Below are 71,613 nucleotides of genomic sequence, written 5' to 3' on the forward strand. Positions count from 1 at the left end.
AACGACGTAGATGCAATCCCTAAGCCGGTGGAGAACTGACGTAGGAAGGTGGGGTGACAGGTGGGCCCCCTAGACCATCCCTACCTGGCATCCTCTCGCGGTCTTCTTTGGTGGAGTGCCCTCTGGTGTCCTCGGAAACCTTTTGGAGCTATTTTCGTCGTGAATAATTACGATTTAATTTGACAATTTGATCCACCTTGACGGATTTCTGAATAAACCCTGCTGAAAACATAGATTCACCAAAACTCATAGAAATTATCAGTAAAAACCCCTAAACCTATGTTGGTGATCATTTTTGTGTATTTATACAAGTTATGTTGACAGTTTGTGATGGATGATAACTACCGTCAATAAACTCTCGCAAGCTTAACCTTTGCTCATCCCTGAGCAATGCCAAACTTAGCAATAGATCAGAAGTTGCATCAATGTTTCACTCCTCAAAAGTACATATACGTTCAATCAAAAATTCTCCCCCTATGTAGAACAAACTGATCCGACTTTCAATTGTATGACACTCTCAAGTCTCCCAAAATATATGGTATTTGTGGATCCTCACCAAGGCAACAATGATATTATGCCTCTCTTCCTATCACTAAAGCTTATGTGCAGCTCATAGGAGTGGAAATAGCATGAAAGAGCATACTTAAAATGCATATATTGTAAAGTCAAACCTCGGATCCAAAGAGAGTTGAGTCATACAATCAAATTGAGATGTGCATGTGTTGGAACATGGTGGATATATATGGTGGCTAATCTAATTCTTCTACGCTCCTTGAAAACATATCTCTCTTTTGAAACTTGGAAATAACCTTGCAAGAAAACATGGGCTATCATATTTATCTCTTTTTTTCAGGCGGGCATCTGAGTACCTATTGTTTTAAATATCTCGGATGCTTGTCCATTTTTTCAATACTTTTCCTTTCTCTTATTTTTTATGAATAACTTTTGCATAGCCGATGCCTCTTCTCTATAACAAAACTTTTGAGAGATAGTAACAAGAACTTGGAGTATTTATTTGGTGGATGAAAAACCTATCAAATATTTTTTTGTGTTCACCCCAGTGTAGAAGTAAAACATTTTTGGGTGGATCTAAATGGAAAGCATGTTTTTGCGCCTACTTCCAGTGTAGGTGTAGTGCATATGTGGGTGTACGTGATCTTGATTTTAAGAGCATGACAAATCTCTCATAAGGGTCAACAAAGCTTGACTAAACTCAATGCAACACAAGCAGCATATATGAGTGGAGGTTTTCCTAGCCTAAATAACATGTTTGGCTCTGGTAGGAATTCAAGCTTTTTCATATAGGAACTCATCATGTGACATTTTTATGTGTTTCTCAAAAGAAATCTCCAGAACTTTAGTATCACTTGGAACAACATAAATAGCAGCTAAGACCTTCTCATATCATATGCATCAATTACCTAGACTTAGATCAAGCATATGCTACCCACGAGTTTCATGTTCTAAGCAAATTCTCATGTCAAATCAATCATATCCAAAACTTGGAAGAATTTATGGCTGAAAACTAGGTACTTGAAAGGAATTACTACAAAGTGACTATTCATCATTTCCATTATGAGATATCATCTTCAGGTTCTTTTTATTTATTCAGCTCTTAAAAACAAAAATTAAAGCAAACTTTATACACACTCTTTTTGTTTTGTTTTTATATTTTTTAGATCACACATTACTGATATATATAAAGGATAAAGACAAATTTTTATTTTGTTTTTAGTTATGCATCTTTTTTTAATAAACTCAAAAATAAATAAATAAAAGGAAAATAAATAAAGTACTAGAAAAGGAAAAACTTACCTTAGATAAATGGGGGATCCTCCTCCCCTAAGCTGGGTGTTGCTGCAGATGGTTAGTACGGCGGGTCGATGTTGAGATTCTAGAACAAGTAGTTCTAGTTCTCATTCTGTTGCTGCTGGTTTTGCTGGATGTTGGTAATGGCGCCTCCCATTTCTGCCTGCCATTGAGAATGCTGATTCAAGGTGTTGTGTATGCCTTGTTGCGTTTCTTCAATGGTGGTCAGCCTGGTGTCGAGGCGGGAATGATCCATCTACTGATCATTGTAGCCATGGGTAGAGAAATACATACGTCCTCCCTGGTGGCCACTTGAAACTTCTTCATAGTATTGTTGCTAGTAGTTGTCGAAGTTTTTGAGCTACCACTGCTCACTTGAACCTTGTTGCCAGGAGCTTTCAGGGTGATGTGGGGATGGTTGCTGCCAACTAGCTTGCTCAGTCTAGTACATGCGGGAAGATCCTGATTGATCCTAGCCTGCATAGCTAGTGTACGTCGGTCCTTCTGGAATAGGGTCATCGCCACGATATCAAGGCTACGGATTATGAGTCAACCTTATAGAAGCAGTTTTGTGAGGTGCTGCCTCCTTAACCTGCATGTCAAAAGTGAAAGAATTCATAGCATACAAACCGAGATCCTAGTTAGGTAACGGAATCTCATTTGTGTACCCAAGATACATCATTATGAGTTGTCCATTTTTTCTCTTTTTCAGCGTATGGGCATGACAAAAGTAATCATAATCAAGGTACCAGCGGTTCGTATCAATGTAAGAAATTGAAGCATTACTCAATAGTCCCAAATTTTGGACAATGCGAGTGACCAAAGAGGTACACTCAACATCACCCATGAGATCAAAAACGTCCTTCCATTGGTTCATCTTGAATTTAACGGGTGAGACTTTCCTTCTCTTCACTATAGCATAAAGTAACTTAAGATCATCAACCCACACGGTGCGAAAGTCAGGTCTAGGAAACAGAGAAAATCCTATCCACTTATGCATAAGCCATAGTGTAGGGTGATGGATATCACTAGTATGGGGATGGTACATCTGAGGTTTTTTGGAAATTTCTTTCTAGAATTTCATCTTATCAAAATCTTGCATAGCAGAGTCTACATCAACTACGCACTATGAATTAAATCCTAGAAGCAAACTAAACTCCTTCCAGGGGATAGAAAATTCCTTCCCAAAGAGTCTAAAATTAACTTCAATGTTAGTGAGTTGCATAGTGCATAGAAATTCCTGTGTTAAGAGTTTAGAACCTTGCTCATTAATATTCCAAACGCTTTTCTAACCAATAGTTCTAAAAATGAAAACAAATTCAACATCCATACCTGTTGCTTGGAGAAGGGTGGGATCATATGCAGATGTCTGCACGAACCTTGTGGTCTTTAACTCCTTGAAGGCATCTTTCTCTCGCTTGTTCTGTAACTTGAGGTGCTTCTCCTCCAACAAGATGTTCCTTTTAGCTGATGATGACTGGGGTGGCACTCCGACTGCAGGGGGTGGTACGTCGATTTGCATGTCGGCGCTCGCCCTGGAAGAAGAGCTTCTCGTAGAACAGGATGATCCCACATGGGTGAGCTTGCCTACTAGCTTGTTCATCGTTCTGTAAAAATCCAAAGACAACAAAACTTGTGGAACGGGTTAGAAATAAAAGTCAGCAGTTAGCCATCCAGAAGTCAGTCATCCAAGGGTTAGTCGTTCTGATTGCCTAATGAATTTTTCTAATCAAGATTTTGATAGAACTTCTACCCTCAATCTTTTTGGTTTTTTTCCTAGTTTTGGAAGCACTTCTATTCTTAATCTTACTCACTCTTCCTAGTTTCAACAACACTTCTACTAAATGGATTTTTATACTATGAACTTGGGAATTGAATTTTCAAACTCAGAGGCTTGTTTACAGTTGTGGTTGAGGCCGAGAGCAGCCAAGAAGGGTGGCCATTTATAGTGGTGGGGCCGACCAGCCCTACATGGGGCCCACTTGGCCTCATCCTCCACCAGATGATCCTTTGCTTCGTTCTTAAGCAAAATTCGATGGGCGTCGGTGCTCTTTCGATGGAGATACGACCTGAATGGTGCATGGTGCTTGGTGGTGGTTAAGTGGGTCCTAGGTGCCTCATGTGGGTCCTGGTTTCATATATTTCTACCGTATACACATGTATATATATGCAATGCAAAAATATTTTATGATAAGAAGATGAATGGATGGTATTTTTAAATTTTTACGCCTCCACGGTAAATATCCTTTTGGGTTTTTATGCTCCGTAAGAATTATTTACATGCGGCTTAACATTTTATGATGTAGTGAAAAGATTTTTTATTTTATTTTCCTCATGTAGTGCAAATGTAGAAAAATAAATATGCTGAGGTAAAAGTAAATTTATGCAAAGTAAAGGAAGATATAGATAACTATCGATTTTACATCCCGGAGAGGGTTCAGAATTTTAATTCCACCGAACCAGACTTCTCTAGTTTTATTCATCCCTCGGGTGCATCAATTAGTCCCTAAGATGGAGACCTTGACGGTTGCTCTTGCCTCTCGCGCCATTCCAAATTAGAGCATTGTTCCAGTCTTAGGCTTGAAGGTGAATCGCTCTTCCTTCCCATTGATATGGAATCGGATTTCTTCGCCTCCGACTTCAATGTGTGCATTTGTAGTGCTCAGGAAGGGTCTCCTAAGTATGAGGGGTGTCTTCATGTCTTCCTGCATATCAAGTACTACAAAATCCACTGGAACAAGGAAGTTTCTTATTTTTATCGAAATATTTTCAGAGATTCCTGTAGGGTAGCGGACCGATTGGTCGACTAGTTGCAGGCACATTGATGTTGGTGTGAGTGTTTAATAGTTGAGCTTGTCGAAAACCTTCTTGGACATGACACTGATGCTGGTGCCCAGGTTGCATAGCGCATGCTCAAAATTCTGGTTTCCGATCGAACAATCAATAGTGGGACATCCTGGATCCTTCTTTACCGGTGATGTGTTGAGGATAGCCGCACTTTACTCCTCCATTAGCTTGATTAATTCAGTGGTGGGCAGTGGTCTTTTGTTGTTCAGAATGTCTCTAAGGTACTTTGCATAGGTAGGTACCAGTATGGCATCTAGCAGGGGGATATTGATATATAACTTTTGATTTACCTCTATAAACTTACCAAACTGCTCATCCATTTTAGCCTTTCAATTTCTATGTGGAAATGGAAGGAGGGTGGTGTCATGGAAATCTTGCATCATCTCCTGTGCTTTAGGTCCAAATTCTTCTGCTTCCTCTTTTTCTTCCTCTCGTATTGCTGCTGGTGTCTTATCTGTCCTTGTCGGATATGGAGAATCACGAGTGGACATGCCACCCCTTGTGGTTATGGTGTTGACCTTTTCAAGGTTAGTGGCAAAAGGTAAAGCAGCGGCCAACTGGGCTAATTGCGATTCTATCTTTTTATTATAGCTAAGTTGATCTTTTATAGCAGAAGAAAAACTTTTCATTTTAGTGTTTATGTTTTCTATGACCTTATCATTAGAAACAAGCTTCTTAGAAATACTTTCATTAATCTTAGCTTGTTCTAAGATCAAATCTCTCAAGGATGTCTATTTAGGATTAGAAGAATTATAGTAATTACCTAGGTACTTACCTTGGTAATTCGACCTGTTGTTGTTGTTGTCCCCATCCTTGTCTTTGTTGTTGTGGACCGGGGTTGTTGATGACAATGTTTATATCCTCTTGATTTTCGGGGAAATCAACCCCCAAATATTCTCCACATATATTTTAGGCATTATAAGCATCTTGAATGGCCTGACTATCCTTCTTGTAATTGGCTCATTGTTCGAGCCAATTCAACATTACGTCCATCTTGATTGATAGTGCACACACCTCTTCTGGTGCTTCTTCGCTCTTATTGCAATGTTGAATATCTCCCTGAGACCAACCTTGATTAGAGGTTATCTTTTCCATAAGAGTTTCAGCTTTTCTAAGGGTGAGTGACATAAATGCTCCTCCAAAAGTAGCATCGAGTTGCTTCACGAGCTTTCTGAATTAATCCATGGTAGAAACCTTGCATGAGCAACCAATCTTCCATCCCATGACTGAGGACAATCTGAAATGTATTCTTGAAAATGTTTCCATACTTTTGGAATGGTTTCTCCTTTGTGTTGTTGGAAATTGGAGATTTTTTCCTCTTAAGGCATTTCATCTTGCCTATAAGGAAAAACTTTTCTAGTGTAATACCCCTGGTGTTAAACATCACTAAAACTTGGCCATGTCATCATCATGCATAGAAAGCATCCATGGTAGCTAACCATGCTTTGCATTTACTAAAATCAAGATGATTTTGTAGGTTATGCAATGCATTAGGTGTGATGTAATGAGCAAGAAGCAAAAATCATTTTGAGGTACTTTGTGACCTTCTATTTTTGAATTTCACTTAAAGACTTGAAATTATGCCCTAATAAACTTTGTAGCGTAAAGAGTGTACTTTACACTAGGATCAAGTGTGGGGTATGAAATCAAGTTCAAACTACTAAAATTTGCACCTCAAAATTGAAATCAGAATTGAAATTCATTATTTAGACATTTTTGCCTAAGTCATGGAATTCATTGTTTGAATTCATTTTTGGAGGATTTATTAAATTGGATTTTATAAATAACCTTGTTCAAACAATATCATCATTTATCGGTACAAAATTTGAGCTATGCAATGGTGTTGTTGCTTAAAATGTTTGATTGATAAATAATCACCAATTAATTACCAAAGTTGTTTAACCAAACTAATTTTGCAAACCCTAGACTGAAATTACCGTTTCAGTTTCAAAGTGCTCCTGTTTGGAAACCAGGATCTTGAAAACCAGTGAGTTTTTTATACCAGCTTCCTTAAGAAAAGTTGGAGCCTGCAATCCCTGCATGAAGATGAACTAGTCTTGTTCTTGGAGAATCTTGAGTTGATGTTTGGAATGAGGAGAAAAAGAGGAGAGAAGATCGGGTTCAGACGTATTGTTCATCGGCAGTACAAGCAAGCAGTCTGTCTGCTTGCCGGTGAGCCGCCGCCCTCCAGCGTCGCCTCTGCGTGCGTGGACACGCAGCTGTTGGCGTGTCCGAGCTCAAGCAGCTGCTGGCGCGTCTCATCGCTTCGTCCCTCGCCGTTATAGCCTGAGCTGCCAACCGCTCCTACTATTTCCCGTCTCTACCCTATCGTCGGTGACCTCGGCTCGCCATCAAAATTCATCACCACCGTCACGTTCCTATCCAAATTGCTTGCGCACCTGGTTTTGCTTCGCCTTTGCGCGTCGCCTGCACCCGCTCAAATCACATCTGCCCACCGAAATCAACCACGCGTCGATTTCTTCTTCCCCGCCGAGCAGAGCTCCGCAGTAACCACCCTTACCGTGGCCAGCCACCTCCGGCTGTCCTATCTTCCTTCTCTCTTATGTTCCTTACTCACCTTTGTACCGTGATGCTCGTGGACTTGATGGTTGATCATTTCTCCTTCAGGCTGCGCCAAAACGTGTGCTCACCGTCGGTTCACACCGCCGAAACCACCACCACCGCTGGTCATCTCTCTCCGCCGCGTCCCCGCTTCAATCATCAGGCCAAGCAAGCTCGTGGTGAGCTCCTAAAGCTAACCTTGCCCTCCAATTTACCTCTACCGAGTCCTAACGGCTGGAACATCGGCTTGCCGGCGTGATCCACCCCGCCGCCCGCCATGGCCGTGGGCAAGCTTGAGCGGAGCTCCATTTCGATCAATTGATTGCGTAGACGTGTCGTGAGCATGCGGTAACCTACCCGTGGCCGGAGACCTTGCCGATGGCACGTTCCGCGTGCCGCCATCCGCGATGGCCGTCACCGTTGTAGCTGTGGTGCGCCTGGGGATCAATGGGTACCACCGGAGGATGCGCGGGTAGGAGAGGAACACGTCGGAGTAGACCGCGCCGTAGGGGACCTCGCCGTCAGCGAGAAATCGCCGGTCAACCAGTCGGTCACCGCAGTCAGTTAGTGACACTGTTTGCTCAGGGGACCCGCCTGTCAGCCTCTGTGGCTGGCGGGTGTTGAGTGAAAAATGTTTTTCCTCATTTTTATCTTTTTTCAGAAAATGCTAAATTGTACAGTACTTGTTAAACTCATAGAAAAATATAGGGATGTGATAAAATTATGAAAATTTTTGGGTAAGCTTATACTTGTATGCTCTACCTAGGAAAAATAGAAAATGATGAAAATCAATAGTTTTTGCATGCTTAAAAAGTACCTCTTTTATTTAATAAATGGATCTTCCTTGATTTTTATAGGCTAAAATAAATTCTTTTAATCATGAAACTTTTTGTGTAAATGTTATGTGTAATAAACTAGATGCACAAAAAGTTTGGTGCTGTTTTGATAATTTTTAATTATCCACTTAATTACATGCCTTTACTTACTTAATTAATAAATGCTAAAATAATTAGGATAAATCATAAAATGAGTTGAGATTGATTTTGGATTGATTGTAGACCTTGGGACACAAGCACCTCTGATGTTCCTTGGCAAATTAATTACTTATTGGTTGTGTTCATAATCAACTTATTAATAATAATACTAATATTGCTTTGTGATTAATTAACTTAATTTTACCATGAAGGAAAGCTGTACTCAAGTTAATTAATTTTGTTTGATCATCATAAACCATGTTAAGTTCATCATCACTCTAAAGCATGCATTTTTACTTATGTTTAGTGATTGAGAGTGGGATCTCGTTGTTGAGCAAGTCCCTAGGAGTGGTTTTCTGTTCAGTGGAGTTGGTTGTCTTATCTGTGGGTTTTCTGAAGTGCTCGACAACCCCAACACCACAGGCAAGCCTCGGAGTATAAACCATTTCCTTGTGTTTTATAAATGTTATTCATTTAAGTCTTATGCTTTATGCATTTAAGTAAAATAGGAGTTGTTTGATTACCAACGGCTGCATTCCTACCTTGATATTTCAATATCCATCCTTATCACCCTGTTAGTAATAGTAGTTTATGATGCTTAGTCATGCTTAGTAGCTAAGAGTTGAGAAACAAGGTTTATTTCACATGTTCTTACTCGGGAATACCCTGTGATTTGATAATAATCATGAATTTAAAATGAGATCCGGGCGGACTCTTTGCTTGCGTCAAGTTTGAGTCTTGACATAGTGCTCTGCCTGTGTGGATTGAGGACCATTCGTTGTAGACCTATTATGAGTCAAGATTTTGTAGTACTGGCCACATATTCCGGTAAGCCTGATACCTTGGCTATTCCATTATGTGAAAACACAACTACGCACTAGGAGTGGGAGATGGTGAGAGTAGTGTGTACCCATCCTGTGAATTTGTCTGGGACGACGCAGGGAGGTGGAGTACTTGTATCCTCGGGTAGCGTAGACCAGTTCACGTTCTAGAAGATCCAAGTGAGGGTGGATATACATAGGTCCGGGACCTACATATGTCGTGTGGTAAGAAAACCCCAGCTAGGCCAAATCGATTCGAATCGCCGTTGCTTCTTGGAGAAGAAGACTCGATTCTTTGCTCTAAATCGTAGTTAACCAAATGAAACAATGATACTTATGATCATGACATGTGAAGATTAAAGAAGTGGTTGCTTTAGATCAGGTGCAAACTGGAGACTAATAATGACTTAACTTGAGCTAAAACATTGAAAGTAAGGATCAATCATTAGTAAGCTTTTCTGCAAAAGTTAATCTTGATTCTTGCTACAGACTTACCTTGATTCCCGTCAAGCCTACATATCCTTGGAGTCTTTCCTTTTCGTCGGTTAAGTCTTATTGAGTACCTTTCTACTCAGGGTTTGTTAACCCTTGTTGCAGGAGGAGAGCCAACAGTAGAAAAGTTTGTTGTGCACCCTTGGGCAGGGTGAATCTCTCTTATGTGTTGCTAGTGGTACCTGTCATGCTACCCTACTGCCTAGTTGGCTAAAACTTATGAATTGTAATAACTTAATGAATGATTTATAAACTTATGGTTAGTAAGACTTCCGTTGTTTATTCCAATGTAATATATTTGTATAAACTGTTGTAATACTACAATGTCTTCTGTGATGTATCCTCCTCGGAAAGAAAAAGTGGATGATTTGGGTTTACCGAGGCACCCGACAGACTACCGGGATTGTGTGTCTTATGTGTGCTACAGTTAGAAGTTTGGGAGACAATGACGGGCACATGTGGGCCATATAATTTGGGCAGTTCTGCCACAACTAGAAAGGTCGTCGAACATCTTGCCCATGTATTGATGTTATCTTTGCTGGTGTAGAACCACTGCTTCACTCTTCCTACTAATGAGAATGGAAATAAGCGGAGTAGTATGATATCTTGAGCGACGTCCTTGATGACGATTGTGCTACTAATCTCTAGGAAATTCTGAAGATGAGCGCTAGCATCTTCATGTGTCATTCCGCTAAATTGGGTAGCTTGCACCATGTTGATGAGGCTTGGCTTGAGCTCAAACTCAAGGTTATTGGTTTTGAGTGTTGGTCCAATGCGAAAGTTCTCAGTGCTTGGAGCCGAGAATTCACGCAGAGTCTTTTCATCCATAGCTTTAGAAAATGGTGTTGAGCTGCCTCTTGATTGGTTTGATTATGATTGATGAATTTTTTTGATGAATCATAACCAATCCTGCAATACCCTGTATAAGAGATAAACAAAGACAAACAAGCGTAAGCCTGCTAAAGCAGAGGTATATAGTTATGATTTCATCAATAAGTATTTATTTGATCAATTCTCTTTTAGCCTTGTGTCCCACTCCGGCAACGGCGTCAGAAATGCTTGTTGATATTTCTTAACATCACCTTTTACTAGGTTGTCATCCCTAGCAATGATGCTAGAAATATTTGTTGGTATTTATTGAGAACACTTGTAAATTTATATATTAAGTATCCGTAACCACACAGATAATATACCATTGTAGCATTTCACCCGAGAGTATACCATGTATCGTTATTTATATATTTTCACAGGGAGGAGGCAATGGGGTGGCTAGATGTACTTGACAAATATATATACTTATGATAAAATCATTAACTCAACTCTCATGCTATAATAGGGGTAAGCCAAATGATAAATAAATGATAAGTGTAAGGTAATGATCTCATCTTGACTAGATCTTGAAGAATTAGAGATCTATTCTATTCTCTCTGGAAACCCTAATTTCTGATATGATCTTGACTTATGATCAGGGTTATGCCTGAGGGGTGGCAGGGGCTGCTATATATAGGGAGGAGCTTCAATCCTAACCCATCAGGATCAAACCAACTTGAAAGAACGACGTAGATGCAATCCCTAAGCTGATGGAGAACCGACGTAGGAAGGAGGGGGTGACAGGTGGGCCCCCTAGACCGGCCCTACCTGGCATCCTCTTGCGGTCTTCTTCGGTGGAGTGCCCTCTGGTGTCCTCTAAAACCTTCTGGAGCAATTTTTGTCGTGGATAATTACGATTTCATTTGACGATTTGATCCACCTTGACGAATTTCTGAATAAACCCTTGCTGAAAACACAGATTCGCCAAACCTTGTGGAAATTGTCAGTAAAAACCCATAAACCTATGTTGGTGATCATTTTTGTGCATTTATACAAGTTATGTTGACGGTTTGTGATATGTTGGTGATCATTTTTGTGCATTTATACAAGTTATGTTGACGGTTTGTGATGGATGATAACTACCGTCAACAATACGCCATCCACCGGCCCCACTCTGTTGCGACCATCCTTGTCGCGCCCCACCCCACGCCGCACGCTGCCCCAATCTCGTGCCGCGGCACGGCTCCATCCCGTGTTGCTTGGGGCGTCCCCTATAGTGCCCCTGTCCCCCTCGGCTATCGCAGCTACAACGTGCGCCGCGTCACTAGGAGGAGGTCGCTAGTCGTTGCTCATGACGTACCCATTACCCAAACTTGCTGTCTACCGTAGTTCTACACAACGTAGGCCATGGCCGCCAGCGATGTTTTGTGTTTCAAGTGTTTCAGATTTTGTGTTCAAGTATTTTATTTGGATGTTGTAAAAGTAGATCTGCGATACTGCATATGTTGCAACGACAATATTTGTATGTTGCAAGCCTATGTTTCAAGTGTTTCAAATATATGTTTTCATTGTTTTAGCTAGATGTTGCATATGTTTGCTATGGCTCTATACGCATGTTTCAAGCGTGTTTCAAGTAGTTTAGAATGTTTCAAACTCATGTTGCAAGTGTTTTATCTGGATGTTGAAAAAGTAGGTTTTGATGTTGCATATGTTGCTATGGATATACACGCATGTTTTAAGCTTATATTTCAAATATTTCATCTATTTCAGACGTATATTGCAAGTATTTCATCTCTATGTTTCAAAAGTGGAACTAGGAGAGCACATGTTTCAATGACGGCGGTGGCTGATGGACAGCTGCCTGCTAGTGCTGGGGGCGTCGTCGTGAGTCACCGTGCGGGAACCTGTGGCCAGCAGATACCTCCACGGACACGCATCCACAGGCAGGACAGGTGACGGGACTCACGTGGGGCCTAGGAATGGGCGCGGGGGCGCGGTGCGACTTCTAGACACGAGGACGTGGGCGCTGGATGGGATGCGGACTCAGGTGGTGGGATGCGGTGCAAGATAACGCGCAGGAGCTACGTCCGGACGCTAGCCCTTCCGTAACTTATGTGTGTGATCTAAAGTTTTTATGAAGTTGGCTAAACTTTAGTTAACATTTTAGACCTCCTGTTTGAAACCTTTAAGACCTATAAAATGACCTAAAATTTAGATCATGGTACATAGGAACATGTGATGTAATGGTTGCAGTGAGTCTCTTCAATTTATCAGCTGTGGTTATTGAATTCTCAAGCCCCAGTATATATAATAACAATCAAACAAATCGGTCACAAGAATTGAAGAATAATTGTCTCTTCCCGAAACAGAACATCTGCTTTAGCAAAAATCGACGACCTTTAGTCGCACCATAACAGGACCCACTCCCGGCCGTGAGTATGATCTCAGCAGCTCACACCGGCGGCAGCGCACCATCCCGTGGATGTGCAGCTGCCGTCAGCTTCACAGCTACTGGCTGCGGCGAGACGTCGCACCGGCACAGAGGGCACGTCGCATGCGAGTGCAGCCACATGTCGATGCACCCCACATGGAACAGGTGGCCGCACGCCGGCAGCTGCCGGACCATCTCGCCGGCCTCGACGTCCTCCAGGCATACCGAGCAGAGTGCGCATCTTCCGGACTTGCTGCTGCTACCTTCGGCGCCACACGTGCCAGCATGGCGCGCGTACGCGAACGCCGGCAGCGCGTCGATCGCGGCGTCAACCAGGCCACACGCGGCGCGGGCGCGCGCGGCTGGCATCATCGCCACCGTCGTGGGCAGCGCAGGAGCGGCTCCGTCTGCCGCGCACCGCCGGGAGACGCAGCCGGCGGCGATGAACACCACCGCAACCGCGCCGGCCAGGGCGCAGGCCTTGACGATACTCACCGTGGCGGCGAGGATGGCGAGCAGGAGTAGCGACGCGGTGGCGACGACGATGCCATAGCAGACGAGGGAGCCGTCGTTGGGCCGGGCGCCGCTCGGCAGCGGGTTGGGCATTAGAAAAACAAATCTAAGATTGCGAAAAAGTGGTAAGCGTTGTGCGTTCGCGCCGGCGCGTGCGGTGTCGTCACGTCACGAGGTTGCCATGGCGCAGCGTCTCGGCCGCAAGAAATAGGTGGCTGGTGCTTGGACTCTGCGGCGTGCCGGCCGCGTTCGGCTTCCAATTCCAATCGCTCGTTGGCGACCGCGGCACCGCGGCGGGTTTGTTTGGCCCCAGGTATTGGCTTGGCCACTGGTGGCCGCAGTTTTGGTTGTTTGATTTGGTTCCAGTTTTGGTTTTGATACCGACCGCTTTTGGCGGATCGTAAACGCATTTTTTTGAGCGAAAGATCTTATCTCTTCACTTTGGTCAGGGCACGTTGATTAGACGTGAGAAATGTTCCTTTTCCCAGCCTGATCGAGACTTCAGATATCAAAATCGAAAACGACTGACAGACTGCCTTCAGTATTTCTTACACAGGAAAACTTTAGAGCTTGACATATACGTCAGCGGCTTCATTAGCTGCAACAAGTTTTTTTTTTATATTCAAATTTGCTAAATATTTACCAGTGTTCGCTCATTCACCACATAGGAATATCGATCATCGAATAGTTTGGTAGGCTTGATGATGAACCTGTCTATCCGAATATTCACCGTGGACCAAATTTACCCTACGAACAATGTGTGCAACCCACATAGGAATATACAGATCACAGAGAGACTATGGCCCGCTATAATGTTCCGGACAAGAAATGCTGCAAACAATCTGAAAACTAAACCGGCGGCAGCGCGTAAGCCGACGACTGCGCCGCCACCGTCGTCGCGATGGTTTTCGTGGTACGCCACCGCGGCGAGAGGTCACACCTGCACAGCGGGCACGTCGTGTGCGATTGCAGCCACATGTCGATGCAGTCCTTATGGAACAGGTGCCCACACGCGGGCATCCGCCGGACCGTCTCCCCGCGCTGCACGTCCTCCAAGCACACCGCGCACAGCGCGCTGCCCGCAGACTTGCCGCTGCCGTCGGCATCGGCGGGACACTCGTACGCAAAGGCTGGCGGGTCGTAGCTGGCCGCCGCGCCACCGAGCGGGCAGGAGTAGCTGACCCGCCGAAGCGCCATCATGACCCTGGCGCCTGTGTCGTTATGAGTAGCTCGCCGCGCGGCGCCCATGGCGTCTCCCCAGGTGGCCGTGGCGCCGCCGTAGGGTATCAACCAGCCGACTATGCCAAAGAGCACCACGGTGAAGCCGGTGACGGCGCAGGCCTTAACAACGCCGGTGGTGGCCGCGAGAACGCAGAACAGGAGCAGCGACACGCAGGCCACGACGACGCCGTAGCAGGCGCGGCACTCGACGTCGTCGTCATCGCTGCCGCCGGCCGAACTCGCGGCGGAGAGCATAATCGTGGCTGTACTGCTCATTATGAGTATTCCGTCGCTGTCTCTTCCTGCACCAGGATGACAGGCTTTGCCCTGCTACCATGGGTGCACGGTAGGTAGGCGCGGCAAGAAATAGACACAGAACGCCCGACACTGAGGTTACAATTGCTTTACAAACTGCCAATACGACTGGCATAGCGCGCGCAGTTTGGGCACGTGGTTTTCAGGATTTGCTCTTATCAACTGCCTATGGCCGCAGTTTTGGTCTCGTGGCTGTCAATCCTGTCATTCGAGGTCAAAGTATAAGGTCAGTGTCAGTGGTAGGTTTCATCTCACTATTTTCAAGACGTGACATTATTGGAAACTAAGTATGAAACAAGCTCTCTCAATGCACACTTTCATCTCACTGTTTCATAGGCTAGCTGCAGCATTTAATTCCTACAGTTCTATAGTTATCAAGTATGCCATGTTAACTATATAGCCATTTGATATTATTGTAGTATTATACTAGAACTGTCACATGGCAAATTAACGTTGTAAATGAAAATATTTTAATTATCTTGAATATTCATAGGATATGAAATGGAGTATATCAAACTAGAAGCTTTCACAAGTGAACACATTTCAGACCTACTTTCACCACTGCATTATTCACATTTCAGAGTGCTACTTTCACCACTGCATTATTCACATTTCATAGAGCTGTTTTCACAAAGCATCATTCACATTTAGAGAGCTATTTTCACACTGCATGATTCGCATTTAGATAGCTGTTATCCAATGGCAGCATTTACATTCAGTGAGGCAAACTCACGACATCCAGACAAATTTAGGACACAAGGAGAATAGCAAAAGACAAATGTACACCTAGTTAATAGTTTGTTCGGCTGTTGCTTCTACGAAGAAATTCCCAGCCGAGCAGCGCTCCCACCTCCCCTTCCGATGCAGTATGTGTGGACACAGTAAAGACTGGGCATTAAGAATTCTAAGATTCCAATCACTTACTCCCTCCGTTCCAAATTATAAGGGATTCCAACTTTCTTAGAGAGTCAAAGCATTTTAGGTTTGACTAAAATTATAGAAAAAATTACAAAGATTTATGACATCAAATAGATATACTATAAAAATATGATTAATGAAGAATCTAATGAGTACTTACTTAATATTATAAACATTATTGTTTTATTGTATAAATTTGGTTAAACTTGATATGTTTTGACTCTTACAAAAGTTAGACTGAATTATAATTTGGGGCAAAGGGAGTATTAGCTAGTGGATCCAAATAACCTAGGAGCTCCAGCCATTTGCCTCATCTGTTGTCCCCATCTGTGTATTTGCAAACAAATAGAGGGACAGTAAAATTATAGTACCCAATTGTTTGTGCCGTCTATGCATCCTTTTGTCTTTTCATTTCTCTTTCAGTCTACAACAACACTCTAGTTCATGTGAACATTGCCGGCCATCACAAATATTTCATCGTATAACATTAAACAACAATTCAAATTCAAATATTCAAATGTTATAATTTGAATTTGAATTCAAATTTACCACATGGCATCATTATTTGAACATTAATGTATAGTCGATGAGTCTTGAGTTTTTCTGTTAGTACACAAGAAATATGACCATTGACTTTATTTAAAGATTAGGTCCCAATTTTAAGAGTGAAAACCATTTGTTCTATCCAAAAGGGGAAACACAAATACGCGGCCGTCACACTGGAGCGCGACGGCGTGACCCGCTCTGTCGCAGAACCGACCAATTTATAAGAGCACAAGTACAATGGCAGCCCGCAAGCGGTCGCACTGTCGTACTTAAGCCGATATAAACCCGGTAGTCTGTCGAGTACTAATCCACATACAACCAAGATCCTATATGATTCAACATACATCGATAAATGATCCACATACAACCAAGATCCTATATGATTCAACATACATGTCACATATTACATAAAGTTCACAGACATTTCATCCATCAGAGTACGAAATAGAGTTATTACAAACCAAGTTTGATAGATAATAGCGGAAGCAAAATAAGTTCGAAAGTAGCATTTGCCAACATAGTTTAATACAGTGCCAACATACGATCACAGTTCACAACAGCATATAGAGGGATTAATAAAGATGCCCGCCCGAGGCTTACTCCTCATCCACAGCGGGATGGAAGCAACTCTTGCAATATCCAAGATATACTGTGCCATCTGCAACAATGGGAATAAAACCCTGAGTACGAGAAGGTACTCAGCTAGACTTACCCGTCATAAATCAGAAATAAATTGACTCCAAGGATTATGTAAGGCTATATAAGTGGAGGTAGCTTGACAATATTTTGCATAAAAAGCGATTAACTCAGTTATACAATTATAGTTTCGTCATCAAGTTAATTATAACTATCCATCTCTAGATTAGCAACTATCATGTGCCAAACATGTGGTATATCATTTTAAGAGCATACAATAGTAACCATAACATGTATACTAATTCCATCATTATCCGATCTATCATATTCCATAATACAATTACTACGATGTTGGAGCTAGCCAAGTTTCTCACTATCCGGGAGAGACGGCGATTCGAATAGATTTCAACCAGCTGGAAATTTATTCATAACACAAACCCAGGCAGACCAGATCATTAGTCGCCTTAGGTCATCTTTGGTACAACTCAAGTACAAATTTCGCTAGGTTCGCCTTAGGTCCTAACACAAGACTTTATTTACTAATTTCCAGTGTTCTATTCTAGGATTGCTCTGAAATCTGCCAAGTAACCCGGTAACAAATGCCAAGTCAGGGCGCGTACATACTTGAGCACATTGCAAGCTTCCGACAGCTGAAAGCATATAGAACCGCTTTCATTTGATCGATCTCATATTGGTTCCTAGGGGCATTAAAAATCCACATATCTGTCGCCCTTGACTATAGGAGCAGGTGAGGGACTACATTTGTGCATACTAAATTTCTTTAAGATTTTTCTATGTATGCCTTTTGTGACAGTCCTAATACCCCTTTACTTCTATCTCGGTGAATCTCGATCCCTAGAATGAACGAAAGCTTCACCAAGATCTTTCATATCAAATTTTGGAGGCCAAAAACTTCTTTGTCTCCAGTAGTAGACTGACATCACTACTCGAAATGTCAACAGGGAATTCCCCGTCGGGGGTTACTACCCCATCCCTGTCCCCGCGGGGGCAAATTTCCCCCGTCCCCGTCCCCATGAAGGCTCATAGGGAGCACTTCTTCCCCATCCCTGTCCCCGCTCGGGATTTAATCCCACGGGGATCCCCATCCCCTGCATCAACTGCACACCCACGCTGCTGCCATCCTAGATCCGCACCTGGACACGCCACCACCGACGAATCCGCACATGGAGGCACCATCGGTGGAGCCCATGTAGCCGGATCTGGTGGAGGCGGTGGAGGTAGAGCAACGCCGCCGCCGCTTGCTGTATCGGGTGCATGTGGCCCCCACTACTGGATCCGCTCCTCGCGCTGGATTTGCCTCCTCACCGCAGATCCGTCTGCCTCCATTGTCGGTGCTGCCCTCTGCACTAGGGTCTCCACCTCCAGGGACCTCTGCCGCACCGTCGACTAGGCTCGGGAGGGAGCTATGCCATAGGAGGGAGATCGAGGGGCGACGATGCCGCGCCATCGATGGGATCTGGAGGGAGCTGCGCCGCAGGAAGGAAAGGGGTGGCCTCAGGAGGGAGGAGGACACCACCCGCCAGATCCGGGAGGGAGGGAGAGCCTCCCTGCATCATTGTCGATGGGCTTGGGAGAGAGCTGTGCGCCAGTGCCGTCGAAGGGAGAGGGGCAACCTCGGGAGGGAGGGAATGAATGGAAACGATAAGGTTAGGGTTACAAATTGCCTTATATATGTACATAGGAATTGGGCCTTATCAGATGGGCCTTAAATATTTCGGGTCCCCGCGGGGAACGGGGATGGAGGCATGTATACCATCCGCGCCCCCGTCATACCCGATGGGGATGATTTTTTTCCCCCATTTAATTCCCCATGGGGAGAAGATTTGTACCATCCTCGTCCCCTAATGGGTGAATTCCCCGCGGGGAACCAGGGATCGGGGCCCCGATGACATCTTTAATTACTACTAGCAAGTAAGATATCGTCCACATACAGGACAAGGAAGATAAACTTCCCATTTTTAAACTTTGCATAAACACAATTATCCTCAACATTCTCTTTAAACCCAAAATTCCTTATTGTCTAATCAAACTTCAAGTACCACTGTCTTGAAGCTTGTTTTAATCCATAAATGGATTTCTTTAGGCGGCATCCCATTCGTTCTTTTCCTTCCATGACAAAACCTTTTGGTTGTGCCATGTAAACATTTTCCTCCAAGTCACCGTTGAGAAATGTCGTCTTTACATCCATCTGATGTAATTCTAAATCATAATGTGCCACTAATGCCATTATAATTCTGAAGGAATCCTTACATGAGACTGAGAAAAAGGTCTCATTGTAATCAATCCCTTCTCTTTTCATAAAGCCTTTTGCCACAAGTCGTGCTTTATATCTCTCTATATTCCCTTGAGAGTCAAGTTTTGTTTTATAGACCCATTTACAACCTACTGTTTTGACTTCTTTAGGAATTATTTCCATGTCCCAAACTTTATTGGTATTCATAGATTTCATTTCATCTTCCATGGCCTCAAGCCACTTTGATGAATGATCACTTCTCATGGCTTATTCAAATGAGGTGGGATCATCCTCCATTTGAAAATTTTTCAGTGTTGTACACTTCATAATCAGCAGGAATAGCTAATTTTCTAACTCTTTGAGACCTTCTAGGGGCCTCCACATTTGGCACATCTTCTGTTTGAGGCTATTTTTGCTCCCCCTCATTTGTGGCAATAGGTTCTACAGGATCCTGAAGAACAGGTTACTCATCATCATTCATTGTTGCCACATGCGGAATAACAACAGGTGCTGGCACCATAATATATTGCACTATCGGTGCAGCGACAACAGATAGTGAGAAAAATGGCTCATAAATCATCGGAGTGGGCGCATACACCCACTTCTCTTCAAGGTCAATTTCTCGAGCTACCATGCCCCCCCTTATCATTTCATCCTCTAGGAAGACAGCGTGTCTCGTTTCCACAAACTTTGTATAGTCTATCTGGATAGTAAAAACAAAAACCTTTTGACTTTTCTGGATAGCCAATAAAATGGCAACTTACTATTTTGGGATCTAGTTTCCCAATGTTTAGGGTTAAATACTTTAGCCTCAGCAGGACTCCCCCACACACGTAAGTGGTTTAGTGAGGGTATTCTTCCTGTCCACAACTCATACGGTATTTTGGGCACCGACTTACTTGGTACTCTATTGAGAATATGAATGGCGGTTTTTAACGCCTCCATCCACAGGCTCAACTGGTAAGGTGGAGTAACTTATCATACTGCTGCACCTTATCCATTAGGGTACGATTGCGCATTTCAGCTGCTCCATTCTGCTGAGGTTCGTCCGGTGTAGAATACTAGGCTACTATGCCATTCTCCTATAAGAACCTTACAAAAGTCCAAGAACTTGGCCATATGGGGTATGCCGAACCGTAGTACTCCTCCCCACGATCGGAACCTGACTATCTTAATATTTAAATTGTGTTGGTTTTCAACTTCTACCTTAAATATCTTAAATTTATCCAATGCTTCTATTCTTTCTTTGATTGGATAAATGTAGCCATAACGAGACTAATCATCTGTGAATGTTATAAATGAATCATAACCATCCACACTCTTTATAGGAAACGGACCACAGATATCTATATGAATAATCTAGTAAAATTCCTAGCACTTCATTTGGCATATTTCTTAATTTTCTTTACATACTTTCCTTTTATGCATTCTCTACATTGTTCTAAATCTGAGAGCTCTAATAGAGGAAGAATATCATTCTTAACTACTCTTTCTATTCTCCCCCTTGAAATATGGCCTAAACGATAGTGCCATAATTTCGACAATGCATCATGAGCTCTCTTTCGTTTTCTGTTTACATCCGCAGATGAGTATACATTCTCATTGTTGCACGCAACATTTCCATCATCACATAAAACATTTACATCATCGCATAGTGATAACAAATAAAGCTCATTTTGTAAGATAGCAAGACCAACACATGCATTATTAAATGTTATCCTTACATTTGCCATTTCCAAAATGACAATCGTATCCATCATTGTCCAAGCATGAAACACTAATGAAGTTTCTCTGTAACGAGGGAACATAAAGAACATCTCTAAGTATAAGTGTGAAGCCATCAGCAAGCTCTAAAGAAAGATCGCCAACGGCTTCAACATCTGCTCGGACTCCATTTGCAACTTTAACGTGTCTTTCACTTCTTTGCGTAGTCCTCATCGAATGGAATCCCTATAAAGAATTAGCAATATAAATAGTTGCACCTGAGTCAATCCACCAAGTAGATTTCGAATACTGTACATGCAGGGATTCATTTATGAATGTAATAATGTTCTCACCTTTCTTTGCCATGATCATCTTTAAGTAATCAGGACAATCTTTCTTATAATGTTCCATCTTCTTGCAATAGAGACATTGATCTTTCTCTATTGTGAACTAGTTTTGCTGAGGTTGATGCAGCATGGGACCCTTTCCCTTTGACTTTGAGGAGGAGTTAGTATTATTATTCTTTTTCTTATTGTCTTTTAGATAATTGATAGTGCCACTATTGGCAGCTTTCATTCTCTCCTCTTGCACACACATAGCCATGAGCCTCTCCATGTCCCATTTCTCGGGCTGTATGTTGTAGTTGACAACAAAAGTATCAAACTCTTTTGGCAAGGAAGCAAAAATCAGATGAATAAGAAACTCTTTCTTGAGAGCCAAATCCATTGGTTTTAGCTTGGATGCCAAATTGTTCATCCTTAGTATGTGCTCTCTTATGCCACCATTACATGAGTATCTCACTGTCACCAGCTGCTTTATCAGCTGGGTAGCATATGTCTTTGAAGAGCCAGTGAACTAACTCTTTATTCATTTGAGGTATTCGGTGACGGTGTCACACTCTAGGATTGAGCCCATAATTACAGGCTCAATCGTGTTCTTTATCATAGCCAAACATTTTTGGTTGGTAGTGACCCACTTCCTATGCTCAAGGTCATAGGACATTCTTTAGGATGCAAAATCCCTCTCTTTGGTTGCCCAAACGGCATCAGCCTCATTTGTCTCCCTCACTGGTGCCACAGGCTCAGTGGGATACGGTGAGGTGACTACCTAGTCCACCTGAGCCAAGATGAAGGCCAGGTCAATCTTTTTCTTCCACTCCGTGTAGTTATCACTTTTGAGAGTGGGGATCTCTTTGATACAACCCATCAAGTTGTATCCGCTTGAAAACACAATTCATATAGAGTGAGAACATAAATAATAATAATAACAATTGCATGCCTTAGTTCCAACGTTGGTCAAAATTAAAACATACAATTGTCATCTACACTAATTCTACATCACCGTTGGACAGAAATAAAATTAATGCATGACAAAACTTATCATAATTAACATTATAATATTGCCTATTAATCAACAGTTGGTCAGAATAATAACTAATGTTATAATCAATTAAAACATATCCATTTTTCAAAATTAAATTCTCCCGTTGGTTCAAATTTAATAATAAAAATAACATCTTTAAATACGCAGCGGAAAATAAATCTCAATTTAGTGAATTTTATCCACAGGAAAATTCTCTTTTCTATTTTCTTTAAGCCATTTATTCATCTTTCAGGAAATAAATATTTACTGGAAAAAGAAAAAACAAAAAACTGATTCATTTCAGCACTGTTCATTCGGCCCAGCCGACAAAACGGCCCGGGCCAACTCCCTTGACGCGCGCGCTGTGCCTCCTAGGCCGCAACCTAGGCCTGGGCCGGCAAAGCCGCGCGGCCGCGCGTGCCCTGCATGGGCCGATCGCTGGCCCGATCAATCTGCTCCGTCCACGCCGATCCGACGGCCGTCCGCGCGTGTCGCATGAACAAAACAGCGACCGCAGCGGCTCCCTTGAAACCCTAGCGTCCATTCTATTCTTTCCTCTCTCTCTCTCTCTTCGCCGTGCACTTGTCTCTCCTCAGCACAGCAGCACCGAGCAGCCGAGCGAAGAGCAAACAACGACAAGAGCGAGCAGAGAGCCCCGGCGCCGTCGTCGGCGTGCGCGCTCCCCAGCGGGTGAGCGCGCCGCCATCTAGCGGCCTGGCCGTGGCGCCTCTTAGGCCAGAGCCCGGCGAGCAGTGCCCCCGGCTCGACCTTCTTCTCCCCTGTGCGCCGGCGAGACAGCAGCGCTACGCAGCGGCGAGGTAGGCCTCCCCTTCCCCAACATCCCCCTCTGATTTGCTTCTTTCTTTTGTTCTTCTAGGGTTAGGGTTTCTTTTCTTGTTAGGGTTTTATTGTTTATCTTCCCCGTGAAGTCTTCACGGGTTTAGGGTTCGGCTCTTACATTCTTAAGGCTGAAACCCTCTTCTTCTTCTCCTTTCCTTAAACCAGTTAGGGTTAGGGTTCAACCGAACCCTTTGTCTTCTCAGATCCTGAACCGGATCTGACCTTTCTTTCTTTTCTCACACCTCTGCCGAGATCTACACCTAAGGGACCAGCTCTGATACCAATGTTATATCTATAGGATCATTAGGAGCATAGATCTAGCCAAGTACTCGCTATTGAATAGAATCATGAATCCTAGAACACATTCTAGACTGAGAGACAGAGACACAGAGAGGATAGATGAGGGCTGACGAACCTGACACCGTGGATGGGGATGATCTAGAGGCCGCCATCGGGTTCGTTGGTGAAGTCTGCGCTAGGGCAGCGACGGTCGGTGAAGACGACGTCGGTGATGTGTGGTGGCGACCGGCGGTGAAGGCAGTGGAGTCCTGGTGGCGGCGCGGCTGGTGGCTTCCCCTCACTGGCTGCGTGCCCTCTAGATTGGATTAGGGTTTGTCGGTGGGGAACTCGGCTCAGGTCAACCTCGTGATAAGAGCCGCCGGCCCCCACCTCTTTTTATAGCGCAGTGTGATAGGGGCCCTTCAGCCATGGTGAGCTGGGTGCCCCCGATCAGGGCGCGAATCAAAGGCCCAACTGGGCCGTTGGGTCCAGTTAGGATTAGAGATCAATCTATCACAAAAAACCCACAAAAGTTTAGGGGAGCCAAATCTGTAAACTAGCATATACTAATCTAGGGAAAGTAAAGAGCACACCATCAAGTACAATGAGAAAGTGTAAATCTGGTAAGTAAAGGACCAAACAAGAGTGTGAAACTCCCAATGACACGGTGATGTATCCCCCAATGTTGAATGCCAAAACACAACCTCTGGTCACGTTGGGACTCCATTGAGGTACGCTCCCAACCACCAAGCCTTCCCCATCAAGGTGTTATGTTCTCTTGCACCAGCCAAAAACAAGTTGGGGTTCAGGAGTGCATATAAGTCTGAATGCGATAGTCTAGGGGTGCTGGAGTGAGCTAGGCCAGCGATGCATATTATTAGGCCGTGGTGGGTTGCTAGACTAGGAGATTGGGGGAGGAGGCTGCCAGGCAGGGGGTGTGTTGGTGTTCATCGATTGTTGTCTTAATTAGTTTGTTTGATCGGTTCTTTAGTTCGGTTTGAGTAAAATCCCAAAGCTATAGCCGACAATCAAACTTCCGGGTTAAAATATTGAATCCGAAACCAAGAACCGAACAAACCGATTCATCCGTTTGGGTCTGCTCGGTTTGGTTTTCGGTTTTTGTTAGTTGAAAAATTGCACAGCCCTATAAACATGCCCTCAATTATCACAAGCCTATTGATTGCCACAGTGCTAGTAGTTGTTCTGGCTTCACATTTCCCACCTCGCACCGAAAAACATTGGGTGGGCGAGAGGTTCATCCCCGACGGTGCGCCCTACACTCGATGGTGGACGCACGGCGGAGAAACGAATCAAACGTTCACGGGAGCCTGGCTCCTCCCGACGCATCTCGAGTGCCTGGCCGTGGTCGATACCGGCGGCGGCGCAACAGATCGAGCTAAGGGCGCGTCCACGGTGAGAGAGCTTCCGCCACCAGTCCGGCACGCTCGTCCTGGGGCAGAACTTCACTGGCTCCTCGCCGCCGCTCGTCTCCGCGAACCGCTGGTTCGCGCTGCGGCTCGGGAAGACGTACATGGCGCTGCACATGGAGTTCTACGGCGGCCAGTCGACGCCGACGTACTGGCGGCACAGCAACGATGGCGCAGCCAGAGAACGCCACGGAGCCGCCGGTCTACGGCCGCCTCGATGCCCGCGGGCTCTTTGGCCTGACGATCTGTACCTCGAGGATGGCGGCAGCGGCCAAAGGATCGACGTGCTCTCGTTCGACATGTTCGTCCACAACCTCACCGGCGTGTTCCGGCGGATGACGCTGGACGACGACGGCAACCTCCTCACATACTACTGGGCCGGCGGCTCCAGGGCCTGGACGTCGGACTATAGGGCCATCGCGGAGCGGTGCGAGCTGCCGACGTCGTGCGGCGCATACGGCCTGTGCGTCCCTGAGATCCGAGAAGGCCGAGTGCCAGTGCCACGACAACAGCACGAGCGGCGCCGCACCGCCGTGCCACGCCGAGGAGACCGCCGATCTGTGCGATGGCAACGGGCAGCAGCAGCTGGGCGGCTTCGACGTGGTGCGGCGGAAGCGCGTGTCCGATTGTCCGTGGCGACGTGGTGCGGCCATGCACTCGGCGTGCGTTGTGGAATCAACGTGGAGCCGAGCCGAGCCGCTGTCCCGCTGAGCACTACACGAACGCGAAGGAGCCGAGAGATGCATCGGGAGGAGCCAGGCTCCTGTGAACGTTTGCTTCGTTTCTCCGCCACGCGTCCACCATCGAGTGTAGGGGTGCACCGTCGGTGGGATGACCCATTGCGCCCCCCCCCCCCCCCCCCCCCCCTTGCACAACTGATCAAAACGTACGCTACTATTCGAAAACATTTTGAACTCTTCATTACTGCGGAGATAAGGATTCAGCCTGCGATCCTACCGGCCCGGCCGTCGTAACCCGTCGCCGCGGCGAGAGATCAGACCTGCACAGCGGGCACGTCACGTGCATCTGCAGCCACGCGTCGATGCAGCCGACGTGGAACACGTGCCGGCACTCGGGCAGGCTCCGCACCATCTCGCCGCCGCGGAGGTCCTCCGGGCACACGGCGCGCGTCACTCCGTCTGGTACGAGGACTTGGATCGCGCGCTGATGTCTATTTCGGCAAGCCCGCACAGTCCGCTGGCTCTGCCTGCTGGAGCGGCGGTGGGACGAAACGCCGTGCCGGCAGCACGAGCCGCGGCAGTGACGCTCACGCACCAGGTGACGCCGGCGACGAGCACCGCGGCCAAGGCAGCGAAGGCGCACGCCTCCCAGATGATGACGGACGCGGCGAGCATGCAGGACGCGACGAGCAACGAGCAGGACTCGCCCGCCACGGTTGCCAAGACGCCGTAGCCGTCGCCGATGACATCGTCGACAGACTCGCCGGAGAGCACCGAGGGCCTCGTGTACAACCTTGGCATGATCGGTAGAACGACGTGTACTTTGTGCTATGCTACTTACTTGGCACTTAGCTTGCGGCCAAAGCTTTAGTGCGCGGCATTAAGTAGTCCGTCATCGCTTCATCAGGAGACAGCATCGAACCAACGCAGTTTAGTTACCAGAGTGTTTAATAAAAAAACTCAGGAGCGCATCAGGTTCAGATTACGGCGGAAACGGAAGTAACCATGTGCTCCTTGGCACGTTTATCACAGCGTACACTACTAGAGAACAGACTTTAGAACGATATCCCAATTTGGTATTAGCCTCGGCATTTTTTGCCCCTGGGATTAGAAGGCCTTTAGTCCCGGTTGATGTCTCCAACCGAGATTAAAGGTCCCTGCCCAACGGCTAAACCGGGACTAAAAGTCCTCCAACCTTTGGTCCCGGTTGTTAACACCAACCCAGACTAAAGGTAGACCCTTTAGTCCTGGTTGGTAATACCAAAGGTCCCTGGATGGGTTACTTCAAAAGGAAAGCATCACATCCATTGTTAGATGTCTTGTGTAGGTGGGGTGGTAAGCTACACGCGAGGCAGTGCATGAGGTCTTGGGTTCGAATCTCACAAGGCGCAGCGGTGGGAGGCATTATTTTTTTTAAAGCTGGGAGGATCTTTAGTCCCGGTTGTGGCAAACCTGGACTAAAGAACAACATCTTTAGCCCCGGATTGCTAGTCCCGATTGGGAAACCGGGAGTAAAGCTGGTGATGAGTACAGGCCCGATCTTCCGAGAGGTAACCGATAAGTTCGATTTGTGGAGATCTCGACGTTGGCGATCCGGCTTCAAATCAGACGTGATTCGAACCCTGCAACCGTTACACCACTGCTCCGTTGGTTATCAACCAAGCATAACTTGATTAACATCGCCAATAAGGCTTTTCCTACAAACGAATCGAAGAGCACAAGCAAGAAGGTAAAACACGCAATCTGAAATTGTAAATATGAATGACACGAATATCAATAGAGGATTCAAGAACTCGGTTCCAAAGGACTAATCGACACAGTGGAGGAGATCAAGAACGGGGGCCGGCCCTGGATCACTGTAAAAGGATTTGTCACCACAGTTACAATGAACGATTCAGTTTCTCAATGGAAAACTAAACTCTAAACAAAACCCAATTGTGTAGCAGCGGCGGCGGCTGTGTTTATAGTCTAAGACTCGACCTAGAGTTGGGGACGGCCAGGGGTTGGGCGCCCACAACTTGGGCTTAAGGCCCGACACGATACATGGCCAAGTTGGCCCAAATAGGTGACACAACACCTTGCCGTGGTCTCACCGAATGATCCACGGACCTTCTGGAGCTAGGACCAGATCCAAAACGATGGCGTCGTCGTCCCCTTTCCAATGCATCCAAGAACGGCCCGTTTCGATGTCGTATGAGAAAGTTATGACCGAAACAGTGACGACGTGTCTGCTGAATCCGAGGGTGACGTGGCAGCTGAGTTGGGAACGAATTGCAACTTGGGGAAGACCATGGCGTCGGTGTGTCCAGCGTGGCGATGTCTTCATCAGCTGGTTCCCAACCGGGACTAAATCTCATATCTATAGTAGCGGTAGTGTCCGAATCTGAAGTCTGAACGCCAGTTACAACATGTTCAAGTTCTTGTGTGCTTCTAGAACTTGTTGTGTTAATGGCATGGACAGCTAGGGCGGATACTGAAAGTTGTATATACGCAACAACGAATAAAAATCAGTTGTGTTAATTGGATCTCTCCGGGTTATTCTTTTGGTGATAGACATGGCCCAAGTGAACAATTTGCTTATCCACCAATGCGTAGTTGAAAAATTATAGATTTAAGAGTGTTTGATGGACAATGTACCAATTGACAGTGTGGTATCTATTATGAGTAGATCTAATCCTTTTTGTACATAGGCTGCACACTAATTAAATTTAGTGGAGTCCAACAGCAATGAGACCGGGCGGATCGGAGGTCCAGAGTCGCCGGGCCTTGGGTCTGCCAGTGGATGAACCTTGAGGCAAGCTAAGTAAACCGACACAACCTCTTCTATTATTTGTTACAATGAAGTGCTCTAACAGTTTCCAGGGGAGTCCAAACCTGAGTTACAATGAAGTGCGACCAACACTTTTGGGAGAGTGGGATCGATTAGGTGATTGAAAATTGAGGCTTTTACATGTATGTCATTAAAAAAGTTTATAATTACACATAAGCCATTAAAAAAATTGACCGCATACAGGTGCCACGGTTCTAAACTTCTTTGTCTTAGAAGCCATTCCCTTCGTGTTCCGTTTGTTTTTCGCCGTTTGGTGTGGGACCGGCCAGTGAAATTGTCCATATTAACCTCGGCTGTGGACGTGGGAGTGGGATTCATCGTAGCCCAGGCTCATGTGGCGCCGCAGCGGGTTGCTGCCTATGACTGTCAGCGTGTTCTCACGCTCGTAGTAGCTGTTGTCCCGCTGCTCGCCGCCGCCGGCGTCGCTGCAGCGGAACAGCGCGTCCAGCTTGATGAACGTGGCGAGGCTCTCGACGAGCTCCGTCTCGAAGGAGTCCACGTCCTGGTGCACGTCGCGGTAGCCGTAGCGCACGATGCAGCGGTAGGAGCGGTGGCCCGGCGGGCCGACGTGGCCGACGAGGTAGCGCTCGGCGGGGAGCACGTGTGGCACCGTCACGGACTTAACGCAGACGAAGACCAGCACCCGATGGAACGCCGGCAGGTTGGTCACGAAGCGGGAGAAGTTGGCTGGCACGCCGGAGGTGAGGTCGGTGTAGACGAGGCCGATGCCCGGGACGCGCACCATGCCCAGCTTGTCGCCCAGCGCCAGCAGCCCCTCCAGGGTCACCTTGTTGTGCATGTCGTACTCGTCCTTCTTGATCGTCGTGTGGTGCCACACGAACATGACGGCGAGCAGGATGAGCGCCAGGAGGATCGGCAGCCACGCGCCTTCCACGAACTTGATCAGCGACGACGAGAAGTAGAGCGCCTCGATGGAGCCGAAGAAGAGGAAGAAGGCGAGGGCCAGCCATGGAGACCGGTCCCAGCACAACATGATCACCAGGGACATGAGGCACGTCGTCACCAGCATCACCGTGATCACGGCCAAGCCTGCACAACAATTCAGAAGCAAAAGTTTAGGTATATGGTTGGATCAGTTTTCTACACATAATCATCAGTGCCAGGAAAGCAAGATACTCTACTCATCGGACGTGTTTCCCATGTGCTTGGTGTTACGGAAACCAACAGTGACAGCAATGCAGAGGACCATGAGGATCCAGTTGACCTCAGGGATGTATATCTGGCCATGAACTTTGTCAGACGTGTGCACGACTTTCACCCTGGGGAAGCAGCTGACACTACCGGAGACTGTGTAGTTACCGAGTGCCCAGACAATTACCGAGTGTCAAAAGTCGGGACACTCGGAAAACATTTATTACCGAGTGCCAACACTCGGAAAACATAAACACCCGGTAGAAGACCTCTTTACCGAGTCCGAACACTCGGTAACATCAAACACTCGGTAGAACTACAATTTTACCGAAGGGGCGCACTCGGTAAAAAGAGACACTCGGTATTGAGCTGCCACGTCTCCTAGTATACCAGCCGTGCGCCAAACGGCGTCACGGCATGACATGTTTGCCGAGTGTAGAAGTATTTGCACTCGGTAATAATAAAGTTTTACCGAGTGTAAGTTCACAACACTCGGTAAACATTATCTTTTACCGAGTGTCCTGGCGCAACACTCGGTAAAATTCAACCAAATTTCTTGTTTTTCCCTTCATTCTTTTTCCTCTATCCACATATGATATTTAGTACTCCATTCCAAAATATGGTGTTTATTTCGATTTATTTACTATATTTCACAAAATTTTCATTCTTTATGATAATTAGATACATATCGTGTAAATTTAATTGTAATAATTAAAATCGAACTCGATAAATCACGAGATTGGAAGAATTAACATTGAAGCATACATCTATATTATAGAAAAATTTTCATAACGTTTCGGAAGAATTTTTACATTCGTCGTTGCCGAACCGGTACATCTCCCAAAGAGACACTAAACATTCACAATGAAGAGTAGGATTTCTATTAAGAGTGAAATTCAACATTATGATTTGAACTTGGAATTTTTTAGATAGTAAATAGATGACATGAAATAGTTCATGTGAAAGTTTGGTGAATTTTAGGATTAAATTGGCATTTTTTCATTTTTGTTTTGCATGAAATAATGGAGACTTTTACCGAGTGTGACCTCAAACACTCGGTAAAGATTAGCCACGGCCCACCTGTCTCTTTACCGAGTGCCGTAGATCTAGGCACTCGGTAAACATGTACCAGGCCCACATGTTATTGGGCTGCGGTGCTTCTGTTTACCGAGTGCCGTAGATCTGGGCACTCGGTAAACATGTACCAGGCCCACATGTAATTGGGCTGCGGTGCTTGAGTTTACCGAGTGCCGTATATCTAGGCACTCGGTAAACAGAAGCACCGCAGCCCAATAACTTAGTCGTTTCTCCCTCAAATCGTGCAGACGACACACACCGCACGCCCGCGCATCCCCGCCGCACCGCCGCCGTCCCCCGCGCCGGCGCCTCCCCGCCGTCCCCCGCACTTGCGCCCGCGCCTCCCCGCGCCCGCGCGCTCCACGCCGACGCCGGCGCCTCCCCGCCGTCGCCGGCGCCTCCCCACCGCCGCGGCCGCCTCCTCCCCTCCACGCCGTCGCAGAACCGGCGCGCGCGGTGGAAGACGAAGCAGCTGGAGAAGGGGAAAGGAAGGGCTGAAGCTCCAGCTCGACGCTGGCCGTCCTGGACGCGAGCGCGCTGGACACCTGGGCGATCCACGGCGTCGTCTGACTCCGACGAGCTCCCGGCCTCCCGCTCGACACCGAGCACGCGGACGCGCAGCCCCCGGCTCCAACTCCATCCAATCGTCCACCCTTTTCTGAGGTATTCTGAGGCTCTTCATCTTCATCATCCTCGCTAGAACACTAGAACAGAGGCGCGGCAGACACGTGTGTTGTGCTTTGTGGTTTACTTGGGCAGTAGATGCAAAGTATCAATGTAAGAAAATAGTAATCTGAGATTTGTAGCTTTCGTAAGAGAAGTTTCTGTAGATTCTATCCAAAAAAAAATGCTACTGCAGTGCATAGCATTGTCCCCTCTATGTATGGAAGTGGGTAAGAGAGAATTGTTGTTGGAGATCACCTTTGGTTTTGGTATACATCTTGAGAATAGCATCCAGTGGTAGAGCACCTCCTGCCCGATTCGGTCCAGTCATAGAAACTAATAGTCATGAACCGACTAAACCGGCAAATTAAAGTCTAGGAAGTAGTTCATGGTACCAGAAATATATGTGCTCCAAAAGTGAGAATTAGTGGAAAGTATGATTCGGGTCTGGGGAAGTAAGCAAAGCACAAGGCATCATGTCATGCAGGTCAAGTCTAGGAAGTAGTTCAGGAGTAGTTAGTTGTTTGTCATCAGAATTCAGAACAATCTTAGGGTGCCATCATCACGGTGACAATTGCCGCAAGGTTATGGCTTATTGGCGGCCACGATCCGGAGAACTTTCAGCTCATGCCCAAGTTGACTTAGCTTGGAGATAGCAGCAGTCTTGCTTGGGAGTAAGCATATATATGGATGGCATTTTTTTTCCAGTAACCGGTAACAGAAAAATCACGCAGGAGCTAGAGAAAACATCCCAGTCCTTGACTGTGTCAACTCAGGCATGTATAAAAGGCATTTGGATTGCATTTCCAATCATCTGTAGCTACTTAGCTAGCTAGCTAGTAGTACCTGTTAGTTTTCCATGCTTGTCTTGCAGCTGAGTGAAGTCCAGACAACAGCAACTAATTACTGAGTACTTGCTGCGGCCTTGCAACAAAACTCCAATTCTCCAGCATGCCGTGCTCTCGGATGATCCTACTGTTAGCTGTGTGTTCTGCTGCAGCCCTTGCTCAAGCTGCTACTGTGGAGCATACCTTCAATGTACTCTTTTTTTTTTCTCAGCAATCACTCTTCCTCAGCAATCACTCTTTTTTTTTCTTCTCTCACGTTGAGAGCAACACATCCATTTACAGTTAGAGCATCTAACAGTTTGGTAAAGCCACTGTCAATTCTAAATTTTTTTATAGTCATCCCACCACCAACTGGTGACTGCGAGTTAGGGTGCTAGGAATGGTGACTGCAGTCATCCCACCACCAACTGGGAAATTCATCGGAATTAAATCTTTGGTCACTATTTTTAGATCTGAGAACACTAGAATACTATACAGGTAGGGTGCTAGGAATGGTGACTGCTTGTTTTATTTTCTAGGCATAAATTATGGAAAGTTATTGGTGATGGGATTGTTTCTTTTTCTAATATTTATCGGAAAGGTTGCAAATCAGTTTTTTTGCTTTTATTTCAGTATTGCTATCTATCAACCGGTTAATTTAGGAGCTTGTATCAATTAATTTGCCGGTTTAATTGGTCCCTTTAAGTCAACTAGGGACACCGAGGCGACTAGCTTGACTAGAAACTTGACTAGGTTTCCAGTCATCCGACTAGGAGGAGGATGGGGCTGGATGCTGTGACTGCCTGTCCTTTCACGGGCCTGCTCAACTGGGCTTAGAGGTGTGGGCTACGGGCTGCCAGTTTGGCCTCTTCAGGTTAGCATAAGTGTGCCCAGACTCCAGCAACCTTAGGTAAAATCTCATCATCCAATCTAGCAAACATCTTCTATGTGAATCGACCAAGAACATGAATGTCTCTTTATCATCTCATATGGTTTTTCTCTAGCACTACTACTCTATTGCTCTAAACTGCAATATCGTCTATATGTTAGGATGGATGACCGTCAGTGGATGTACACGGGCTATCAGAAGAGGGGTCAATACACAAATGAATGGATTGAGAAGGCCAATGATTTCATGACGAAGGCATTTGCAAACGGACGGCGACATGCCTGGTGTCCCTGTAGGAAGTGTAAGAACAAGGCAATGAAAACATATGAGGAGATGAGTAAAGATCTTGTCAACAATGGATTTGTAGAGAACTATACCCGGTGGACCATGCATGGTGAACGCCATCGTGCGAGAGAAGAGGTCGTGAGACAACGGATCGAGGAGTTTGATTCTGAAGCCGGGGTGGCAGAAATGTTAAATGACCATGACATGGCTTTCGATGAAGGAAGTGCAGAGCAGGAGCCAGAGCAAACTGCAAAGGCGTTTTACGCCATGTTGGATGCGGCACAACAACCCCTTCACGGGCGCACCAATGTTTCTAAACTGGATGCCATTGCACGTCTAATGGCTGTGAAGTCCCAGTTTAGCTGGAGTAGAGAATCCTTCGATCAACTGTTGACAGTAGTTGGCACCCTACTTCCGGATGATCACGTTCTGCCAAAGAACACATATGAGTCAAATAAAATCCTTCGTGCACTCAAGATGTCGTACGAGCAGATACATGCTTGTCCGAACGGATGCATCTTATTCAGGGGAGAACATGCTGACGATAAGTACTGTCCGAAGTGTAAGGCATCTAGGTACATTGAGTTAGAATCTGGTGATGGTCGGAAGACGCAAACAAAAGTCGGCGCAAAGATCCTGAGGTACCTTCCTTTCATACCGAGGATCCAACGGCTTTTCATGAGCGAGGAATCCGCAAAACAGATGACGTGGCACAAAACTGGACGCCGATACACTGACAAGATGATACATCCGTCCGATGGTGAATCATGGAAAAGCTTCGATCGGAAGCATACCGACAAAGCTGATGAGGCTCGTAATGTACGCATTGCACTGGCAACTGATGGGTTCAATCCTTATGGAATGGGTTCTTCACCATACACATGTTGGCCCGTATTCGTCATCCCTCTCAACCTCCCACCTGGCGTCGCCTTTCAACGGCAAAATATTTTCTTGTCACTTATAATTCCAGGACACCCGGGGGCTAATATGAGTGTGTACATGGAGCCTTTGATAGACGATTTGGTCCGTGCATGGGACGAAGGGGTAGTGACATACGACCGATTCACAAAGACAAACTTCAGAATGCATATTTGGTACCATTATTCCATGCATGACTTCCTGGCTTATGGGTTATTTTGTGGCTGGTGTGTTCACACGAAGATGCCATGCCCGATATGCAAGTCAGCTGTGGAGTTCTTTCGGTTGGAGAAGGGGGGCAAGTTTTCTTCGTTTGACAAACATCGACAATTCCTCCCTCTTGACCACCCATTCAGGAGAGACAAGAAGAACTTTCGAAAAGGTGTCACAGTGGAAGACTCTGCACCGGAAATGATGACAGGTGCCCAGGTTCTTGAGATGTTAGATGGTCTTGTGGTCGACAATGAAAAGGGGGGCTTCGTGGGATATGGAAAAGAGCATGCCTGGACACACAAGTCGTGCTTGTGGAAGCTTCCTTACTTTAAGGACCTCCTTCTTCCACATAACATTGATGTAATGCACACTGAAAAGAATTTCGCCGAGGCGGTCCTTCACACAATCATGGACTGGGAAAAGTCAAAGGACAATGTCAAGGCTAGATTGGATCAAGCAACGCTGTGCGATAGACCAAAGCTAAACATGTTGCCTCCCTTACGCGGGAAGTCATGGAAGAAGCCTAAGGCCGACTTCGTCCTAACGAGGGCCCAAAAGAAAGAAGTTCTTCAATGGTTCCAATCGTTGATGTTCCCTGACGGGTATGCAGCGAATTGGAGGAGGGGTGTGAACTTAAGTACCATGCGAATCACAGGGCTGAAGAGTCATGATTACCACATATGGATTGAGCGCCTTCTTCCGGTGATGGTTCGTGGCTATTTCCCTGATCACATCTGGCGAGTGATGGCAGAGTTGAGCATGTTCTTCCGCAAGCTATGTGCTAAGGAGATATCTCGGACCGAGATTGAAGAAATGGAAAGAATGGCCCCGGTGTTGCTCTGCAAGTTGGAGAAGATCTTTCCCCCCGGCTTCTTCAATCCGATGCAACATTTGCTCTTGCACCTACCATATGAGGCAAAAATGGGGGGCCCTGTGCATGCCCGTTGGTGCTATCCAATTGAGCGATGCCTAAAGGTTCTTAGAACAAAATGCAAAAATAAATGCAAAATTGAAGCTTCCTGTGCAGAGGCATCCATTGTGGAGGAGGTGTCATACTTCACAACAAGATACTATGCCGACAACCTTCCTAACGTGCATAATCCACCCCCTCGTTACAATGCTGCCGACAATCAGTCGACCCTCAGCCTTTTCCGAGGGCAACTCGGAAGTGCAAGTGAACCTACCTTGAAGATGTTGAGCCTAGAAGAGTGGCGTTCTATCCAGCTGTATGTGTTGCGGAACCTTGAAGAGGTTGGCCCGTACATTGCGTAAGTTTTACACAAACTTGTTTCTTTTCTTGTCAGTATTTCGCATGCACCCATCCAACCCTCTTGTTAACGGCCGTTACAGCAAATTTGTTCTCCTCTACCATCGTCCATCACGGAGGGAACCCACCGAAGCGGAAGTTGAAACCCTTCTAAGACATGGCGCGGGAGAACGAAATCCCACTTTTATTTGTTGGTTCAAGGAGGAGGTAGTGTTCAATTTCATTTGTTGTTTGTACTTAACTCTCAACTTGACAAATATATAACGAATCATCCTACTTGAACTAGCAGGCCAAAACTGACGTGTCTATGAGTGCCGAGTTGAGGCAAGTTGCCAATGGATTTGAATTTAGGGTCAAGTCATTCTCTGTGTACGATGTCAATGGATATCGCTTTCACACAACTCGGCATGAGCAGCGTCGGCCGAATCGAAGAACCACAAATACCGGTGTTTTCACGCCAGGCACAGATGGGTTGGACTACTATGGAATAATTGAAGAAATATACAAACTCAAGTTTCCTGGTTGTGTACCTCTTCATCCTGTCATATTCAAATGCCATTGGTTTGATCCCAAAGAAGTGATAAAGACCCCTGAGCTTGGGTTAGTCGAAGTTCTAAAGTCATCCGTCTTGTTAGGAGACGACGTGTACATTGTGGCCCAACAGGCCACGCAAGTTTATTATCTCTCATACCCGTGCCAAACCAAAGACCGTCTTAAGGCGTATGATGTTGTGTACAAGGTATCGCCGCATGGTAAAGTACCCGTCCCAAACGATGATGATTATAACATCGATGCAAACACATATGACGGAGAGTTCTTTCAAGAAGAAGGATTAGAAGGGAGTTTTGAGATTGTCTTAGATGTAGATCTCGCAATGGAAGTAGACAATGATACGATCATTGTTGACGGGGATGATGGAGAGGAGGTTCACAACGCGAAGGACTTGTTATTACTTGAGCAACACCATTCAGGCAGTGTCGCTAGTGATGAGACTTTGAGAGACGATCATAATTACGTCGACAATAGCGATGATGAGATTTTTGGCCCACCTATCGATGATCTTGATGATTATTTCTAGTACATGTAAGATCTGTAGTACTTATGGCAATTTTATACATGTATGATACATTTACTTATTTTGCATCTCTTTTATACATGTATGATATATTTACTTATTTTGCATCTCTTTTATACATGTATGATACATTTACTTATTTTGCATCTCTTTTATACAAGGTGATTGATGGTGGGCGGTGGAATCAGGAAGCTTAGGTCGGTTATGACCTTACTGGCTGGTGGCGAGGGGTCCAGCCAGGGTGGAGGAGGAGGGCGTGCACAGACTGAGGGTGGAGGGCGTGCCCAGGGAGGAGGAGGAGGACGACGACGAGGGCGTGCCCAGGGAGGTGGAGCCCAGGATGGAGGAGGAGCCCAGGGTGGAGGAGGAGGACGGCGACGACGAGGGCGTCGAGAGCCGACACCTCCTCCACAGGACGACGACCACGAGTTCGTAGCGGCCACGGAGGAGGATGAGGAGGAGGAGGAGACCAGGGAGGAGATAGCGGAGGCGGTGGAGGAGGCACGGAGGGAGGATGCTTCCGAGCGGGTTGAGCGCGAGGAGGATGCCGACTTGGTGGCAGAGGAAAATGGGGTGCCTACGGTTTGGATGCGAGGGTCGTCGCGCCTCCCAGACTTACCCATACAGAGACGGCCAGTGATTCGACCATCCGGAACTAAGTAAGTAATTTTTGCATGTTAACACTAATTCACAGGTTTTTAAGTTATAACAGAAACTAATATTCAATCTCAATAACTTTGTGCAGGGATTGGGAAATGGTGATCCCAGGGAGTCACTCTCGCCGAGTAAACGGGATCCTGGGTCTTCTGTGCAGGGCAAACTACCCCGGGATGGTGAGGATCGATGGTGTTGTGCAGCCCGCCATGAAGTGGTCCCACTGGCACGCCGCCAGCGATCAGACTGATCGAGCTGGTAGGTGTTATAACAGCAAGGCCGACCGGGTGATGAAAGAGCTGTGGGTACGTGTTCATCGCACTATGCTGATAATAACATCACATTAATTGTATATTACTGACTGTATTTGCTTGTAGGATTACTACACCTTGGCGGAGGGAGTACGTAGGGAGGACGCGGATGACGTGGTGAACAGAGTCTGTGTTCACCGAGTGCAGGACCTCTTCTACGAGACAAAGCTCCTGTGCAGAAGAATTTACCATGCCCGCAGAGGAAACAGAGTCACCAGAGCGCAGGCAGTGCACCTGCCCCTAACTAAGGAGCAATACTTGACGGTAAACATGAGATTACATCGTCTGTGATTAATTGCACTGAAATTGATTTATGATTTGTCATGTGCTCGTGTACGTGCAGGTGCCTCCTGCTTGGTGTGCGGGGATGGACAACTGCTGGGAGGCCATTGTGGACACGTGGTTGAGTGAGGAGTACGAGCAATATCACGCCGTACGCTCACGTTGCCGTGCGATGATGCAGGGTTCCTCGCACAAACAAGGGCCCACTACCCTCAAGGAATATGCAGCCAGATATGTACGCGGATTTCATTTCGTTGTTGCTACGCTAACTTCTGAATGCATAATATCTTATTGTTGTGCTTCCTGCAGACGCGGTTCCACCCCGGCCAGGAGTGCGCCTCGTTCAAGGCATATGCCTTGGCACACAAGGGCAAGGCAAAGGACCCCGACCTCGTCTACAACCCGGAGGACCCGCCCGAGGCATACAGTAACCTGAGCGTGCACAGTCGCCTCAGCGAGTACACGGCGATGGCGAGAGAGATCCATGGGCCAGAATTTGATCCGAGCACCGCTGACCTCGAGGGTGACATCGTCATGAGGTTGGGACCAGGTAAGCCACACGGGAGGTACTATATGGGCAACAGCACCATAGACACGGCCAACACTCAGACACTCGCCCAGATTAGAGCCCGGAGCACGAGTTCGAGCCCGGCCATACGACCACGCTCACAGCCCCAGGTGGTAGCACTCCAGGTTAGTTCTGTTGCATTCGTTGTCCATTCATTTTCTACCCGTTCTTTATTTGCATTCTAACTATGTGATAAATAATTGTAGGCCCAGATTGAAGCCCTGCAGGAGTCACAGCAGGCCTCACAGAGCCAGTTTCAGGCCCTCCAGCTATCGCACCAGGCCGAGTTGGCACAGGAGAGGGCGCGAGTGCAGGCCCAGCTTGAGGCCTTCCAGCAGTCGCAGAAGGCCTGGTACGAGTACATGGCCAGCTTTTCTCAGAGCATAGGCCAGCCTCCACCGCCTCCGCCGCCGCCGATGATACCGTTGGTGCCTCCACCTCCGCGCGACGGCACTCCTGTGAGTCACTCTTCATCTTGAAAGGCTTTTTCAGTTCAGATTGTGCTACAGTCAACACTATCATGTTAGAACCTAGAAGAGAGTAGGATACATACATGTATAAGTTAGATTATTAGTAATATTGTTCAGACCTTGAAAGGCATCATGTTAGGTTCTACATGAGTACATAGGTGTTTGCCCAATTCATGTTCAGTCTACTCGACCATGTGTGACGATATCTTGCACATAGAGGAGACCTAAACAGCAACTAACTTGATATGTGTTATCTATTATATGCCTATATATTGATGTCACTGTTAACTGGTCTTTCGAAGGAATATTTGAATTTGGCATACTACCTTATGATTAATTGACAAATATGTTTATTTTCTTTTGCTCCCTCATTCCAGGGACCTTCTACAGCTGGATCGAACAACGATCAAGACTTGGACTTGTCTCCGTTTCTCGGTAGGGCTCCGACCATGTGACAGGACCATGTTTCACTTGTTTGTATGTTGAACTTAGAAGTGGGTTGAACTTTGTGGACTTTGGACATGTTGATGGTGTTTGTGGACTTTGCATTGTGCTTGTGACATTTGTTGTAGCTATATGTTGGTTATAATGAGTGGATGTGACATTTGTGGACATATATGTGATATATATTGTCTATCTGTTGGTAACTGTGATATTCTGTTATAATTGTTGTTAATTGTGGCTGGATATGCACTTGAAACAAACAAAAAAAAATACTGTGGACAAGTTTTACCGAGTGTTACACTCGGTAATGGTCATGTTTACCGAGTGTGACACTCGGTAAAACAGAGAACAGAACCAAATTGGTTCTGATTCTGTTAATTTTGCCGAGTGGTGCCATTTTTTACCGAGTGCCACAACCCCACTCGGATATATGTGCCATTTTTTACCGAGTGGAACACTCGGTTAACGAGTTACACTTTTACCGAGTGTTACTGGTACACTCGGTAAACTATATTAGGGAAAAATATTTGCGGAATTGTTTTAATCATGAAAATGGTTATCTGTTTACCGAGTGCTATGTCTAACACTCGGTAAAGTACGCCGTTAACGGCAAGTTTGGGGACTGACGACCGTCACGTCGTAGTTGTTTACCGAGTGCCGGCGTAGCACTCGGTAAGATTTATTCTCCGAGTGCCCCGTTAGTTGACACTCGGTAAACTAACTTTACCGAGTCGTTGTTTACCGAGTCATGTTTACCGAGTGTGGCACTCGGTACACAATTTACCGAGTGTTTATCCATATTTGCCGAGTGTTTATCACACTCGGTAATTAATCAGTATCCCGTAGTGTGAGAGACTGGCTCTGGCTGATGATGGAGAACGTGCCGCTGATGATGGCCTGGCTACCGACCACCGACGCCAAGATCGCTAGCACTAGCACCGGCCATCTTACACTCTCTGCATTCATCATAGAGGCAAAAGCCTGTGAATGTCTGAAACTCTGAAAGCGTAGTGTGATGTGAGAATAAACCAACCATGTAGTAGTGTGGTGTACCAGGAACTGCAATGTAGAATCCAATTTGGTAGCTTGCATCAAGGTTATGGTGCTGGGACAAATAAGCAGCTTGGCCCATGTATCCCAGGATCAGTGAAGGGTACACCAAAGAAGTGAAAGCAAGCTGAAAAAAAGGACAGACTTCATCAGTTCAGAGTTCAGATTTACTTACACACTAAGGCTTTGTTTGGATGTACATGTATTCATCTCAATCCACATGTGTTGGAGTGGTTCATTCTAATCCACTCCAATACTAAAGAAGTAGGGAGAAGAAAAGGCAGAGAGGTCGGTCAGAAACTGAACTGAAGTGAACCATCGTCGGCATAATTCTGACGAAGCAGCAGGCAAGGCATGGGCGTGAGGACGCCGTCGCCGATGACCATGCAGGTGCCGATCATGACCATGACGAGCAGCGCGGTGCGCAGATTCTTGTGCTTCTCAAGCCAGGCCTTGATGCCGGACCTCCCGACGGCCTCGGGCGGGCGCTCCAGCCTGTAGGTGGAGAGCTCCTCGTCGGCGACCTGTCGGTTGGTGAGGAGGCTGACATTAGCATAGCGGCAGATGAGGGAGTAGAGCGCGAACGTGCCTCCTGTGGGCATGCCGGAGAGAGAAGAGATGATAAAATAGAGCTGGCTGGTGGTGCTACACTGCAGGGTCAGGGTGTAGGCTGTAGCTAGCGGTGGCTGACGCACGTACGTACCTTCGTCGTTGTCATCGGCGCGCAGGACGATGGTGACGTACTTGAGGAGCGGGATGAGGGTGAGCGTCCAGAAGACGAACGAGAGGGCGCCGTAGATCTCCTCGTTGCCCTCTGAGTGCGTGATGTCCTCGGTGAAGATGCTCTTGTACACGTACAACGGCGAGATGCTGAGGTCGCCGTACACCACGCCGAGGCTCTGCACTACCGGAAACAGAGACTTTGCCGAGTGCAAAATTCTTTGTCGAGTGTTAAAAATCGGGCACTCGACAAAAACCTTCTTTGTTGAGTGCTGCATTCGGCAAAGAATTGCACTCGGCAAAGATTTCTTTGCCGAGTGCCGGGCACTCGGCAAACAGTGCCAGACTCTCGGTAAAATCTCAACACTCGGCATAAGCTGCCCATGAAAACGGCGTCCGGTCACGACCTTCTTTGTCGAGCGCCTGCAGTTAGGCACTGGGCAAAGATTTGTTTTTTTTTAATTTCTTTGCCGAGTGCCCCAGATCTGACACTCGACAAAGATTTAAATTTTTTTTAAAAAAAATTCTTTGCCAAGTGTCTCAGATCTGGCGCTCGGCAAAGAAATTTAAAATACTTTGCCGAGTGTCCTTGGGACGGCACTCGACAAAGATTTAATTTTTTTTATTATTTCTTTGCCGAGTGCTCCTATGGATGCACTCGGTAAAGAGAAAATTTTAAAAAAAAATTTAAAACATTCTTTGCTGAGTGCCTGATGGCTGGCACTCGGCAAAGACACCCTTTGCCGAGTGCCATGCCCTGACACTTGGCAAAGTTTTTTTTGTTTTTTTGTTTTTGGCCTCCAATTTTTTTGTGCAGCCCTTTTAAAGCACCAGGAACTCCTAGTTACAATTTGGGGATTTTTTGTGGCTTTTTGTTATATTTAGTTACTTTATTTCGTTTACTTAAATTTTTTCGGAAATTAGAAATTTGAACTGCACGTGGTACGAATAATGGAGTTTAATGATTCGAAAATTGATAGTCATGTTAGTGAGTGTTGTGAGAGGCCGTATCCAGGAACGGACCTGAAATTTCGGACATCTTGTTCACGAAACATGTTCGTGAAATTATGTGTGAAGTATTTTTAAATTCTATAAAAAGCAAATGAAGTCCGAAAATCATGAAACTTGGTGAGATGTCGTGATATCATATGTGGAGGCTATTATAAAAATTTCAGAAGATTTCGTGCACGTTGTCACGTATGATGCTTACAAACCAGGACATCTCTACATGTTGGCAGAGGGATCGATAAAAGGAGGAGGACCGCTAGCCGCAGGAGGGGGCCGTCTCCTCCCACGCCACGTGAGGAGGACCGCCAGCCGCAGGAGGAGGTGGCGCCTGTGGACGAGTCAGACGAGAAGCTGGTTCAGCAGACGGAGGAGGAGAAGTAGGGGGAGAAGGCGGCAGGCACGGGTTCCGCTTCCTCCAACTCCTCTTCGAGTGTCTACTTGCGAGGTCCCGCGAGCCTCCCACAGGTTCCACTTCCTCACCAACGCCCAGTGATTCGCCCCGAAGGACAAAAGTAAGTAACTGTATATGTTATCACCACTACTTCATATGATATAATGAAAAAAACTAATAATTTTTCTTAATCACTTGTGCAGGAACTGGGTGGTTGTGTCGGGTGGTAGCGCACGGCTAGTCAACGGCATCCTGGGTCTTCTGTGCAGGCAGCACTTCCCCGGCATTGTCACATACGCATCGAAGACGGAGCCGGCCTACTCGTTTGACCACTACGTCGTCGCCTCCGATGCGGAGTACCCCAACAAGGCGGCGCGGGTGAAGGCAGAGTTTTGGGTAAGTCTCCCTTGCACAACATTGCTCAATACATCGTATTCATTGGATTTTTCTTAAAATAATGAATGGATACATCGCTTTTGTATGCAGACTTATTACAGATGCGAGGAGGGATTTGAGGCCAGGGCAGAGCAGGCGACTACCAAAGCCTGTAAAAAACTCGTCACCGACATGCATCACGAGGCGCGCATCCAGGCCATCATAACCTACTACGGGTCGAAGCTTGGAGAGAGGAAAACCAAAAAAGACGCAAGAGAGATGCAGCTGACCCGGGAGCAGTACCTTGAGGTAAATGAAGAATATCAATATTGATTCGTTTTGAGATTAAGTTGGTTTAACTTGATCTTCTTATATGTCCAATACTTGATGACGTGTAGGTGATTCCCTGGTGGTGCCAAGCGTATCCCGAGTGTTGGGCGATGATGGTGGACAGGTGGTTCACGGAGGAGTACCTCAAGATGCACAGGGATGCCCGGGACCGTCGTTTGCTGATGCAAGGTCCAGCACACCATCAAGGCAGCCGCAACCTCACCGGATACAAACAAGCATGGGTACGCGAATTGATTTATCTATTATCACGCTCAGTTCTATCTGATTTCTAATCATCGTGCTGTCTTTCTCGCAGTCGGCGTCACATAGTGGCCAGGCTTGCTCAGACTTCCAGGCATGGTGTATGGCCCACAAGGGCAAGGCAACGTCCGACGTCTCCTTCAACCTGGAGGACCCGTCCGAGGCATATACGAACCCGAGCGTCCACTCCCGCATCAGTGAGTACACTGAGGTGGCGAGGTTGCTCCATGGGGCAGACCACGATCCAAGCACCCAGGACTTCGATGGAGAGGCCGTCATGAGGGCGGGGCAAGGCAAGAAGCATGGGCGGTTCTGTCTTGGCGACGGCGTCATCGACACGGCCTCTACTCCCTCTCTCTCCCAGATCTGAGCACGGAGCATGAGCGAGAGCCTAGCCATTCGCACACGGCCGACCGCTGCACAGCACCGAGTCGACGCACTCGAGGTTATTCCTGTTTTACTCGTCACACATTGATCTTTACACACCTTAATTAGCTTTGCATTACTGAAACATTGGAGTGAAATATTGCAGACCTGGCTGGAACAAGAAATGAAGGAACGTCAGGAGCTGGGGGCCCAGCTGGAGGCCGAGCGGGCCGAGCGGCAGGCCCAGGTGCAGAGGCTGATGGACATTATGGATTTCCTACAAGGGCTTGGGAAACGTATGGGCTTGTCTTTGCCACCTGGGCTGTTGGTTCCACCTCCGCCTCCGCGTCCTGCAGCTACAGCTACTCCTGTGAGTATCAAAGTTTTTTACTTTCACTTGTGCTTTGCTTATATGGCCTCTATCATCCTAGATTAGCTATCAAAATAATCTTGTCTCACATGCAATCTTTTCTCCTTTGTGCAGTCTCTATCTGATGGTGGTTCGAATAATCCACCTCATGCACCTACGAATGATGCATCTGGGCCTTCACCACAGTCGCAGTGGCCGAGATGAGTGCATATTGTATTTTTTACATTTATTGTTCACTTGGTGATGGACTTGTGATATACTTGTGATGTACTTGTGGACTTTGATGGACTTGTGGCCTTATTTGGATGGACTTGAGCACTTATTATTATATATTGTGATGGATGTGATATGGACGGATGGATGTGTGGATGGATGAGATATATATGTGATGGATGAGATATATATGCAATAGATGAGATATATATGTGATGGATGAGATATATATGTGATATATGTATGTATGAATGTATTTGTCATGATGGAATGCAAAAATAAAATAAAATTTGCCGTTTGGGTCATTTTGCCGAATGTTGCACTCGGTAAATGACCCCTTTGCCGAGCGCAATGGTCACAACACTCGGCAAAGCTGGTAAAATGGGCGACCAGAAAACAGATTTTCCAGCTTTGCCGAGTGCTGTGACTATAACACTCGGCAAAGAAATTAAAAAAAAAATTTAAACTTTGCCGAGTGCCTGGCGTGTTGGCACTCGGCAAAGAATTTTTTTTAAAAAAAATAAAAGCTCTTTGCCGAGTGCCTTCCGGGTTGGCGCTCGACAAAGAATTTTTTTTAAAAAAATAAAAAATCTTTGCCGAGTGCCTGGCGGATTGGCACTCGGCAAAGAATTTTTTTTTTTAAAAGCTCTTTGCCGAGTGCCTTCCGGGTTGGCGCTCGGCAAATAATTTTTTTTTAAAAAAATAAAAAATCTTTGCCGAGTGCCTGGCGGGTTGGCACTTGGCAAAGAAATTTTTCAAAAAAAAATAAAAGCTCTTTGCCGAGTGCCTTCCGTGTTGGCGCTCGGCAAAGAATATTTTTTAAAAAAAATCTTTGCCGAGTGCCTGGCGAGTTGGCACTCGGCAAAGAAAATTTTCAAAAAAAAATAAAAGCTCTTTGCCGAGCGCCTCACGAGTTGGCATTCGGCAAATTTTTTTTTTAAAAAAAATTAAAAAAATCTTTGCCAAGTGCCTACAGGGTTGACACTCGGCAAAGTGACCGTCAACGGGACCGGCGCCGTGACGGTCGTTTTTCTTTGCCGGGCAAAGGCTTTGCCGAGTGCCCGATAAAATACACTCGGCAAAGAGTGTTTTGCCGATCAATTTTTTTGCCGTGTGTTCTTTGCCGAGTGCCGCACTCGGCAAAGGCTTTGCCGAGTGCCTCAGGCACTCGGCAAAGAACCTGAATCCAGTAGTGCTGGTACGCCAGCAGCAGCAGCGTCCGCCACGGCTCCCTCTGCAATCAAAACAACCACAGGACGTGCCGAGGTTGCGGCAGCTGGGTAATACGGATAATTTCACTGTCCGGTCCCACACCAAACAGCAAAAAATAAACGGAACACGAACGGAATGACTTGTAAGGTAAATAAGTTTAGAGCAATGACACCTGTGTGCGGTCAGTTTTTTTAATGATTTATGCGTAATTACAAACTTTTTTAATGGCACGTGTAAAAGCCTCTTGAAAATTGATGGAGGAGCACCAAGCTTATCGAGGAGGCGTGTAGTAGCTTGTAATACAAAAAATTGAAGTGGCTACGAATCAAAATGGGTTGTGAGAAGTGTTGCTGGTTGGGTGACCTCTCAGCTACCATCACGCAAGAGCAGGAGGTGGACGGATAGATTTGAGCGGCTATGAAATACTGTATAGAGATATAGTAATAGGTTAGTTTGTTAGATTCTGTTTGGCACAATTCAGCTTTACTAATGATACTGTTTTTTTTATTTTACCTCACCGAGCAACTTTATCAACGAAGCTGAGCTGTTTTCGTGATCGTTTGACAAAATAGATTCACATGATGACAAAAAAGAATAAAATTACAATGATGCCCTTTGCTTTTCTTTCCTTCTCTATTTTTTCATCATCTTCTTCCCACGGTATTTCTTCCCGACACACACGTCCACAAGCCCGGCAGCTGGTCATGCCTCTCACAGCGCCGCATCTCGGCCACCCGCGATCGACGGCAGTGCCTCCCATCGCGCGTGCTCGACGACGGCTCCTCCCAGCCACGCGCGCCTGATGCCACCTCCCGGGTGCGTCCCATGACGGCTCCTCTCGACTGCCTGCGCCTCACGGTGGACCCTCCTTGCCGCGCTGCAGCATCTTGTGCGCCCCGGTGGCCGCGACCTCACCCCGGTAGGAACCCTCGAGCCCGACGGTCACGACCTCACCCCAGCAGGAATGGCGCCCGCGCGCCCATGTTGGTGGTGGTCGCAGTCCCAGCGACGCCCATGCCCCAGCAGCCGAGTACGCGCGTGGGCGAATCTGGCATCCTTACGCAACAGGCCTACAAGTGTGAGGTGAAGATATAAAAAACTACTATTTTCAACTATGTCCCACCAAATTTCAATGTTGAAATACTCCTCGCCAGATAGCGAGATTGATAGAAAAACGACCTCACTAAATAGTGAGCGCTCATGAGATATGAATCGAACGAACAATTCTCCGACATGCCTATTCCACCTTTTTCCTGTTTTGGACGGGAAGGCATGGTAAGTCGTTCTCTTTTGGGTTTTTCGCTGCGCTCAACCCCTGCACGCTGCTGATGTCAGCGCAGCGGAAAAAACATAACATTTATTTCAAATTACAATAACTTCTAAACGGTGTATTCGTTTTTAATTATGTCTACACCGGTGTGTTCTATGCGACGAGACGAACAAAACTAGCCCCCATTTACATATGTTTCGAAGAATTTTTTCTAGTAACAATTTATATTTTCTAACTTATAACATATAACTTATAGCATATAACTTATGCGAAAAACTTGAAAACTCAAGAGTTATGAAAACACAACTTATTTACAAAAGGGTTTAAACACAAAGGAACGAATTAACTTATAACTTGTGCCAAAATTTACAAACACAAAAGTTATTAACACACAGAGGGACGAATTTATTAACACACAAAGGGACGAATTAACTTATAACGAAACTTAGAAACATAAAAGTTATAAAACACAACTTATGTACAAAAGTTATCAAACATAACTTTTGTACATGAGTTATTATATAGAATTCGTACATATAAGTTATTCAATACAACTTGTGTGCATAAGTTGTAAGTTATAAGTTATATGTTATCGTATAAGTTAATATATATAAATTGTTATTAGAATTTTTTTGGAAACATATGCAAGTGAGGTCTTGTTTTGTTTGTCTTATCGTATAGAACACACTGGTACAGATGAAATTAAAAACAGATACACCGTTCAGAAGTTATAGCAATTTAAAATAAATATTTGATTTTTTTAAGACTGTGTCAGCGCTGACGTCAGCAGGACGCTCTCACACTGGTCGGAGCCCAATCTTTCGCTAGCTTTGTTATTGTGTGAACGACCGCTAAAATGGATTTGGGCTCTCGCTCACCGGTGCATGCATGCGCACAGGGTGGAGTGGGCTGAAGATTTTGCATTTTAGTCCTTTCTAAAAACTTATTGTATAAATAGACCCTTGACAAGACCTTTTCTAAAAATAGATCAAAGTTTGGTGTACAGTAACTCTACATCGAGATATGCGGCTCAGCGTCCTGCGATTCATTGTAAAACTTGCCACGTAAGCACCAGCGTGTCACCGTGGCCGAAGCTCGGCTTTTTCTCAATTAACACTGAGATTAGTCATGTCGGCGTTTGATCAATTAGCGCCGAGGTGTTGCCCCAGCTCAGTACAAGCTAATAGCTGAGCCGTGCACGTACTTGTCCATTCAATATCATCTGAAGATCCATAAAAAATAAATATAAATCCCTTTAACATGAGATCAATTTTATAAGAACCATAATGTTCCACTCTACGGGACAAAAATACATGGATTGATAAAAAAAAAGTTCCAAGATTTCTAGAGATAGCTTATAGCACAGTCCATGCTCCATGAAAAATGTATTGTGCAACTGCAGCACCTCGGCGTCCGTCGCTGAACGCTGAGATAGCTTTAAAAGACACCTATTTTGCCGTGGTATATATGTCCATGTTGTATGCATAATTTGTTAAAATTAGTGGAAGCTTTAAAAGATCATTCTAGGTTCATAGAAAATATTAGTAACATTTGTATCTCTGAATGAGTTTATTATGAAAATAAATTTAACGATCGATCTAATGATACTAGCTCTATACCATAAACATTAATTTTCTTATATTAATTTGGTTAAAGTTTAAAATATTTGACTTCTCGAGAAACGAGAATGACATTTTTTATAGGATGGAGTGAGTAGTCCTTAAGGGCAGTCCTAATAAAAGAAACTAGTAGTTTCTATAACATAGGATATCGCACAAAAAAAGTACTGATTTCCAACCTATGGTTTCTATGAGTAATAATTATTTTCTCTTTCTCTCTCCCAACTCTATCTTCTTCCTCCAATGGGAGTGCGGTACGAGCCCCCTGAAAACGGGTGGTTTCTCCCCAATGACGATTTCATGGTTTCTTGGTGCATTGGGTCAAGAGAAGACCTGATTTCTTTATGATGAAACCATTTCTAGGATTTTTACTCTCTTTCTTCATTAATTACGTTGCCATGTCAGCGTTTTGCCTATGTGGCAAGCCATTTAATGAGGATAAAAATCATCATCAATACACCATTGGGACTACCCTAACAACAATGCCTCGGCATTTTACATTCAAATCTATTAATGCTACTTTCATGCATTTGAAGTAAATACAAAATCCGTCCTCAAATAAATTAATTCCTAGAATCCGTGCAAGTCAAACTATCTTAAGTTTGATTAACTTTATAGAAAAGAGTAACAACATCTATGCTATAAAATGAGCACATTATAAAAATATATTCTATAATATATATAATGATACTAATTTGATGTCATAAATTTTGATAGTTTTTTTTTGTAAAAAAGTGGGTTGAAGTTTAAAAAGTTTCACTTAAGACAACTTTAGAAATCTATTTATTCAGGGACAAAGGGAGTAGCAGTTAGATGCATGCATAAATTCAATGCATAAGATTTTCACAAAAAAAAATCAATGCATAAGGCATGCTCATATGTGCTCCAAGTTTAACGCATACGCATACAAACAAATGGTATTAGTACATGCACTAGTCAAATCTGAGTGCCTCCATGCACGAATTTTGACGAGCGTTTCTCGTGTTTCTCTCCGTTTTCACTGTGACATCCCGAGGCTGATCAGGCCACAACACTGGAGCAGGATCCTAAGGCTACAAACTTCTATGTTCAAAAAAAAAAATTCAAAACAACTTATAATTTAGAATAAAGAGAGTACTTCACAACTCATGCACAAGCTTTATTCCAAAATTATTTCTAGAAATTTTGACAAACATTTTATCAATCTATGTAATTTTACCACACAGAGGGTAACATTGCGGTTCTAATAAAATTGATCTCATGTCGAGGTGATTTATATTTATTTTTTTATGAATGTTCACAAAATTTTGAATGGACAAGTACATGCACTTGGGCTCTGCTGTTAGCTTGTATTGTGCAGGTGCAACACCTTGGCGCTAATTGATCAAACGCCGACATGGCCAATCTCGGCGTTAATTGACTAAACGCCGAGCTTCGGCCGGATCGACATGCTGGAACTTAGGTGGCAAATTTAATGTTAAATCGTAGGACGTCGAGTTACATATCTCGGCGTAGAGTTACTGTATGCTGAACTTTGGTCTATTTTTAGAAAAAGGTTTTGTCGGTGTAGAAAGTGACCAACACGTAAATATTTGTAGTTTTGTCGTACGTTGTGATCGGATGTAGCCTAGCACTCAATGACACAGGGTTTATACTGGTTCATGCAACGTGTCCTACGTCTGGTTTGAGTCGGTCGATGACTTTATTCCCAAGCCCAGGTGCTCGAAGTTTGCTGTGGGGTTACAAACGAGAGGGAGAAAGATGGGGGGTGCAAGAGGCCCCGTCGGACTCTAGACCGAAGGGCTGAGAGAGACGGGAGCTCCTACGTACGCTAAGTATTTGAGCATGTGCTTTGTTGGAGTTATTCGTTGGGTGTTCAAATCGATTGAATCGTCCTGGTGGTCGAATCACCCTCATTGGGAGAGAGCGCATCCCTTTTTATAGATGAAGAGGACGGTCTTACAAGTGAGAGAGGGAGAGTATACGTATGCTACTAAGTCTTATTGCACACACTGTCAGGTACAAGATGATTGTAGGCGCCCACAACACTGTTTATGTCAGACGCATGTGGGAGGTTTTACCGTATTCACCATGTATGGCAAATGACGGCGCCCACAACACTATTGATGCCCAGAGGCATGTGGGGGTTTTACCGTGTTCGTCTGGTATGGGAATTGATGGCGCCCACAACACTGTAGGGCAAACATCGACACCCACAATACTGTTTGGGTTCTGACATGCCTGGAAGGTAGCAGAGCACCCTTCTGACATGCCCTATCGGTACTGTCCTACAGGTGTACAGGGTACGGTCTTTGATATTGCGGTTGACTTAAGTGCCCTACCTTATTTGCTCCACCCGTTTCTTGGGTCCTCACCGAACGGGCATCCCTGGTCGGTGGGTTCCAGTCGGCTCCGACTGCGCCAGTCGGAGGAGAGCTGTAAGCAGAGGTTCGATGCATCCCCGGTATGAGAAGTGGGTCAGAGTCGGAAGCGAACACCGTTCCTCCTTGGCCAGGTCTTTTGGTCGGAGAGGCGGGCTAGAGTCGGAAGCGAGCGTTGTCCTTTCCTTAGCTAGGCCTTCAGGTCGGAGAGGCGGGCTGGAGTCAGAAGCGAGCGTTGTCCTTTCCTTGGCCAGGCCTTCCGGCTGGAGAGGTGGGCCGAAGTCGGAAGCGAGCGTTGTCCTTTCCATGGCCAGGCCTTCTGGTCGGAGAGGTGGGCCGGAGTCGGAAGCGAGCGTTGTTCCTTCTTTGGCCAGTCCTTCCGGTCGGAGTCGGAGGCGAGCGCCATTCCTTCTTAGCCAGGCCTTCCGGTCGGAGATTTGGATCGCCTTTCTGGTCTGTCGTTAGGTTTTTGGGCCGGTCCAGGAGTTGCACGTCGTTCGCAGTGTCGTCTGCTGGGCCGAGCTTTTGCTGGGAAGCAGGTCCATGAGGGACCCCGGGTTTATGAACCTGACAGGAGCACCCGAGCCCCCGAGCGATTCGGGTAGTATCGTCTGGGGGATTTTTTTTGTCTTGAGAGCGAGTGTGCGCGAGCGCACCCGCGGGTGTAGCCCCCAAGCCCCCGGGCAATTCGGGTAGAATCGTCTGGGGGGGTTTTGTTTTGCCAGCGGGGGAATTTTTCGTTTCGACAGCGGATGCGCGCAAGCGCACCCATGGGTGTAGGCCTCGGGCGATTCGGGCAGAATCGCCTAGGGGGTTTTGTCAGGGGGCGTGTGTGTGTGCACCTTGGTGGGCATAGCCTCCTCTTTTCAGTTTCTAACCCATCGTTTCTAGGAGCGTGGTCCCAGGCGTTTGGTCGCGGCCGAAAGACTGGGCGAGACAGAGTCATCAACTAGGGCGTCGGACGCATCGAGGGATCGGACAAGACAGACCCGTGGATCCAGGCATCGAGCGCTGCCGAGGGACAGCTGAGGGATTGGACAAGATGGACTTCACGGACCAGGCATCGAGCGTAGCCGAGGGATCGAGCGAGTCAAAGTCATGGATCCAGGCGTCGGGCGCGCTGAGGGATCGGGTGAGTCAGAGTCATGGATCCAGGCGTTGGGCGCGTGGAGGGATGAGGCGAGTTGGAGTCACGGATGTCGAGCGCTGGGCGTAGCTAAGGTCGTGCCGAGGTGTTGGGCGTCTGGAGCCCCTAAGCCCCTTTGGGCTTGGTAGGGGTTAGTTGAGTTTCGTGTGTTATCCCGTCTGTGGTTTCCATAACCGGAGGGGCTAAGCTTACATTGCTTGCCTCGATGGCTCGAGTGACGCACTCGGTGAGCTCGCTAACAGGTACGTTCGAGTGGAATTCGGGTCCATCGTTCTTGATGGGGTCGGCATAGCCCTCATCTAGCATTCCACTGCTCCTTAACCCGCGTCTCGGTAGATGCCCGGGTCATTTCGGAGACCGAGCCAGGTGGCCCGCTGGTCTCCCCTCGATGGAGATTCTATAGACATGGCTCGAGGTTAGGATTGAACGAGAAGGTTGAGATGACCCTATCTGCTTTGAAGCAGATTGGGTGACGGCCACTAGGGCTCATCTGCATTTTCTCCCCTGGATCTGTTTGGCGCAAGGCGGCCTCGAGCCCTTCGTGGGCCAGCCTTTGAACCCCGGTCAGTCGTTGCTCATGTTGAATGAGGCAACTGCTGCTTCATGATGCAACATGGAGCGTTGTGATGCATCAATTGCATATGCGATGCTTTGGATGCATGGGATGAATGAATGACTTGTATGAATGAATGTGTGAATGCGTTTATGAGAATGGATGAATGAATGTTTATGCATTCAGAAAATAAAATGAAGTGGGATTGGTAGAGTTACCTTGATGACTCTAGTGATAGGCGTTGGAGAGCTTTTATCAGAGATGTCCGAATGGGATCCGTCCTCGTCGTTCGTGATGGAGTCGGCGTGGTCCGCATGTGGCATCCCTCTTCTCCTTACCTTCTCTCGGCGTTCGTCTGAGTCATCTGATTGACTTAGGAAGCCTATTGGTCTCTCCTAGGCGGAGATCCTATTGTTGGGCCCTTCCAAGTCTTGCCTGGGAAGGCGGAGGGCTGCCTGCGCGTAGTTGTGCCTTGTTTCCCATGCCCGGTGTGCGGTAGTGGTGGGCCATACCTAGGCTATGTCTCGTCTAACCAGGCACCGTCTCATCGGGCCGGGTGCGTCCCATCGGTCAGGGCACGTCCCATCGTATCCCATATGCATTGAATGGGGGAAGGGAGAGGGTTTCTCACCCCAATCCTTCGCCTTTCCTCAACTGCTGCGCCTCCTCTTTAAATAGGGAAGGGAGAGGGCTTTCACCCCGTTCCTTCACCTATTCCCCAACTACCGCCTTTCCTCCTTCTTCCTTCTTGCCAAGAGCGTTCGTGTGCCATGGCGGTTCCTAGGAAAAAAGGGGAGAGCGAGGGACAGAAGAAACTCATAGATTCGTTTGCGAATTTAGAGCACAATGTCGAGCTAGAGGTCATCTTGTGTCAGCAAGTCAGTGCTGGCTGCCTTCGTCGAGAAGGGGGTGCTGCCGCCGAAGTAGGTGGCACACTAGAGGGCTCCTACGGGGGAGGATTTCCTGCGACCTCGGGCCGGCAAGGTTGTCTCCTTCCTCGCCTTCCATGAGCGCGGGTTAGGATACCCCACGCACTGGTTCCTGTGTGGACTCCTTAATGAGTGGGGCCTAGAGCTGCAGCACCTCAACCCGACTAGGGTGCTACACATCGCTGGCTTTGTCACCGTCTATGAGGCCTTCCTAGGGATGGAGCCGCACGTGGACTTCTTCCGCTGGATTTTCTTTGGGCGAGCCTTGTCAGAGGGGAAGCCACTCAGGATCACGTCGGTGGGGGGCTTCACGCTGCAAAAGAAGCTGAGTGCGTCGGGTGCCTACCCCGCGTACTCCCCCTATGACTCCAACTGGGGGTGGCATGGGGAGTGGTTCTACATCAGGGACCCAGAGGAGGTGCCATTCCCGCCATTCACTGGTAGAAGGCCAGAGAGGAGGGACAGCTGGTCGTGGGGCCCTTCTAGCTGGTAGAACAAGCTGGAGGTCATTGGAGTGGAGCTCCAGAAGCTGGTGCAGCAGGGCCTTGATGGGCCGTGGGTGTTCCACACCTTCTTCTACCATCGGGTCACCCTACTAGCAGAGAGGACGTTAGCGATGTGGATGTACACCGGCCCGACAGACCCCCACTGCGTGTCTTTGGAGGAGTTAGCGAAGGATGAAATCTGGAGCCAACTCGATCGAGTGCTGCAGCTGAGGGCCCAAGAGACCCTCGAAGGGAAGCCTGGACCTCTTCACACTTTGGAGTTGTCCAACCTGGTATGTTCTCCTCTCCTTATTTCATGTCCCTTTCGATCCTGCTCTCTTATAATCTTGACTTTGAGTTGTCTATTTCATAGGGACTCGAACGTTACAAGTCCTGACCGCATCTTCCGAAGGGGCTAGAGGGCGTGGCTTGATAGGTGGCCCTGAAGGAGGTGGTGGATGGCCGAAAGAAGAAGAGAGCTGAGAAGGTTCGGAGGAGGCACCAAAAGGAGCAGGATATCGTCTGGCGCGTGCGAGCCAGGGAGAATAGGAGCGATGTTGAGGCAGAGGATCCATGGAGAAGGGTGATGATGTGATCTCCTCTAAGGATGAGGGGGACTAGGAGGTCATCATGACCTCGTTGGAGCACCGTGAGCCTACGGCCACGTCTGCCAGCGGCGGGCGGGATGTGGAGAGGCATGGCGACGTTCCCACGCCAAGGAAGCACGCCATGAGCTCGGACGTCATTGGCGAGAGGGAGGCAAAGCGGACATGGTCGCCGCACCCTTCAGAGACATCGCCGGCCTTGTCCCCACTTGCTCTGGGCGTGGCGAGGCTGGCTAGGCGGTCGAAGGAGTGAGATCGCACTCGTGCATCATCGGGGCCAGCATCGGCACGTGACCCACAATGGGGGATGCCCCGCTAGCTGCTTCAGTCTGCGTGCCTCAAGCTGGCGATCACGACGACACGCAGGCCAACTAGGAGCCAGCTAGGTTGACTCCCCCCTCAGTCGAAGTGAGGGGGCATGACTCGCGACCTACGAGCAGCCCTCGTCCGGTGGGCCCATTGCCAGTGGGTTGGGGTTTTAGAGCCTTGTCGCTTGCGCCCCTATGTGCTTTCTTTGCTTCTTTTTCGATCTCATTGTTTGAGTTTTTGGGGTGCGACTGACTTATATTTTTGACAGGGGCCAGATACTGATGGGGTTGAGCATCACCCCACCTCCCATGCAGGAGGAGTGGAGGCCCACCTTGCTGCTCATCGTGATGAGCAGCGGTGAGAGCAGGGTGGCAGCGGTGCGTCCTTTCCCTCCAAGGGTGGTGCCTTCCTGACCGGTCGCAAGCATGGCAGCAGCGGCAGCGGCGGTGATGGCGGCAATCCTAGTGCCGATGGCAGAGGTTGGGTCAGAGGTAACCCTTGCGATCCCTCCCCCAATAGTCGTGGTGGAAGAGAGGAGGGAAATCGGGCTCCCTGGCTCGCTCGGTGGAGGGACGCACGGCTCGCCCTCTTGGTCGGAGCTATATACGTTGGGAGGCGACCTGGCTCAGCCAAAGGCGGAACAACCACCGATGGGCCATGAGGTCAAGGAGGTGGAGATCCCTTGCCCTAGTGCGGTGGGCACTAGGGTGGAGCCACAGGCCATCCTGCTATCACAAGAGCTGGCAGTGGTCTGGTTCTCAGCCGGGCCTTCCAGCAGGTCGGGGGCAACCACCAACCTAGTGTGGCCCTACCCCGGCGACCCACGGAAGGTTCAGTCCATCCTTTGGGATAAGCAGGAGGTGCAACTCTGGGATGTTCTTGAGGGGAGAGGGCTCACCATGGAGTCCGATTTCGCCCAAACCAGGGTGAAGCTCGAGGAGGCTTTGGAGCAGGTTAAGTCCATCTAGCAGGCGGTTGCTATCGATCTACCCCGCATCATAGAGGTAGGTTTTTTGCATCCATCCTTGACTCCTTGGTCTTTCACTAGTTATCTCAGTGTGTTTGCCTCTTGTTTTGTAGGGTTTGGAGGAGATGTCGAGCCATAAGTCTCGATTCCTCCAGGAGGAGCATGCTCGGGAGGCCACGACATCGTGGTGGGTTGCTGAGCTAGAGCGTGAGCTAGAGTCCACTTGCCGTGAGTCTCAAGACTGGGTGGGCAAGGAAATAGAGGCACGGGCTATGGAGCTACTCATGGTGGAGCGGGCAACCGCCGCTGAGCAGGGACTTGAGGCGGTGATGGTCCATCAGGCGGAGACTAAGGCGATGAAGGTCTGTTAGGTAGAGACTGAGGCGGTGCTCCAAAAGTCCCTAGCGGAGACCAAGGTGGTGCTCTAGAGGTCCCTGGAGGCCCTGGAGTCAGAGTAGAAGGCACGGTCAGAGGTCGACCAGAAAGTGCTCGCGCTCCGAGGCCGAGTGCTTGGGACAGAGGAGTTGAATGCCCAATTGCACGAGCAGGTGACTCAGCAGGAGGAAGGACTCTCCATCCTTGAGAACACCCACCTTGGTATGTACCTGTTTGGTTTTTGGTTGATGTCTTGGGTTTTTTCCTTAACTTGCTTCTGAGCTTGTCATCCTTCTTCCAGAGCAAGGCAGTAAGGTTGGGTCGCTGGAGCAGGACCTGGCCAAGTCCCTTGAAGAGTGACATCCTCTTGAGGGGGAACTTGACCAGATGCACAACGTCACCTAGGTCATCATCTCGGAGGTCTTCGGGTCGGTGCCAAGTACCAGCACGCTCGCCATCCGACTGGCGGAGGTCCCAGACGAAGTTCGGGCGCTCATCACCGACGAGATGTTCTATGGGACATCGGGGGTGCTAAATTTGGTGGCAACACACCACCTAGACCTAGACTTCGCTGCCATCTATAGTGGGTACGCCGACGGCTAGAGCTCAGATGCCATCCATGCACTTAGGGAGAGCTTGCTGCCGCACGCACAGTTGGTGGCAGGGCAAGTCTCCGCGCAATGGGTGATGGAGGTTCGCCGTGCGAACGCGGCTGAAGGCAAGGGCCAAGAGGACATCGCCTAGCCTATAGATGGAGAGGAGCCTAGGTTGGAGGCAAATGTCACCCCACCTCCAACCAAGCCAAACGTCGTCCAGCTGTAGAGCGAGCAGCCCCTACCTTCGCCGGTCGAGCTGGTAGCCGATGTCGCCGGGCAGCCACAGTAGAAAATAGAGTAGAAGTATTTAGCATATGTAAGGGATAAGTTCATGGGGGATCCCCTGTGTAAATGTTTTTGTGTATCCATGAATACAACAACTTCATTTTTGTAATGAATCACTTTGTTCGGGGAAGTTTGTCCCATCCGTTCCTTATTTTTATGCTAGCATAGCATTGTTTTTTATTCTTTCTTTTTTGCACCTACTTGTTCATCCCATAGGTTGCAAACTTAAGAGCCCAGGTGTGGTTCGCGAGGCTCAGCTACTCATATTCGTAGGTAGTGGTGGGGTGCGATCGGTCAAAATGTTAAAAGCAAAGTCACGTAAGGTAATTAAAGGAATGGACTACCCTTTCGTTCAAGTAAAAAAACATTTACCATATGATAGTAAAAAAGATGGGTGGTATCGCATCCCCATGGAGCCCCTGAGCGACCTAGGCCAAAAGTGTTTAGGTCGGGGTGCTTTGTTGGAGCAAATGTTTGAATGAAAGAAAATGGTAAAGACCAAATTTTATGGGAAGAAATGATATAACTGTTCGATGTTCCAAGTGTTATTGAGAATGTTGCCGTTGTCGTCCTTCAGTCGGTAGGCACCCGGTCAGATCACTTCGGTCACCGTGTAGGGTCCTTCCCAAGGCAGAGAGAGTTTTTGCTTCTCCTTGGTTGATTAAGCCCTTCAAAGCACGAGGTCTCCAACCTTGAGGATTCTTCCTCTGATTTTCCTCTTGTGGTACATGTGGAGAGTCTGCTAGTAGCAAGCAGAGCGGATGACGATCATCTTGCGGGCCTCCTCGAGCAAGTCAACTGTGTCTTGCTAAGCCTCCATAGCTCGGTCACGGTCAAAATCCTTCACTCTTGGGGCGCCGTGGTTGAGGTCGGAGGGCAGCATGGCTTCAACTCCATAGGCTAGGAAGAAGGGTGTGAACCCCATGGATCGGTTCGGGGTCATTTTTAGGCTCTAGAGGATCGCTGGGACCTCTGCAACTCATCGCCCGACGTACTTGTTGAGTCGGTCGAAAATGCACGGCTTGAGTCCTTGGAGGACCATGCCATTGGCTCGCTCGACCTGGCCGTTAGTACACAGATGTCCGACCGAGGCCCCATCAATCCTGATGCCGTATTCATCACTGGAGTCCAGGAATTTCTTCCTAGTGAAGTTAGTTCCATGGTCAGTGATGATACAGTTAGGAACGCCGAACTGGTAGACGATGTCAAAGAAGAACTTGACTGCCTCTTCCGAGCGGATGTTGGTGATGGTCCATTGGTAAATTTGTCGACCACTACGAGTAGGTGAGTGAAGCCACCTAGGCCCTTTTTGAGGGGTCCTATCATGTCGAGGCCCTAGACCATGAATGGCCAGGTGATGGGGATGGTTTGGAGCTCCTGCGCCAGCAAATGAGTTTGCCGAGCGTAGAACTGGCATCGCTCGCACCTGTAGACTATCTCCTTTGCATCTCGTAGCATGGTGGGCCAGTAAAAACCTTGGTGAAAGGCTTTTCTAACCAGCGACCTTAGGGCCACGTGGTGTCCGCAGATTCTGGCATGGACCTTGAGGAGGAGCTGCTTGCCTTGGTTGGTAGGGACGCACTTCATGAGTACTGCCGATGGGCTTCGCTTGTAAAGTTCATCATTGATGGTGATGAACATCTTGGGGCATCGAGTGATCCATCGTACTTTAGTTATTTCGGGTGGGAGAACCTCCTCGAGGAGGTAGGTGAGTAGCGGAGCTCGCCAGTCAGCTTGATCGAGTGCCAACACGGCGACATCGGCGGGCGACGTCATCACGGAGGTACTAGGGTCAGAGCCCCAGAGCGCCGGGTTAGCATCAGGGTGTGTCTGGATTGGACCTTCTAGGATGCGGGCAGATGGTTTGTGAAGGTTGTTGATGAAGACCCCGTCCAGAGACGGAACCCGCCTGGCAGCCAATTTTGCAAGAAAATTGAGGGCATCATTGTCCTTTCGGGGGACATGATGCAGCTCGATCCCCTGGAATTTGTCCTCAAGTTTGCGCACCTCCTAGCAGTATGCTGCCATGAGGGGGCTTTTACAAGAGGACTCCTTCATGACCTGGTCGACGACTAGCTCTGAGTCACCGCAAACATAGAGTCACATGGCGCCAAGCTCGATGGTGATGCGTAGTCCATTGATGAGGGCCTTGTACTCCGTGGCATTGTTTGAGGCTAAAAAGTGGAGGTGGATTGCGTAGCAGAACCTACTCCTATCCGGGGAGATCAGAACTACTCTAGCCCCCGAGCCGGGCGCCATTACAGACCCATTGAAGTACATCATCCAGTACTCGTGGGTGACATTTGGGATTGGGAGCTGGACCTCTATCCATTCAGTGATAAAGTCTACAAGAGCCTAAGATTTGATAGTGGTACGGGTATGAAGTGATAATCGAGACTTCGTGGTCGGTGAAGTAGTGTAGGAGCTTTCGGGTCGCCATTAGCATGGTGTATAGGAGTTTTTGGACCTTGGGGTTAGCGAGTACCTCTCTGATGAAGTATATAGGTCATTGGACCTTAAGGTGGTGTCCCGGCTCCTCCCTTTCGGCGACTAGGGCAGCGCTCACCACGTGGTTGCTTGTCGCGATGTAAAGGAGGAGGGGTTCTCCCTGTTTGGGAGCGATAATGATTAGGGCCGATGTCAGTGATGCTTTGAGGCTCTCTAAAGCCAGTTGTGCTTCCTCAGTCTAGATGAATGTGTCTGTCTTTTTTAGTAGCTTGTAGAGAGGCATCCCCCATTCGCTGAGCCGGGAGATGAATTAGCTCAAGGTGGCCAAACAGTCGGTGAGCCTCTATACGCCCATGACGTTGCATATAGGGCCCATGTTGGAGATGGCCACGATCTTTTTGGGGTTGGCCTCAATGCTGTGTTCGAAAACAATGTATCCAAGCAGCTTCCCCTTCAGAACCCCAAAAACACATTTTTTTGGGATTCAATTTGATGTTGAACCTTCGAAGGTTCATGAATGTCATGGCTAAGTTTGTGATTAGGTCACGAGCTTGAGTCGTTTTGACCACTATGTCAACAACATAGACGGTGATTGTTGGTTTTGGCCGCTCGACTTGGTCAGGCTGATCGAGCGGGTCAATTTGATCGATGAAGCATTGCTGCATGCACCATTGATTGGTGGCGCCAGCATTCTTCAGATCAAAAGGCATGGTCACGTAACAATACGAACCATACGGGGTGATGAATGAGGTTGTGAGCTGGTCAAACTCTTTCATCATGATATGATGATAGCCTGAGTAGGCATCCAGAAAGAAGAGGATTTCGCATCCTGCGGTGGAGTCGACTATCTGGTCTATGCGTGGTAAAGAAAAGTGGTCCTTCAGACATGCCTTGTTGAGGTTAGTATAATCAGCACACATTCTCCATTTCCTAGTCTTCTTTTTAACAAGAACAGGATTGGCAAGCCAGTTGGAGTAGTATACCTCTCTGATGAATCCGACTACTAGGAGTTTGGTGACCTCCTCGCCTATGGCCCTGCGCCTCTCATCGTCAAAGCAACACAGGCATTGCTTGGTGGGCTTTGAGCCTAGGACGAGGTGTAGTGTGTGCTCAGTGACCTCCCATGGTATGCCTGGCATGTCAGAAGGTTTCCATGTGAAGACATCTTGATTAGCGCGTAGAAAGTCGGTGAGCTCGCATTCCTATTTGGCTCGGAGCTAGGTCTCAATCCACACCATCTTGGTTGGGTCGGTGGGGTCGATCCCCACTGCCTTGGTCTCCTTGAGTGGGCAGAAGGCAGTTGTGGAGGTTGGCTTGTTGCAGTTCAGGACTGCTAGGGTCGACAACTCCCTAAGCCATGGGAGCTCGGAAGAGTTGATGATGGTAGTGGCGAGCTCATAATGCTCATGGTCACACATGAAGGCATACGAAAAGGTGCTACCTACAGTGATGATGCCGTTTGGTCCTGGCATCTTCAACTTCAGGTAGGTGTAGTTGGAGACCGCCATGAACTTAGCGTAGCATGAGCACCCCAAGATGGCGTGGTAAGACTCCAAGAAGTCCACCACCCCAAAGGTAAGCACCTCCGAGCAGAAGTTGGCTCGGTCACCAAACATGATGGGCAGGTCAATCTACCTGAGCGGGTACGCCTGTGCTCCTGGGATCACATCGTGGAAGGGAGAGCTCACTAGGTGGAGCTCCAACCGAGGGATGTGCATGGCGTCGAGGGTGTCAACGTAGAGGATGTTGAAGCCACTGCCTCCGTCCATCAGCACCTTGGTGAGGCGCTTCTTGTGGACGATGGGGTCGACGACAAGCGGGTAGCGGCCTGGTCTAGCGACGTGGGATGGATGGTCCCTCTGATCAAAAGTGATTAGAGATTCTGACCAACAAAGAAAGGTGGGGGCGACCATTTCAGTGACGCATGCCTCTCTGTAGCGCACTTTGTGCTGGCGCTTGGAGTAGACGGCATCGGACCCCCTAAAGATCATGATGCATTCCTCGAGGTCAGGAAAGTTGTCCCCATCCTTGCCCATCGTGCCTCCTTTCTTGGCTGCTGCCTCCTTGCCCATTCCTTCTTTTGGCCCACCGGCCTATTGTAGGAAACGCTTGAGGAGCTCGTAGTCCTTGTAGAGGTGCTTGATGGGGTAAGCATGGTTGGTGTATGTGCTATCCATGAGCTTGTCAAAGTGGTTAGGCTAGCCCTGCTGGGGCTGCTTGCCCACGTGATCAGCTGCGGCGACCAACACGGAGTTGGTAGGTCGGCACCGATCCTTCTTATTCTTTTTTATCCTTTGTGCAGAGGGGCCCTCGTCTTGATCCTCGCGCTTGGCCTTGCCCTTGCCCCAGCCTCTATTGAAGACCGCTCCGACCGCCTACTCACCGGAGGCGTGGTTTATGGTGACATCGAGCAGGTCATGGGTGGTTCGAGGCTTTAGGCAGCCAAGCTTATGAATCAAAGACTCATAGGTTGTCCCAGAGAGGAACGCGTTGATGATGTCTACGTTGATGACATCAAGAAGAGAGTTGCACCACTTTGAGAACCTATGGATGTAATCCCATAGGGACTCATTGGGCTCCTGCTGACAGCTCTTGAGGTCCTAGGAGTTCCCAGGGAGGACATATGTCCCTTGGAAGTTCCCGACGAAGATCATCTTGAGGTCCGCCCAGTCATGGATGCTGTCTTGCGGGAGGAATTTGAGCCATGCTTGAACATGTTCCCCCACGCAGATGGGGAGGTACTGAATGATGAAGTGGTCATCATCCACTCCTCCGGCTCAGTAGGCGAGCCAAAAGTCTTCAAGCCATATACCGGGGTTCGTCTCCTTGGTATACTTGGCGATGTTGGTAGGCAGTCGGAAGCGCTGTGGGAATGGCGCTCTCTAGATGCATCGGCAAAAGGCCCATGGTCCCGAGCCATCCGAGCTAGGACTCCGGTTGTTGGGTCAGCGACCACGCCTGGGGTGCGTCTCACCGGTCCCCTCAATGGTCTGGCCAGAGCCCGTGCTACCTGCTCTCACCACCGCCTTGTGGACGTCATCGTCATACCGAGCCTAACGCCGATTGTTGCAGTTTGGCCCAAGGCATTCACACATAGGTGGCTGGTGTGGAGTAGATGGTGGTTTAGGTCATGGCGCAGCTGCGGCCTCCTATTCCACGCTCGGTGGCTATAGAGGTGAGCGGATGGTGCGATGCGTCTAGTGCGTCCCTGCTCCCCTGGTGTGGAGAGAGGCCACGAGTCGGTGTCATGATGAGGAGCTCTCCGCCTATTGAATGGCGGTGGTCTCCACCAGCGCCTGGAGGTTCTGGTGGACCGCCTTGTCCTATGGGTCGACAGGCTCGGAAAGGCCACGCAGAAGCATCGCCGCCGTGGTGATGTTCTGACCAACCCAAGCGAACTATGGGGGATTGTTGCCCCCGTCGATGATGTTGTGCTAAACCTGGTAGGCACAACCCTGGACGCTGCTCACTGGTTCATGCACACGTGGCGTAGCGTGCTGTGCCGAGCGCGCAGGCACAAGTGGTGGCTGGTTCTGCCACCTTTGTCGTAGCTCCTCGCTGTGCTCCTAGGCACACATAAGGGCATCAGCGCGAGGGTCCGGAGGGGTGTGGGTCTGAAGAGACTCTGCCACCACCGGCGGCTATCTCAGGGCATCCACCATAGCTCACTCCCAGGATAGAGGGTGGCTAGGTGCCATGATGTTACCGATGCTAGAGCCGTCGCTCTCAACATCATCATCCATGAGGTCGTGGAAAGAGATAGGAGCATAGCTCGCCATCCCCACGAATTCAGATGTGAGAGGAGGCAACGCCAGCATCCTTTGGAGCCCCCATGCATATGCACCCATGGGGGACGCGAGGCCATAGGGGAACCGGTCGCATGACGGTCAAGGCAGGGACAATGGGGTCCCTCCAGAGAATCAGCGGAAAATAGTAAAAAGCGAGTAAAGGATAGTATGTACATTACTCACAGTGGGGTTTGAGCCCAGCATGGGCTTGGAGCATAGCGCAGGTGCCTTGTCATTGAGGTCGCCAGGAGTCCCAAAGCCGACGAAGAATGCCCCTCCGACAGGCATCGGAACAAGCACCTTCTTGCGAAGGCAAAGCACGCCGAGCCGGTCAGCAACAAAGTCTAGGCTTCTGAAGAGGAAGGCCTGGGAAGGCTCAAAGATGGGAGGAACCCACATCCCAATAGGTGGGAGCATGGGAAACTCTAGCGAGCCAAAGCGAGTCATATCGCTTGGGCCTGCCATGCCAAAAACGGTGGAAAGGTGGGCTATCCGATGACCAAAGTCATGAATGTACGACGTCTTCCCCACGGACGGTGCCAACTATCGGTGTAGAAAGTGACCAACACATAAATATTTGTAGTTTTGCCATATGTTGTGATCGGATGTGGCCTAGCATTCAATGACATAGGGTTTATACTGGTTCAGGCAATGTGCCCTACATCCAGTTTGAGTCGGTCGGTGACTTTATTCCTAAGCCCAGGTGCTCTAAGTTTGCTATTGGGTTACAAATGAGAGGGAGAAAGATGGGGGGTGCAAGAGGTCCGGTCATACTCTAGACTAAAGGGCCGAGAGAGATGGGAGCTCCTATGTACGCTAAGTATTTGAGTGTGTGCTCTGTTGGAGTTATTCGTTGGGTGTTTGAATCGATTGAATCATCCTGGTGGTCAAATCATCCTCATTGGTAGAGAGCACATCCTCTTTTATAGATGAAGGGGATGGCCTTACAAGTGAGAGAGGGAGAATGTACGTATGCTACTAAGTCTTGTTGCCCATGCCATCGGGTACAAGATGATTGTAGGCGCCCACAACACTGTTTATGTCAGACGCACAAATGACGGCGCCCACAACACTGTTGATGCCCAGAGGCATGTGGGGGGTTTTACCATGTTCGCCTGGTATGGGAATTGATGTCACCCACAACGCTATAGGGCAAACATCGGCGACCACAACACTGCTTGGGTTCTGACATGCCTAGAAGGTAGTAGAGCACCCTTCTGACATGCCCTATCGATACTGTCCTGCAGGTGTACAGGGTATAGTGTTTGGTATTGTGGTTGACTTGAGTGCCCTACCTTATTTGCTCTACCCATTTCCTGGGTCCTCACCGAGCGGGCATCCCTGGTTGGTTGGTTCTAGTCGGCTCTGACTGTGCCAGTTAGAGGAGAGTTGTAAGCAGAGGTTCGGTGCATCCCCGGCCAGAGAAGTGGGTCGGAGTTGGAAGCGAATGTCGTTCCTCCTTGGCCAGACCTTCCGGTCGGAGAGGTAGGCCAGAGTCGGAAGCAAGCATTATCCTTTCCTTGGCTAGGCCTTCTGGTCAGAGAGGCGGGCTAGAGTCAGAAGCGAGCATTGTCCTTTCCTTGGCCAGGCCTTTCGATCAGAGAGGCGGGCCAGAGTCGGAAGCGAGCGTTGTCCTTTCCTTGGCTAGGCCTTCCGGTCGGAGAGGCGGGCTGGAGTCGAAAGTGAGCATCTTTCCTTCTTTGGCCAGGCCTTTCGGTCCGAGAGGCGGGCCGGAGTCGGAGGCAAGTGCCGTTCCTTCTTGGCCAGGCCTTCCGATCGGAGATTTGGATCGCCTTTCTGGCCTGTCGTTATGATTTTGGGCTGGCCCAGGAGTTGTGCATCATTCACAATGTCGTCTGCTAGGCTGAGCTTTTGCTGGGAAGCAGGTCCATGAGGGACCCCGGATTTATGAACCCGACATGTTTTGTCAAGGGTTGTTTATAAAATAACTTTTTAGAAAGGACTAAAATGAAAAAATTTCACTAGGGTGAACTACTACTACAACAGTTAGATGGGGTGAACTCATAACTCGAATAGCTGTATTTTTGTTTGAGATCGATAGGACTTGTATATAGTAAAACAATATTATATTATCTCGTGTCACAGTCACAATCTAAACTAATTAGGTTTCCAATTTGCAGATTTAAAAGTCATACTACAAAAATAAAATTGCACAATGAAACGGGCTAAACTAATTATAGCTGACAATACTCGCACAGTCCATACGCCAATGCCCATCGCCCACCCTGGCAAGGTGAGGTGAGCGTGTGTGGGGTTTTCATGTTAGAATAAATGGGCTAGGCCCAATAGAAATTCCAAATTTTGCTAAAAATAAAGAAAATCTTAAAAGGCTCATTTGTGTGTGAAAAGGGAAGTGAAGATTCTTTAGTTCCACCTTGCTAGTTGGAGTGATGGATGTCATGCTTAAATATGAAATTCATGTCCACTCCACCAAGTCTAGTGTGGAAGAGAGAAAGAAAACCACTAGATGCTCTCTAGGACAGGGTGTGACAAATGGCCTAGGAGCCAGCACATGGCACCAAAATTCGACCAGTGGCCTTGTGGGAGCATGACCGACACCGACAAATAAGTTTTTAGGGAAGTGCTCTTCATGTGACTACTCCTAATCTTCATAATGGGTGTTAGACGTTGTGCGTGCTATCCTGTTCATCACCAACTGCATCGAGCTCTTCCTCCACATCTCATAACTGCATCGAGCTCTTCCTCCACATCTCATCAATGAATGATGTGGGAGCGTGACCGACACCAACGAATAAGGTTTTAGGGAAGCATGTTGATATTTCTAAACATATACAAAAATAATCCACAAGTACACGGAATTTCCATTGTAGCATTTCATCCAGAAGTATTCAGGGTATCCAACCATGGGGAATGAAGCAAACGAAGGTAGCATCTAGCGTAGACACAACATCTACGCTATCGACTACTATAGTGTGTATACAAGGCTACTAGAGCATTCGCCGCAAGGGTGAATGATGATCCCATAAACAAGTAAGAATAAAGCTTAACTAATCAAAAGACTTTATACCATAGAAAACACGAACACTCACTTAGTGGGAGAATCTGTTGAAGTAAGATGCTCGTCGAGGTACAAGTTCGGGAGACACCGACAAGTCCGGTGCTTCCCCAAGCTCTCCCTCACATCTCTTCCTAGCTACTAGGGCCTAAGCCCCTTTGGAGTGTTGCTCTAACTAAAGTGAGGTGTGCTCTTCTCTGTTGTGGTGGTGTGTTGAATGAGACGGAGTGAGGGGATATTTATAAGTTGAGAGGAGGAGTGGAGGCCACACAATGCGCCATGTCAGCGATTCGTGTGTCTCTTCAGCACAACCCTTGGATCAAACCGTCATAGGATGGATGGTGGAGATGGAGTAGAGTTATGTTTCCTTCCATGCCATCCTATCTTGAGCAAACCACCATCCTCCATGCCAAGTCTTCTGCGAAGCACATACAACCGACGTTTGGAGAGGCGGCATGAGCCAGCTGACCAAAGTTCAGGCCGAATGGAGCCAGTGAGGGGTCGGCCAACCCTTGGGGTCGGCCAGCCCCCAACTAAGGCCAAATTGGCCCATCATCGGTGGGTGATCTCCTTTGGGCTTCTAGAGTGGGCCTATGTAGTGCTTTCGCCGAGATAAGGTGATTTGATTTGGGTTTGCCCATATTTTCCTCTCTTTTGGGTCCTGTTTTGCCTAGCTGTGGGCCTCCTCCCCCTTTGGCCTCATGTCGGGTGTTTATAATGTTGTATTTCTTGTATACTTTAGGCCAATTTTTGTACAATTCTGACATGTCCTCCTTCAAATGAATAATCACCAAAACTCGAGGAATTGATTAGTTATAAGTCCTAATTCTAAGTTTGTTGTTTATTTTAATAGTTTTTTATATGAAAGTTGGAGGTTAGAAATTGGAGTTAAGGACCACCAATAAGCTCCCCCACACTTAGCCATTTGCTCGTCCTCCAGCAAAGGTTAGAGATGAAGGTAATCATGAGCATAACATCCTAAGATATATGGCTTACATGAAAGTTATTCCAACACATTCTTTATACAAGTGGGATTTGCGGCATTAGCTAACATGTTTTCTTGGTTTGTTGAAATGCGGAATAGTTCTCGAAACAAAGTCATCTTCCCAATCTCACATCTTAGCAACATAGAGTTTTGGAGTTTTTTCTCAAGAAAAAGCATAGTTCACTTTATACTCCTCAAATGGCACTCTCAACTCACTCAATGGTGTATAAATCCTTACCAAGGCATAGCAATGTTTTGCCTTCTTTTGTTTTCTCCTACTTCTAAAGGTTTTTGTGGAGCTTTAGGTACGGATAAACAAAATAGCATACTTGTATTGCATATGTTGTAAAGTCAAATCAAGGATCCATGGAGAGAAGTGCCATACTCTTAGATCAAGATGCGCATGTGTGTGTAAAAAGGTAAACTAAAGCTATACTTATTTTGTAGATATGGTCTCTCTCTTTAAGTTATTATTTTGAAACATGGATATCTTTCTTCCTTCTCTGAATCTTCACGTGCTCATCATTTTTTTCTTTTGTACTTGGACCTTCATGTGTCCATTTTTTTACTTGGACCTTCATGTGTCCATTTTTTACCTTTTTTGCATAGCCCATGTATCTTCTTCTAAACCACATATTTATAGAGAGATCATTATCTTTTTAGAACATGAAGTATTTGCTTAACAAAGATTTTTTGTGTGTCTACTCCTAGTGTAGGAGCAGAGTTTTTGGTGGATGAAAGCATGTTTTTACGTACTCCTAGTGTAGGAGCAGCATGTATATGTGGGTGTACGTGATCTTGATCTTAGGAGCATGATAAATCTCTCAATAAGGGTCAACAAGACTTGACCAAACTCAACACAATAACAAGCAGCTTATGTGAAGGCTTGAAACTTGCTAGATGTTATATTTGGCTTTGGTAGGAATTACTCACCAAATGAGGAGTATGTGATACTATGGTTTTGTAATATTTTTATCAAAACAAATTCTCCAAGTACTTTGAATAGAAATGGTAGGATTTCTAAGTCAGAACTATATCATACCTTACAACAACTTAGTCAACAAGATTGTCCTATTAGAATATTTTCCCACAAGCATAAGTGTATGTATATGGAACAAACTTTATGCAAGCTTCTATCTTAAACATGTTATGAACAGGTTACTTTTCAAAATTTTAAATGAAGTGTGGTTTATTGAATTGCATAGGACATTGTTCATCAGGAGGAGATAGTAGGGGTAAATTGAGTTTAATTTTAGTGATTAAGATTTGTATTTGTTCAAACTTAAAATTGGAGGGAGTTAAGGGTTGTGTTACAAACCATCATTGAAGAAGGAGCTAAGTTAGAGGTGGTTTGGCTAAACCAGAGGTTCAACCGATCCTCTCTGGAGCCATTTGTCCTGTCCTTCTGCATGTTAGATTAGTCGATGTTTGTGCAACGTGTTGCTAGGAGATCTCGAATGTGTCTTCATCTTGCTTGAGAGATCTCCCCCACACTTATTGTTATACTTGCTTTTTATTTAACAAAGAAGAACAAAAATAAATAGACAAGAGCTCTACCAGTTGAAACACCAGGGAGCCTTATTTTTATTACTTTTATTTTTTGTTATTTATTATTACTATTATTATTATTAATTTTTTTACTTTATTTTATGTGTTCACCCAACTTTTTATCATTTAGCATAAACAAGATTAAAGTAAAGTTTGCAAAATAAACATAGCCTTGATTTATCTCCATAGTAGATTATTTCTATTGTTTATGAAAGTAATACTCAGTTCATTAACCAAGATTAAACACCATGTCGAATTTTGATTAAAGGAAGCCATTTTAACCTAAGCACCATGCTTAATTTAAAAAGACCTATGGATATACTACCGGTGAATACATCCAAACTAGAGCATTACAACATAAATAAGGGAATCATGAACTTGTTCGAGCACATTTCATATGGAGACAAAAATGAGTAAATGAGTTGGTGAACATTTAGTTTTTTTCTTTCTATATCATTTTGATTTTCTCTCTGCTTTTATCATCTATATTTTTATCTCATCATTTTTTTAATTCTTAATTTTTTCTATATATAGCAAGGTAGAGCTAACATCATCATCTCTCCTTTTTTAAGCAGGATGGTCTTTGGTGTGTATAGAACTTTGGACTCTCACCATCCTCCCCCACACTTGAACTTTTGTGGGAAAGTCAAGTGTGTAGGATCAGGGTCTCCTTTTGGGTGTGTTTCATTACCAAAGATCGTCAACATATGTAGTTGATGCAACTCCCGTGATTTCAAACATTGTATGTCCCCTGTTCTTCTTGATCTTTAACCTGAAAGGGTTAGAAACCAAGAATACCCGAAGGTGCATTCTATCCTAACAACATGTTCTTGCTTTTTATTGAAAAGGAAGTTTTTTGTTGGTTTATATATATATATATATATATATATGTTTTTTTATAATATTTTTTCTCATGATAATCCAGGGTATCACCCTGCAATGCTTAATTTATGGTCTTAAGCATGATAGTGGTAACTTCGTCTTGTAGCTATCATTAGTGGTGTAGTTCCCAGCTTCACCACTAAGCATTTAGCATCATTGTTCAAGCTGCAGGGTTAGTACCACAGTGCTACTATGAGATTTGTAATATTTGTGATAAACAAGACATCCACAACCATCCTCCTAAAGAATTTGCAAACAAGGAGTGATAGGTGGTTGTGTTCCTTGTAGGAACATGGGGTACTAAGCAACATGTCCATGGCACAAAAGTTTTTGTTCCTAAGGGATTTATCATGTAGGATTAACATTGAGTTTTTACCATCATTGAGAACAACGTTTGGATGGACAAAGGTACATGGCTTGGGTACGAGCGAGGGTGATAATGGACGTTCAGTTTCATAAGCAAGCTCAGGTGATACAAACAGAGACATGAACTTCACCACCTCAAATGGGTTATTGTTGGGATGATGCTCCACCATTGGGATATCTAAGTGAGTGGCAGAAGTAGTTTTCCCAAACTCTTCACTAAGGCTCCCATGGTAAGGTTTTTCTTGGAAAAGATTGTCCAAGGGGTGGCCTATGAGAAACTCAGATTCAAGGATGGCATAGATACGAAAGTCTAGGTGAACCTCGGTTTCATCTATTATGATTGGTATGTCCCTGGTGATCCCACGACACTCGAAACATAGTCCCAAAGGACTTTTGAAGAGTTTATTGGTTGGGACTAGCGGCATGTTACCCAAAAGGTTTTTCACTAGGAATTTGGACATGATACTAGTCCTGACTGTGAGGTTGTGTAGGGCTTCTATGTTTGTTCCCCTTAATGAGCAAGGTATGGTCGTGGAAGGTGAAAAAATCTGAATTGCTTTAGAAGAACGTTTCACTTCCATTAACCATTTCTTTGAAGGTTCCATTCTAGGGGAAACTTTCTTTGTGTGCTTTTCATGCCATGATATCTTCAAGGTATTGCCATAATTCTCGAATTTGATAGGGAACTCCGAAGGATGAATTAATCTTTCCTTCGGTGTTCGTGGTTCGGGTGAGGGCTCACAAGTTGAATCTAAGGATGGTGTAGGTTTGAATTCAACTGGTGAGGACTCCTCAACACTCGACATAACTTTTGCCTGGAGGAATTTGGTTCTTATAACAGAAGAAGTGTGTCTGTCTATGAAGTTTTCAAGGAATTTTACTTGTTCTGTCATAGGTTTGTGTGTGTAACAACCTCCGACAGTCATGTCTTGGCATAGGCCAGCATGTGTGTTGATACCCAAATAAAAAAGTCGCAGCAATATGTTGTCGGGTAAAGATAAGTCTGGGCTGGTGTGTAATAACGCTGAAAACCTAGCCCAGGCTGCACTTATAGACTCCTTCATGTACAGCTCAAAGTCGAAGATTGCCTTTGGTAGAGAGGCGATAAGGGACATGGGGAAAAATACAAGACAAAACTTGCCTTTAAGTTCATCCTAGTCCCCATTCGTACTTTCTATGGCAAGTGTGTACCATTGCTTCACCTCTTCTATGAGAGAAAAGGGAAACAATCTTCACTTTAGAGTTTCTTGTGTCATGCCTGAGATGCTTAGGCATGAACACATTTTCTCGAACTCTAGCAGGTGATTGCAAGCGTTTTCATTATAATGCCCTGAGAAGGGTTGTGCCCAAACTATGGCTATTAAGCCAGGGCGGAGTTCATAGCCAGATGAAAAGTT

General features: G+C 46.9%; 3 protein-coding genes, 1 non-coding gene and 2 pseudogenes across 4 annotated transcripts; 2 read left to right on the forward strand and 4 right to left on the reverse strand.

The window, feature by feature from the left end:
- Positions 1 to 5,873: 5,873 nt before the first annotated feature.
- On the forward strand, positions 5,874 to 5,983 carry LOC136468222 (small nucleolar RNA R71). The gene has a single exon (XR_010761755.1). It is a non-coding gene; the product is annotated as a small nucleolar RNA R71 (small nucleolar RNA).
- A 6,482-nt stretch (positions 5,984 to 12,465) lies between these two features.
- On the reverse strand, positions 12,466 to 13,505 carry LOC136463070 (putative RING-H2 finger protein ATL69). The gene has a single exon (XM_066462111.1). It carries the CDS (start codon positions 13,350 to 13,352, stop codon positions 12,768 to 12,770), a length of 585 nt encoding a protein of 194 aa, XP_066318208.1. The 5' UTR covers positions 13,353 to 13,505; the 3' UTR covers positions 12,466 to 12,767.
- Positions 13,506 to 13,952: 447 nt separating this feature from the next.
- Positions 13,953 to 14,835, reverse strand: LOC136463071 (E3 ubiquitin-protein ligase ATL31-like). Its single transcript, XM_066462112.1, has one exon. It carries the CDS (start codon positions 14,754 to 14,756, stop codon positions 14,109 to 14,111), a length of 648 nt encoding a protein of 215 aa, XP_066318209.1. The 5' UTR covers positions 14,757 to 14,835; the 3' UTR covers positions 13,953 to 14,108.
- Positions 14,836 to 25,682: 10,847 nt separating this feature from the next.
- LOC136466698 (RING-H2 finger protein ATL74-like) lies at positions 25,683 to 26,242 on the reverse strand (annotated as a pseudogene).
- Positions 26,243 to 27,095: 853 nt separating this feature from the next.
- On the reverse strand, positions 27,096 to 52,934 carry LOC136465391 (probable potassium transporter 9; annotated as a pseudogene).
- On the forward strand, positions 36,017 to 38,783 carry LOC136463072 (uncharacterized). The gene is made up of 7 exons (XM_066462113.1): positions 36,017 to 36,645; positions 36,799 to 37,296; positions 37,383 to 37,596; positions 37,669 to 37,866; positions 37,946 to 38,119; positions 38,194 to 38,434; positions 38,659 to 38,783. Exons 2-7 carry the CDS (start codon positions 36,806 to 36,808, stop codon positions 38,667 to 38,669), a joined length of 1,329 nt encoding a protein of 442 aa, XP_066318210.1. The 5' UTR covers positions 36,017 to 36,645; positions 36,799 to 36,805; the 3' UTR covers positions 38,670 to 38,783.
- Positions 52,935 to 71,613: the final 18,679 nt, after the last annotated feature.

This window comes from Miscanthus floridulus, chromosome 7 (genome assembly GCF_019320115.1).
Source record: "Miscanthus floridulus cultivar M001 chromosome 7, ASM1932011v1, whole genome shotgun sequence".
Taxonomy (NCBI): Eukaryota; Viridiplantae; Streptophyta; class Magnoliopsida; order Poales; family Poaceae; genus Miscanthus; species Miscanthus floridulus.

Coding starts and splice junctions, on each gene's coding strand:
- LOC136463070 (XM_066462111.1), bottom strand. CDS start 13,352: ATGCCCAACCCGCTGCCGAGCGGCGCCCGGCCCAACGACGGCTCCCTC.
- LOC136463071 (XM_066462112.1), bottom strand. CDS start 14,756: ATGAGCAGTACAGCCACGATTATGCTCTCCGCCGCGAGTTCGGCCGGC.
- LOC136463072 (XM_066462113.1), top strand. CDS start 36,806: ATGGTGGGCGGTGGAATCAGGAAGCTTAGGTCGGTTATGACCTTACTG. Junction 37,297..37,382: donor ATTCGACCATCCGGAACTAA/GTAAGTAATTTT, acceptor AACTTTGTGCAG/GGATTGGGAAATGGTGATCC. Junction 38,120..38,193: donor AGGAATATGCAGCCAGATAT/GTACGCGGATTT, acceptor TGCTTCCTGCAG/ACGCGGTTCCACCCCGGCCA.